Genomic DNA, 52,413 nt, shown 5'->3' on the forward strand with positions numbered 1-52,413 from the left:
GACTCATTCCATTCAGGGATTGGAGTGAAATCAGCACTTTGCTTTTCTTAGATGGCCCAGCAAAAGCCAGCACTTTGTTCTGGTGGCAGCCATCCCTCTTCCCTTTTCCCTAGCCGGAGGCAGGAAAAGCAGCCTAGGGCTAGGGCTGGTTCCAGGGAACAAGCTGTGAAGGAAGGCATGTGGTGGCAGTTTTGTGTTCCCCTGACAGCAGCAGTGGGTGAAGGCTCTGAGCTCACCAGCTGCACCAGTTAGGGCCATTGCACCCAGGTTTTATCCCAAGGCTTGGGGAACAGTAGATTTGACACAAAGGGAGGGCATGAGGATACCCTTGTCTAAGGCTGTGGAACCTGGTTTGAGCCCTTCCCTAAGAACACTGAGTTGTCAGAGCAAGTGGAACAGGAGCAGGAGGGTTTGGCTGTGTGGTGGGGCTGCCCTCTGAGGGAGAGGGTCAGGCAAAGGCTGAGCTTCAGCTTCTCTCATGCTCCCTGCAGGAGGATTGGTGGCTTCTCCTGATCCAGAGCTGCTGGGGAGCTGAGAACCAGCCCTAAAACTGTTCTCCAGGCAGCTTCATCTTTCAGAGCTGAGATTGGTTCCTTGTCTCATCCCAGCAAGTACAGAAGAAATACATGGTGGAGGATTCCAGATTTAGCCCTTTTTGTGAGTAAGGCTCAGGTTTTTGGACATTGTGAAAACAGAAGAGATGCTGCATACCTTCAGCAACCTCTGTGGGAGGCACCTCCCCATCTGGAAAACAATTTGCCTCCCCCTGGCCACAGAGAGGGCCGAAGTTTCTGCATCATTCCCTAACCAGCCCTTACTCTCCACTTGCTGTGCAAGAATTCACATCCTCAGTCCCCTGTCACACCCACCACAGAGCTGCAGCTGCCCACCAGATTTTATCCAGCAGATTGGAGCAGGCCTGGGGCTGAGAGCTGCACAAGCCAGCAGTGATGGCTCTGCAGGAGGACAGCCTGCCCTTGCTCCCTTTCCACTGCCCTGGGAGGGAGCAGGTTGCAGGGCAGGAGTGGGGTCCTGCTCCAGGGAGGAGGGGCAGTGGGCAGGCACTGGCTGAGGTGCAGCAGCAGCCCAAGGATCTTCACCTGGGGTGGGAACAGGGGAACCTGCTCCTGGGAGCTGCTCCCAGCCACAAACCAAGCCCTGATGAATTTACTCAGTTTCAGTGTTTTCCTGTACAGGCAAACTCCCCTGTTCTCCACAGGCAGGAAGGCAGATGACTGCCTGCCCCTGCCCTGTAGCAAGGAGTTGATGAATCATTTCCTTTTCCATATTTTAGTGAAATTGTGTTGTTCAGAGCTCATCTAGAGCATTTTAATATTTTGAGCACTTGCACTCTTCACTCTCTTCCTGGAATTGTCTGAAGGCTGGATTTTGTTTTTGTCTCCCTCCCAACAGCAGTTGTTACTTGCTCGCAGTGTTGCAGGTGGGTGCAAAATATCTTTTTTCCTCATTTTTTAGACTTTAAAAAAATGTTTATTGTACATAGGTATCAGTGTAGCTTTTTAAGCATGAGTGTGAGTTTCTACCAGTGAGAGAGATCTCCCTAAAGGAAACCAAGGCACTGCTGCTTATACCTTTAGACCCTGGAGATTTTACTTAGTTGAATATAAAGTTAGGGTCATATTAAAAAAAAAAATAGTTCAGAATTTTGAATAACAGACTTATTAATGCTGGGATTTCTTAACAGTGAACCACTGCTTTGTGTGCTTGGCTGTTTGAGAGGGAAGTTGGCATGTCAGCAGAGAGAGATGTGCTGCTCTTAATTAGATGGAGCTGGACAGATCACCAGAGGCCAGTTTTGATTTAAACGCTGGCTACAGTGGGGGCAGCTCAGTATAGGAAGTGGGTTTGGCTTGACCTGTATTGTGCTGCTGCTGGGCTGGCAAACAGGGAGATGAAGGGACAGTGTGATTTATTGTCCACACTAGAAGAGACTGGAAAGCAGTGTATTTTCAGCATTCCTAGTGTAGCTTATGCAGTAACATAAGTACCAACATGCAAACCCAAGGAGCAAGAAAAAAAACCCTGGACTTTGATTAAGGCTGCTGATTACATGGGTATCTCAGGGGGGGGAAAAAAAAAGTAAAGGAAGAAAAAGAAGCAAAGAGGGCACTGAAAATGGGAAGTCTGGTACCCAGCTTTTATGGGCTATGTACAATAACCCAAGTCCTGGTTTCCAGTTAGGCACCAAGTTACCTGTGTTGTGAAAGGTGTTACTATGAGTCCAGGTTTTTTCCCAAAGCTCCTCTTTCCTGATTTATATCTGCCCTTATTGTTATCTGTAATATTCACATGGTTGGGTCTTTTCTTTTGTTATTTTGTTTTCCTTCCTTGTTTTCAAAGAGCAGCTTATCTGCGTGCCCCAGAAGGGTGGGACTCACAGAGATCACAGGCTTTGTACAATGAGCCACAGCCAGCCTGCTGACTACAAGGAAATTTGCTGAGGGTTTCAGCCGTGAGTGCCGCGTGGGCTTTGGCAAAGGCAGTGATTGCACTGGTGGGACCCAGCTGGGTCCAGAGCAGCCACTTCCACTGCTGGGAACAAGGGAGCATCCCCTCACCCTGGAAAACCGCTGCCTGTGTCGCAGGGCTGTGCATCTGTGCTGTCCTGTGTTGAGAAGGGCAGCAGCAGGAGGATGCAGTGCTGTTCCTGGACACTTGGGTCGCAGGTACTCAGTGCCCACAGCCCCAGAGCTGGGAGTGAGCCTTGATGTGACCTGGGACCGCTCGCTTAAAGCCTTTCACTCCGCACCTGCCCCCTCTGCAGGTTCTCTGTGCTTACCCACGTGTTTCATCAAGTTACTGCAAAGCCTGCAGGAGTCCAGACTCATTCTCTTCAAGGCTCAGAATAGATCCTTGTGTTCCCGAGGCAGAGTAAAAGGAAGGCACCAATTTGTCTGGTTTTTTTGCCTGGAGTCTCTGCGATGGATGATGGAGCAGAGTCTCTGCTGACTGTGCATCTCCTGACCCATTTGGGACACTCATTTCCTCTGCAGCAAACTCTGGATCGAATTTTGGACTGGCTCTGCCTGGACATTCGCCTTTTCCTGGTGTCTGAGCGAACTCCTCCACTGAAATACTACGAGAGGTACCGCAAGAGGAGCTGCAGCTTTCCTGGAATATCCATCCTCCTTTTTCTGCACGAGGACTTGGGAGAAGAACGGATCTTCCAGGTCCACGAGCAGTTCCAGCGCCCTCCCTGGCGCTACCAGCGTGCCCAGTTTGCCAAGGGGCAGAGCCCGCCCTGTGCCCCGTGCCAGCAGGACTTCTACGGGCTGGACGAGCAGCTGCCCGTGTGGGGCGTCAGGCGGGCGCAGCGCGGCCCCGAAATCCTGCGGGTCACCCTCCACTGCAGCTTTGATAACTACGAGGACGCAGTCAGGCTCTACGAGCTGATCCTCCAGAAGGAAGGCACGCTGCAGAAGAGCACCCTGTGTGTCTTCGTGCTGCACGCCACCCCAGACGTGGCCGTGCAGCTGTGCCTGAAGCAGCTGCCCCCGGGGGTGACGGCCGAGCCGCCCGACTCGGCAGCGCTGCAGTTCAGGGTGCAGGAAATCGGGCAGCTGGTGCCCCTCCTGCCCAACCCCTGCGTGCCCATCAGCAGCTCCAGGTGGCAAACACAGGACTACGAGGGAAACACAATTCTGCTCAAGGTATGTCTGTGGTGCTCTCAAGAGGAGGGTTTAGCTACTTTATCTGCTTTTTTCCAAGGAAAGCAGGCCTGGTTCAAAATGGAAATTGTGATTTTGTTAGTTCATGATTTCTTTCTAATTTGTGAATGCAGTAATTGGTGTCTGTGAGTGCTGTGATGCTGTTGATAAATATAAGCACTGATCTGTCACTATAGGACACGAAACAACATGACGCGGATGCACTGCTCTTTCAAGGTAAAAAGAGACTTTTTAATTTCTGACTCCAGCATTTATAGATTTCCAAAACTGACAATGGATTGGAGGGTGAAAGTGCCACCTCTCCAATGACACTGGGCAAACTAACAGTCTATCAAATTTCTCTTCTTCTATAAAAGAATGAAAAACAATAAGTTATTTACATAGTGTGTGAGAAAGTTCATTACAAGAATGTAAACATCAGAAGGCTTAGAAAAACTTAAAAAATCAGGGCGACAATGATCCTTGGGAAGTTTTTATACAGTTAAATTAACATCATTACTGCTTGTCTGAAATATTGATGCATTCTAGGACATGCTAGCTTAACATCTTCGTCTGCTGCCTCAAAGACAAGATTGTAGCAGCCTAATCTTTTTCTGATAAGTCATTGCTGTATAAGTGTTTTTCAAGGCAGATTTTTGGCATCCAAAACCAGAAGTTTTGTTAAGTGTAATGTTGATACAGCACCGCCTGCAATTAAGGTTGTGAGATCACAAGTGAGTTGCAGTTGGGCAAAAGTGGCAAAGAGATGTGTCCTAGGAAATCTCTGCTTTTCTGTTGAAGTGTGCAGTCCAGAGGTTATATGAATGCAAATTAAAACAAAAATAAACAAAAAAAGACAAAGTCTGTGCTGAGATCATATGTAGTGAGAATTATACATGTGAATAGAATGGAAGTTTGGCTCAGTGTGCTTTCTTTCCATTCTAATAACCCCTCCCACCTCTGGTTATTTTTTTCTTGTAATTTGGATTTTAAATTGTTTGCCCTGTCTTTTTCCTCCCAGAAGTCCTCTGTTGAAGTTAATTACTTGGTTCAGCCTATTTTTATGCTGCTCTGAACACTAATCTCAGGGCAGCCCTTGCTGCCTCAATCTATAACTGGTTTTCACCCTCTTGGAGTGGTCAAGGCCCTGGGAATCTTCACATAGCTTTGAAGTTGATCCTAGCTGGAGCAGGGGACTGGGCCAGGTGACCTCCAAAGGTCCCTTCCTAAATTAACCTGTGGCTCTTCCTGCTGTAGATACAAGGTCTTTGAGCTGACAGATGTACATGAATTCACTGACAGGAAATTTGGAAGCTTGTTTGGGGATTTGACCATGCTGCACTGTGCTCCTCAGAAAGGAAGGTGTAATCCACTTGAACTCGAGATGTATCTTGTGCTCGAGCTCCAGACAGCAGGCTGACAGCCTAGAGCTTTATTCTACAACTCTTCAGCCCATACTGTAAATCTTTCTTATGAGTATCTGCAATTTACCCCCCTGCCCCGATCTCCTGCCATATTGCAAACTAAATCCCAGGCTCTGCTCGCAGACTCCACATGGAGTTGTCATTCCCCCCGAAGCGCCTTGTGGTAACTGGCAGCGGCTCTCCTTTCCAAGTGTTTATCTGGAATGCATGTGGATTTTTTGTATCCACAGCCTCCTTGGGCAGGGACTTCCCCAGGTAAGCTGACCCAGGCTGCAGGTGACCCCAGCACAGCAGGGCTGGGCGAGAGCATCATCCTTGGTCAGCGTGTGGTAACCGGCTTCTCTCTGATTTCCAACAGGTTCAAAGCAGCTCCAGGACCCCTGAAACAAACACCGGGCTTTCCCAGCAGCGCCGTGATACAGGCAGCGGACGAATCCCGCAGGACTGTGTGGCAGCCCCTCTCTCTGTAAAGCAGGGTCACCCTGGGCGGGGAAGCCATGAGCTCAGGGCTCGGCAGGGTGGAGCACAGCCCGAGCCGGGTGCAGGCCTTGCCGGTGAGCGGGCGGGCAGCGAGGCCCCGAGGCCCGCGTGTCCCGCTCCCGGGCCGGCAGCGCGGCCGGGCCGGGCGCAACTTTCTATTCATAACATGACGGACTCATCCTTGCCCGAGGACAGCGGAGCGCTTTTGGATGTGCTGTGACTGCTGCAGCTCGGGGTGTACCTCTGTGTGACTGCACCTCCTCAGGGTGTACCTCTGTGTGACTGCTCCTCCTCAGGGTGTACCTCTGTGTGACTGCTCCTCCTCAGGGTGTACCTCTGTGTGACTGCTCCTCCTCAGGGTGTACCTCTGTGTGACTGCTCCTCCTCAGGGTGTACCTCTGTGTGACTGCTCCTCCTCAGGGTGTACCTCTGTGTGACTGCTCCTCCTCAGGGTGTACCTCTGTGTGACTGCTCCTCCTCAGGGTGTACCTCTGTGTGACTGCTCCTCCTCAGGGTGTACCTCTGTGTGACTGCTCCTCCTCAGGGTGTACCTCTGTGTGACTGCTCCTCCTCAGGGTGTACCTCTGTGTGACTGCTCCTCCTCAGGGTGTACCTCTGTGTGACTGCTCCTCCTCAGGGTGTACCTCTGTGTGACTGCTCCTCCTCAGGGTGTACCTCTGTGTGACTGCTCCTCCTCAGGGTGTACCTCTGTGTGACTGCTCCTCCTCAGGGTGTACCTCTGTGTGACTGCTCCTCCTCAGGGTGTACCTCTGTGTGACTGCTCCTCCTCAGGGTGTACCTCTGTGTGACTGCTCCTCCTCAGGGTGTACCTCTGTGTGACTGCTCCTCCTCAGGGTGTACCTCTGTGTGACTGCTCCTCCTCAGGGTGTACCTCTGTGTGACTGCTCCTCCTCAGGGTGTACCTCTGTGTGACTGCTCCTCCTCAGGGTGTACCTCTGTGTGACTGCTCCTCCTCAGGGTGTACCTCTGTGTGACTGCTCCTCCTCAGGGTGTACCTCTGTGTGACTGCTCCTCCTCAGGGTGTACCTCTGTGTGACTGCTGCAGCTCAGGGTGTACCTCTGTGTGACTGCTGTTGCCCTGTCGCTGTGACACCCCACCAGGGGTCACTCAGGCAGACACTGAATTCCCACGGAGAGATGCTAAGGAGGCTGCAGGAAAGATAACGCTGTATTTACAGAAAGATGTTGGTTTGGCTTGGTTTTTCAACGCACAATAGGTGAGGGTTGTGTTGTGCAATGAATAAAGAATAAGACATGTGACTCCTACAGCTGTTTGGAGATGCTGAAAAATAGACAGTGACATCTTCAGATGGGTTTTGAAGGTGCAGCTTGGCTGAGCTTGCCAAGGAGCTGGATGTCCCCAGCTGTGGGCACTCACCATCCCTTGCTAGGACATACTGGAACAAGCTTTGGCATGGTCATAGTAGTCATGCTGGTTTCCCTTTGTGCTCCTTCTTGCTTTCCCTGTTGTTGGTATTTAAATCTATCAATGTTGCCAATGTTCAAGGCTTGAAACATAAGAATATTCTTTTAAATATTTCTAGCGATATCTTTTTTCCAACTCAGCACAGTACATGCAAAAACCACACACTTGAAGAGAAGTTCCAGTAAAACCTGCTGCTGCCTATTCATGTGACCCTTAAAATAAACACAGCAACGGGCCAGGCTTTGTTAAACCAGTGTGCAATTAGCAGGCAATCCTAGCTGGTTTTTAATTAACAGAAGACAAGAGAAGTTGAGAGTCTTGGAGGGAATTGCTAAATCCTCAAGAGTAAAAAGGATGGGAGAAATGAAGTCATGATTCGGCATCAACAGATGCTGAAATAACTCCCATCTTGATCAGTTCTCTTTCTCAAGTAGGATTAAGTAAATCTCACCAGGAAAGAGATGGGAAGAATATGAAGGAGGAGTGAAATTATTCAAAGAAGAGCCAACATCTGGGCATACTTACCTTCCAAACAGTACAACAAAGAGGTATTTTCTGCCTTAAATATATCTGAATTCTGGAGGGGATATAGGGAAGTCCCTGCTCGGGGCCCTTCCAGCTGGTGCTGCCCTGCCAAGTAAGCTCATGAACCCTTCAATTTGGGGACCAAAACCTACAGAACAGGACACTTCATTCCCTGGACACTTAACATCCCCCAGGTTTTCACAAGCTCCACAAAAATTGTGGACTTTCTAATGAATCCTACTGTGATGTCTACGAGAGTGATTATTTAATCTTTCCTAGCAACTCAGCAGGGCTTTTCAGAGCTGGGGAAAACGTCTGCTCAGTAGGGAAGCAGCCAAGAGGAGCTCACAGGGGCTGGTCCCCAGGCCTGCTGTGGTGTGTGCCAGGGTGGGCTGGAGGCTCCTGGGAGAGCAGGGGCTCAGAGCAGGGCACTGCTCCCTGAACACGAGCTTACAGACCTGCACTGGGCATGCATGGGATAAGCATGGACTTGGGAATCGAGGCAGAAGTGGGATTCCTGGGAGGAACAGCTTTAAAGAGAGATTTTATGGCCTTCTCTCCATTCTCTCGTGCCAAAGGTACTTGAGTGTGACTATTTAGCATAATCTTATTTTACCTAGAGGCAGAAGGTCAGTGTCTAGCCTGAGGGAATTGTTTCATCATTCAGAAAAAAAAAGGGACAAGTTTCACCTTGCCTGCAACAGATCATGGAAAAGGGCTTCAAGTCAAAGGAAGATGGCTGTGAAAATACTGCTTTTAACAGTGAGCAGGTAAAATCCATGTATTTTAAGCACAGGATATATCTCGTACAAATTCTGTATTACACAGGCAGGTGTGCAGGGTGTGTTGGATCAGAGGGCACATTTCCCATGGACAGATTCCATATTGGAAGGCAAAGATTCACATTTTCCAGACTGTTCATATATCTCTGCAGCCTCTATTTTATACATCTTCCTTGCACACTGTGCCATTTCTTTCAGGCTTTTTAAAAAGTCTAGTAAGGAGCACGGGTTGGCTGGGTTTGCTGGAGGTCTGTGTCCCAAACACCCTGAGAGGAGCTTCCTGGTAAGCAGCCAGAGAGAATGGATGCATGAGCTGTGTGGGGCTGGCAGTGAGCTCAGCCAGGGCTTCCCATCCCATGAGCTGGGCCCAGCAAAGCGCACTGGGGAAAGCAGCTCTGGTGGGAAGCTGAAGAGGGAGTTTGACAAGATGCTGAGAGGATCATGGCATCACAGCACTGAATGAAGGGAAATGCAGTGGGATTTTTACCTTTGGGGTGTGTTGGTATAAAGGATGATGGGAATGGCTGTGACCTGGCTGTGACCATGGGGGTCATGGTGCTGTGGGTACTGAGCTGCTGATTCTTTTGATGGACAGCAGCCAAGGTGGGCAGCACTGCTTAAAACATTCTAAATTAGATTTTAATTTTGAGGTGTGCAGTTTTTTGGGGACAGTGGGATCCTGCTTTGTGTCAGGCAGTGCCATGCCCAGGAGTGGGGATGTGGCCCTGGGACTCCTGTGAGCCAGGGGGTGACCCCTGTGAGCCAGGGGGTGACCCCGCTCCCAGAGGGGCAGAGATGCTGCCATGTGCCCACAGGGGATGATGATGAACAGTCCCATCTGAACTGAAAGGCTTTGCTCCTGCATCATTGGCACAGTCTGGGTGATAGAGGGAGGAAATCTGTTCTTGCAGGAGCAGGGTGTGTGCTGAGAGAGTGAGCCATGGGCACTGGGGTCACAAGAAGCAGAACTTGCTCTGGGGTCACTTTAACACAACCTGAAGGGGTGAGTGCTGTTTTTTTTTTGTTGTTGTTGTTGTTGTTTAGCCCTTGGAAACAGCAATTGTGTCTTTTGTCTCCTCTGAAGCAAGCACAGTGGTACTTCTGAGGGATGAGTTGCCCAGGGAGCACTCCCTGATGCCGGGATATGAGCACAAAGGTGGGAGTGCTCCCTTGCTCCCGTGCTGAGAGAGTGAGCCATGGGCACAGAACTTGCTGTGGGGTCACTTTAACACAACCTGAAGGGGTGAGTGCCGTTTTTTGGGTGGTTGTTTTTTTTTGGTTTGTTTGGGTTTTTTTTGTTGGTTTTTTTTTTGTTTTGTTTTGTTTTTGTTTTTTTTTTTGTTTAGCCCTTGGAAACAGCAATTGTGTCTTTTGTCTCCTCTGAAGCAAGCACAGTGGTACTTCTGAGGGATGAGTTGCCCAGGGAGCACTCCCTGATGCCGGGATATGAGCACAAAGGTGGGGGTGAGTGCTCCCTTGCTCCCCACTCCTGGCGTGCTGTGGGCAGGCAGCCCAGAAAGCCCTGCCGTGGTCAGTGAGATCACAGGCTTGGTCTTTTATGTTAAAAAGAAGCTGGCAGACTTGATTCTTTCGGGGAAGCAAATGCTGAAAGCACTTTTTCCTGAATTCTGGGCCAAATTGAGCTTTCATGAATGCCTCGGTAAATCCTGAGGCAGTCCTGTGAGCACAGCCGAGCTTCCCAGATTTACTCTGCTGGGTCTGGGCTGGGACTTTCCTTCTCTTCGCCTGTGCTGGTGCCGTGCTCTGCACCCAGTACAAACAAAGCTTCGCAGCCGCTTGGTGGGGGGAAACAGATGATTCAGAAATCTCATGTTTGTAACGGGAACAGAAACCAGGAATTGTCTCTTTTGCTGAAGATGAAGTGGCAGCTCCAGCCCCTGCACGGGCTGTGTGCAGTCGGTGCTCACCGGTCACCCGTGCAGGGCTGGAGCAGTGACGGCCACCTCCTCTACTGTCACCTCTTGGGCTTTGCAGATTTCACAGATTGTTGCTGTTATTGTTACTTTTCGTGTTATTGCTGTTATTATTGTTGTTGTTATTGCAGTTAGGTTTGCTGTGTTTCTGCTGTCCCCGTGTGTCGCGGCTGCGCCGGGCGGGGTCCCGGGGTGCGGGGACTGCGGGGACAGTCCCGCCCGTCCCTGTCACACCAGCTCCGCCTGGTGCCCGCACACGGCATCCTTCCCCCGCGGTGTGTCCCTGTCCCCTCCTTCCCCCGCGGTGTGTCCCTGTCCCCTCCTCCCCGGCCGTGTGTCCCTGTCCCCTCCTCCCCGGCCGTGTGTCCCTGTCCCCCGGGGAGCAGCAGCGCCGGGGTCTCGGGGGCTGCAGGCAGCAGCTGCGATGCGGGCTCGGGCTCTGGGTCCCTTTCAGCGCAGTCCCAGGGTCAGTGTGCCCTCACCGTGCCCTCACCGAGCCCGAGCGGCCCCAGGGCGGCTCCGGTGCCTGGTGCTGCTCCCATGGCCGCGCTGCCTCCACAGAAAGACGGGAGCTGCCAGAACCAGCCCCAGCCTGCTCTCCTCTCCCCGGGCTTTGCCTTTGGCAGCACCAGATCTCGCAGCCCAGCGTGGTGCAGCGTGTCTGAGCTCCTTATGAAGTCCCTGTCCCCACCCTTCCAGCACCCGGGGCTTTTAATCCTCACTTTCATTAATACGAATTTAACCTGATAGATTAGGAAGCAATAGAGGTACTAATAAAAAGAAAGCCCATTTCTCTCTCATTCATTAATTTTCTCTGACAGCGAAGTAGTCAATTAGGGAGATCTGTCATGTACATGATGGGGAAAATAGAGTTCTTCTTAACGTGTTTTATTGGTTTTTGGCAGCCTCAGTGACTGATGCTGTGCAATGTCATGAGCAGTGGTTACTGTGCATCTGCTGTGTGTAAGACTTGATACAGTACTGACAAGCTTGCTATAACAATGTTTTTTTAAAAAAACGCTATGAATTCTCTCTTTTCATCAATAGTTGAGCACTGAATGATCACTCTAGGACAGATGTGATGGAGCAGGGCAGGGATGAGGTGAGGAGTGGGACCTTGCTTTGGCAGGGCAGAGCAGGAGCAGGTACAGAGCATTCTAGGTCATGTCTGTCTCTCTCTGTCTCACTTACAAAGTGGGTTATGAAGCTTAAAGGCCCTGAGGCTTTGCTTTTCTCTAATCAGGGACAGGAAACTTCTGCTGAAGCTGAAATGAAGCTGAAGGAGAGGTCTGGGCTGTGAGAGGGGCACAGAAGGCCTGGGGTCTCCCTGTGGTGCCCTATCTGTGTGGCACACATCCTTCTCTTCCCTCCCATCATTCGTGGAGGTTGGCAATAGGAGAATTCTCTGCAGCCCCTTTTGCCCATGGTGCTGCTGACACTGCTCAGAGGAGGAAGGCCACTGCAGCCTGGAGCTCCCTGCCCAGCCTTCCTGGCACCTCCTGCACACAAAATGGGCTTTGCAGCAGCTGTTTGGGCCTGTGTGGTGAAGATGTAAGGTCTTGCTGCTGGATTTTGCTGAGTAATCCTGCAAATATCAGCGATGCCAGTCTGACAGACCAGCTGGGGTGGGACATGCAGGGGTGGAGCACACACATGTTGGGGCAGGGGGCTCAGCTGGGATGGAGCTGCCCAAGCTGGGCATATTCCTGTTGGAGCTCTGCTTTGTCCCCTTCTCAAGACAGTGTTTTCCTGTTTGCCAGCACCTTTCTTTTGTCCTCAGGGAAATCAAAACTCATTTTTCCTGGGGCCTCGGGAAGGAGCCTGGGGGATGATGTGCTTCCATCTGGCCCCGTGCCTGCTGGCTGGGGGCTGTGTCCCACCCTGCAGGGGCTCGGTGTGCTGGAGGTGCTCTGTGCCCTGTAACCCACGCACCATGGAGGGAAACCAATCGTGAGAGAGCAAAATGCCTTTTGCAAGAGCTTCCTGCCAGCTGCAGAATGTTCCTCAGGGTGATACTCTGTCAGGGCCCTCTTCTGCCTCAGCCTGGGTTTCAGCAGCAAGCTCTGTCCTGGAGCTGTGCCCTTCTCGGTGTTAGCTGCTCCCCATCAACTTTATTTTCAGGAAAAGTTGCTCATTTGCAATGTAATATCCTGAATTGAACACCCCAAATACTTAGTACCTCACTGAAGTGTCAGAGATGTTCCCCACCCCCAAACCCGAAAGCAGTAATACAGAATGCAAAATACAGCAGATGTTACAGTAAGAGTTTCTTTCCTGTTCCATGTATTGGTCTTCTTTATGTGCAGAGGATGCACCTGATCAACCTGTAAATTCAATTACCTAAAAATTCAATTACCCTATTTTAAAAAGAGAAACAGGGATCACACCCAAGTTTGGGAGGGTATCTGGAATGAAAAGTCAATGTGTCAGGAAGCAGTCAGAATGGATCTGCCAGGAGGCAGATTTATCTTCCATGGCCATTCTCAACCTCCCCTTCCAGCAGACTCCTCCCGACAGCACGACTGCATTGCAGTTTGCTGTGCTGTTTCTGATGTTTAATTCTTATTATTTGAGAGAGGGTTTGAGAGGTTTTCATCTCCCATTGAGCACTTGTATTAATATTCCAGTTCAGGATCTCAGTTTTGCTGCTGATTACAGGCAGGGACAGATCCAATTCCTATTAGGATGAATTTATATTCTTTAAGAGTCCCAAAAGCTTTCTTCTCCCCTATCACCCTTGTTCAGGCACTGGCAGCCTGGCTATGCTGGGAGGTGATTAGGTTTGTAAATTTGTTCCTGCAGACACTCAGTGACACTGTTCATTTTCTCATCTCCCTCGTGCAACTGAAGTTGTGACAGCCTCACTTCTTTAATTGGGATTGTCTCCAGCAGCATCTCTGCATCAGAAGAAGCCTCACAGGGTGCAGGCCTGGGAGGCTCAGAGCAGGCAGGAGCTGCTGGGGCTGCTACCTGCCACAGCTGGTGAAAATTGATCTTCCCTTCCCAAAACACTGGAAGAGAGGATGTGAAATACCCTGACAACTGCCTGGAGGGGAAAGATGCTTTCTCTTAAGTAACCTCCTGCCTGTTGGCCTCCCTGGGCTTCAGCACCTTGGTGGGGAGAAAGAGGAGGAAGTCCCTCCTTGTACTCCTGCCTTAGGTTTGGCTCGCTGCTGCTCTCTTGGGTGTGGTGTGAGAGATGGAGGAATGATGAGGCATTCCCAGCCTCCCAGCCTTCTAACACTGGCCCTTGTGCCACTGTGCTGGGATTGTCCCTGCTGGGTGTGGTGCTGCTTGGTCAGAGGCTGCAGACTCAGGAGGGCTAGCATCAGCCTCAGGCTGGACCTGCCATGCTGTTGGCCTTCCCAGCAGTGCCTGGATTGGGAGCCCAGGCCATCAGTGCTCATCCCTGATCCTTGCTCAGCTTCCCTCTCCTCCTGGCAAGGAGTGAGGTGTGAGCAATTCACTCACAGGTGTTGGGCAGACACCTGAGCCATGCTGGCCCCTCGCTGCTTTGTGAGCCTGAAGCTTCACCAGTGCATGGCTGAAGTGTGGTTTGTGGTTTTGCTTTTGCTTTAGCAGGATTGCCCCAGGGATTCTCAATTAAAACAACAAAAGAATGAGATTATACTAAAGGAAACTCCCAGGATAACACAAAAGATTCTGAGTGTGCAGTGAGTACAAAAGGAACGTATTTTGGCTGTTCCAGTGGCTGGAAGTTTTATTTCCAGTCTGGCAGCAGAACTAAGCAAGCAGATCTTGATTATGTTCTTCTCCCTCCCTTATTTGTTGGCTGTGTTAGACAGAAGTGTCCTCTCAGGATGACCAGATGGGAACAGCACCACCAGCAGCTCCCTTTGGATGCAGTAGTCTGGAAACTGGTAATGGTCATAGGGTGGGTGCACATAACTGGGATGAATAAATGGGTGTTGTGAAACCTTGTGCTTAGATGGAATGCAGCACTTCGTGGCACTGATATTCCACTTCCCTGGGGGCTTCCTTGTCCACTGGGCATAGTGGTTGTTGTGTGGCCTCCTGCCAGTCCAGCCAGCTCTTCAAGCTGTTGCTGCACTCTCCAGAAGTGAGTGGTTGGAAGGTGGCTGATCAGGTTGCTCCTGCCACCACAAGAAGTGTCTTGGTGGAGCAGATGTGCAGTGACCCTGTCTGGGCTCCACTGAGGGTCCTACTGGGTCCCACTGGCCTTGGGGTGGTCTGGCCACCAGCTGGTTTCACTTGCAGGTCCAGTGGTTTCACACTGAGGAGGGCACTGGGCTCCCAGCTGTGCACTCCAGCTCTCCAAAATCTACAGCTCCATCCTAAGACAGGCTGTGAGGGTTTCCAGGCAGTCAGTGTGAGCTGGGACACCAGAGGAAGGGACAGGATGAGAGCAGAATTTCCCTGAGAATTTGACTGTGGTTTTCTCATCTTGTTTTAATTTGGAGCTACTGGGCTTTGTGGAGAGAACAGCTGATTGCAGAAATGCCTCATGGTGATGTTTACCAGATATTCTTTTTAGATGGGAAAGTCATTCTGTGTCATGAGAAATTTCACAAGTGTTAGCTTTTTTTTTTTGGAAGTTGGAGTGAAGCCAGATTTCAGGAGGTTTAGATTTCTCACAAACTTGGAAGTCTGGCCACTCTGAGGTGCAGCTCTCTGACACCCGCTCAAGCTGCTCAGCCACCTCACCCTGCAGCACCTGGCACAGTGTTAGAGCAGACCAGACAAGTACCATGGCAGGCCAAGCACTTTCTGGTAGGGAAGAGCAAATCTTTTCCTTCTCATAGCTGCTTGGACTCAGCAATTGCCTCAGTGGAGACTTCTGTTCTCCAGTCTCATTGTTCAACTCTGGTAATAACCACTGTTGTGTTTACAAGTTCTGAGTGATGACAGGCCGGAAGCCTCCCCAGCATTTAATTCTTCCTGTGTCAGTGTGCTGGCTTTGCCTGCCTTCATCAGCACCCAGGGCTTTCTGCCCCTTGCTCTGCTTGCCATGGAACTGAGCTGTGAACAATTCCAACCCTGGGCTGTCCCTGTGCCTCCCCACACAGGGGATGCCCCTGTCGCCAGGCATCTCTTGTTCTATGAGGTTGCATTTGGTTTGTAATTTGCTGGCATTGGTAAGTGAGGTGCTGTGACATGGGCATCCTGAAGGACCCTCCTGCTCCATCCGTGCCCTGTGTGGTGTTTGGTTCCTGGGTTCAGTCTGGAAAAAGGGAATTGCTGCCAAGGCAGAGGTGGCAGCAGGAGGTGTGTGGGTGTCAGAGGTGCGGTACCTCGGCAGGCAGGCTCAGCTGGAGGGGTTGCCAGGAGCAGGGGTGCTGGTGGGAGGCTGGAGTTGATCCCTCTCCATGCAGCAGGGCAGGCTGGCCGTGAGGAAGGGCTCCTGCTGCTCCTTGTTGTGCTGCTGGCACAGGCTGTCTCCTGTGATTCTGCCTGGGGGAGTGCAGCACACAAAGCCAGGAGCCAGTGTGACCCCAGAGGCAGCGCTCGTGGTGCTGGCAGCAGAGAGCTCCTGGGATTCAGGATTCCAAGTGGGAGCTGCCAGGTCAGGGGCTGAGGTCAGGCCAGCAGCCCCCGCAGTACCAGGCAGCCTGCTGGCACCAGCTGGGTCATTTCCACTCTTGGGACATGAAGAAAGCTGTGTTCAGAGAAAACCTTGAGCCTTTAGCAAAAAAACAACAGGGAGGAGAGGAAGGAAGGAAAACCCATAAAACACTTTCTTCTAATGTCTTGCAGATTCACAGCCCTTGCCCCACTCATCTGGCTGCTGGGTTTTATTTTCAGCTGTTTGATTAATGACAGCATGTTCTGGAGCCTTTTGAAGTGTGGAGACCACTTCCATCCCCCTGGTGACTCAAACTATCCATGGTGAGCCAGTAAGGTGATGCTTCCCTGGGCTGTGCTCCCCAGGGAGGGTGGGGGCTGCCTGTCAATGTGCCCCTGGGACTTGCTGCAGCTGGATTGCACACAATCTACCAAAAACAGAGCAGGATGGGATTGTTGTCCAGGTTTAATTTGAGCTTTCCTTGATTCTGGTGTAGCTGTGAGAACTGGTGGACTCCTGTATTTTCTGTGTTCTGCTGTGCTTTTATGGCAGGAGCAATGAGGAGCCTCAGACCAGGCTCGTCACCAAAGCCTGGTTTGAGTATTTGTGAGGGAAGCTGTGCTGACAATGACAATACTTCACAAGTATTGCAAAGGTTGAATGGAGATCTCCTTCCTCCACACCCACCATGGACATCCTGGGCCTCTGAGAGGTGTATGAGGATGGCAGTGCTGGCTACCCACACCACCTAGAGCCTTGTCTGCATTTCTCAGTTGTTCCTCTAGGTAGGATTTGTCTGCAAGAGAATCTGTTGTGGTTTTGATGCAACACACGGTTACTGCTTGGAGGGTGATGATTTGAAAGCATTTGTTCTATCTGTGTCTGTTTTGTGCTCTGTCTTGCTTGACCTACACCCAGCAATGCACGTTGGCAGCCTCAGCCTGTCCATCCATTATCATTAATGCTCCAGCATGTGGTTTTACTTTATGGAGGATTGCACAGGGCTGCTGATGGTAATGGGAAAGGAGATGTTTTGGGCATGCAGCAGCTCCTTTTAACATCAACATTTTGGATGGGTTTTGAAAGCAGTCACCCGTTGTATGTTCTAAAAGCTATTTGCCTGTAATCTTAAATTGTGATAACAATAATAACAATAACCTTGCTGATGCAGAGGTTGTGTGGGAGAAACACTGAAAATTTACTACAAAGCTTTGCCAAGCTTGAAGTGATTTTTCTCTTTTCTTTTTTTCCCTTTTGGTGATTGAAAGCCATTTCTCACAGCGGTGGCTGGCAGCTCCAGCTGTGCCCTGTCACAGTGGAGCAGGATCCGGCTCCGGGGGCAGCGTGGCTCTGTGCTGTGTCCTTCTGCAAAGCACGGAGGAGGGAAATGACAGCGCAGTCATTTCCCCAGAAACGTGGGATGCACTTGGCCTTTGGTCCAGCAAAGTGTCAGCAGAGTGACCACATCCCCTCCCCACTCAGGTGTGCCCAGGAATTTTACCAGTGCACGTCTGCAGCTCACAGGAACTGGCTCAGAACACCTGGTTCATGCAGCAGGGACACTGCACAGCTGCTCCTGCTGCAGGGATGCAGCAGGGACACTGCACAGCTGCTGCTGCTGCAGGGATGCAGCAGGGACACTGCACAGCTTTTCCTGCCGGGGGATGCAGCAGAGACACTGCACAGCTGCTCCTGCCGGGGGATGCAGCGCCCAGCCTGCTCCGGAGGGGCAGGACAGCAGTCGTGGGGCTGCTCTGGGTGCAGAGCTGCGGTTTGGTGCTGTGTGAGCCATCAGGCCCTGGGTGAGGGCAGAGCTGGGGCTGGCAGGGTGAGCAGCGAGCCCCCGGCTCCAGACGCCCCTGGGACACGGAGCCGCCGCCCCAAATTAATGAGATTGTCACAGCGCAGCCGCCCGGTCACGGCTGAGGAGCTGCTCTGTCCCCAGCCCCTCTCCCGGGGCAGCCAGCCTCTCCAGAAAATTACCCTGTGGAGTGCCATTTCTCATGCTTATTCGTAGCCTAATCGTGTGTAGTCGGTCTGGGTTTTGGAAGTTGGATGAAAGTCAATTCATTTCAGTTTAAAAATTCAGTCAATCAGATGTGGTCGGCTGAGTTGTTTTTTCTTTCACCTCACGCTTCACAGACATTTTGGTGGGCGGCATTGAGAGCATTAGGGCTGAAGTTATCCAAACCTCTCCACTGGATAGGAAAATAGTATTATTCTCATTTTATTCAGAAGGAAAAGAAAATACAGGGATTTTGTATGGCTTGCCTAACATCACAGGGAGACTCCCTTTAACAAAAAGCAGATCTCTCATCTCCTAATCTTACAGATTAAAAGCAACATCCTTCTTCCTTTATCCTTCTTTCATACAATTCAAAACTTTGCACTAACAGTTTGTTTTTGTAGACATGGCCTTGATAAGTGATTTCTTTGAGCAATAGCCAACTCACAGGCCATTGTTCAGTGGTAATGAGCTGGCTTAACATAAATTCAACAGCACGCCAAGACTCTACACCTGAGCAGGCATCCAGAGGTTGGAACCCTGTCTATTATTTGAAATAAAAAACAAACACAAACCATTATTGTTTAGAAAGAAAGATGAGAACACGTAGGAAGAGGATGAATGCAGAGTTATGGCATATGTACAAACTGCAGTGATCTCAGGCTGGAATCTCTGTTTTCTTATGCTGCACCATCACTCCCTGTTTCAGTTTTTAGAATTCCTCTTTGTCAGGGATGTGTTGGAACAATGGTGATGCCTTTATTTGGAGATGCTGAGGGCTGAGAATGGCTCTGTGGAGGCTGGTAGGGAGGGAAGCCTTAGCATATCTGCAGGAGGAGAAGGGGCTTTTGGATGGCAGTGAAGACATGGCTCTTGCTTGGAGCAGTGATGGGATATTCAGTGTGTCTTTCTTCCATGTGAGGTAGGAGTTGAGAGGCCTGCTAGACTAAAGTGAAGGCCCTTCTTGGTGAATCTGGGCACTCACAGACAACAGGGTATCTTGGAGGGATGTGCATAGTGGGAACAGAAATAATTAATGACTGTCTTATTTCCATTTTCCTTACATGTTTACATTAATTGAACTACTCTTGTCTTTCCCCCCCCCCCCTTCTTTGGACATGCTTACTACTACAGGCTGCTGGAAAATCTTGAGCAAAGGATGGTCCTACTTCGCAGAAACATTGATTATGCTTGGAGATGAAGTTCTTAACAGCATGCAGTTTCCACCCTTCCCCTAGTCAAGAAGTGGCTGTTCCATTGGTGTGCTGTGCAGGGCCTTGGATTCCAGATCCTGAGGGCTCTTTGCTCATCTCCTGTGGGTTTGGATCAATCAGCCAAGGTGTGGTTGGTGCTGCCTCTCAGAGGTCACACATCTGCAGTAGGTTTGCCTCATCCTTCAGGTGTGCCCTACACCCACCCCTGGGTTCCCTTCTCAGTGTGCAGGTGGGAGTGCTCACTGCCAGGCTCCTGTCAGTGGCAGAAAACAGGGGCTGGTCCAGCAGCCCTGGGTGTTGGAAACATTGAGGCTGGCCCTGCTCAACGTTGCCCTGCAGAGTTGTGTGCTGCTGGTTCTGCAAAGCATGACTGGAACTGATTTTGTTTGTTGCTCACAATAGTTTTCTCCTGGGATCAGATTAGGCAGTTTTGGTTTGCTCTTTTCCCAGTTTGGTTTTAATTAGTATTTGACCTCCTCACTGCTGGTTCTCTTCTGCACTTGCTGTATTGCAGTCACTTTGCTCTGGGCTGTTTTCTGAGAAAAACTAGGACATACTCAGTACCTTTGGTAGATGTTATGCCTGGAAGGTGGCCCAGTGCTGTAAGAAGTGCTCCTGACTGAGTAATGGAAGCCAAGAGCTAAACAGTTATGATAGTGTTCCAGTTAAAACATGGGAGTACCTCATACCATTCCAAAGTGGCTTAGCTGTGTCATCACGGTACCCAAGGAAGGTGAGTCCAGGAGATCGCTGGTTGTGTAAATAATCACTGAAATGAGGAGCTGTCAGTGACAGCCTGAAGCCACCCTTTGCCTCTTGCCCACGCCCTTGGCTGGTCTAGCTGGCAGCCAGGCCACCCGTGCTGTGCAGGGCTGGGGAGCACGGCTCATCCTGCAGGCTCTGTGCTCAGGGACAGACCGGGCACTGCTGGGGTGCGGTGTTAGCTCTGATGTTCTGCTCTGCTTCATGTGCCCGTGGCTGTTAAATCTCTCCCGAGAGTGTTTCCCAGGATGATAAGATCTTAGTGGCACAGTCTCAGCAGCAGGAGCTGAGTTTAGCCCGTGCAGCAGCGCGGCTCCTCCCGGCGCAGCAGAGAGCAGCAGGGTCTGCCCACCGTGGGCCAGGCAGGCAGCTCCACGAGCCAGGGAAACGTGACAGGAGACATCCTTCTACATCCTCATCCAGCCCAGGGGGACGGTAAACAAATACTGTTTCTCTTAGCCCACTGAGGTCAGTGCCTCCAAATCAGATTTTATGGGATACTCGGCAATTTATGGCAAAGGTAGTGGTGAAGAGAAACGTGGGTGGATGTACCTGGTTTAAATGGGATTTGGTACTGGTGACCTTTTTGCCTAAATCAGCCAAGCCCCGATGTGCTTTTGTCAGTGTGACTTCTCTTTGCAAGAGCTGGGTCTTTTGCTGTGTTTGTGATGTTCTGCATTTAATGGGGCAGTGACTTGCTGGTGATATTGCTCTGGGATGGGTGAATACTGGAATTATAGTGTCGAGTGCTGAACAGGCATAGACTTGCTAGTTTGTCAGCATGACTTCCCTTCTTTATTGTATTTGTGCATGAAATCTAACAAACAATGGAGAGCCTCACACTGTGCTGTGGAAATGCTTCTATTCTCTGTCTTTTGCTCTTTTAAACATTTTGTAGATTGCTTTGTTACCTAGAAGTATAAAAGCTCCCCCATAAATTGATGTATATCACGACTTTATAATGCTTGGATATGAATTAGCTTGTTATCCATCTGAAGAAAGGATTTTGGAAACCACAAACATGGTCAGAATCACCTTGATCCAGTTTACTCCACAGTTTTGCTTGACAAAGCAGATGTTTTCTGTGTGTTCAGCAGAAGAGGGGTCAAACCCTGTATCTGAGCCTACTATTTCTGGCAAAAACACTGATGTTTTTAATCCTTTTTGAACAAGACTCTTCTGAGAACTTATTTTGATTTATTAACCTGGTTGTTTGAACACAGAAAAACAATCTGGAGCTGGGACCTTGATTCAGGAAAGTGTGTGCTCAAGTATTTCTGCTCTGAATCCTTTCAGGCTCAGTACAAAGGCTGTGAAGGAGCCTGACGTGCACAGCAAGGCTCTTCAGAGACACAGGTCAGCCTCAGGTGCCTCTCCTCTCAGGGGTTTGGCTGTGGTTGGCTCTTCTGGTCTCTGTGGGGTAGTGGGGCCTGCAGCATGCAGCTCCCCAAAGAGCTCTGGTGGAGGGCTCTGCTGGGATCTACGGGCTCTCCTCAGCTGAGGAGCCCAGTGGTGCTCTCTGCTCTGGAGCAGGGCTGGTATGGGCTGAGCTGGCTGGAGCCCGTGACAGCCCATGAGGTACACAATGCCCACTGGCAGGGTTGCTCTCTTATTGAGAGCAGCTGGGTTTGGGGCTGTCACCCCCTGCAGCTGCATTAAATAATCTCCTGTCTCTCTCTTCTCTCAGGAGCAGAAATCTCCTCTTCCTACGTGCGTTGGGAATGTGTGGTGACACAGCATGAGGACAGCTCCTGTTCCCATTTGGCCCACAGCAGTATTCATGGTGTCCCCAGCCTGGGCACTGCCCAGACACGTCCCAGAGGTCACACTACCCCCCAGCTTGCAGGGGAAACGTGCTCCTCCAGTGAGTGGCAAGATGAATAATGCCATTCCCATTTTCTGTGAGCCCCACAGCCTGAGTGATGAGGCAGCACTCATCTGGTGCTGAGACCTCCCTTCCTGTTACTCAGAGTTCCTGACTAATTCACACATTTCTGGCCAACGATTTTCCAGTGTGACTGCGTCAAGGAAGGCACTTCTGACAAAAATGCCTGGGTTTCAAGGGGTGAGAGGGAGTCCCTGCTGCCAGAGTCAAACATGCAATTGCCAGCCTACATTTTCTTTATAACTGCAAACTCCATAAGCATTTCACTGTGACTGGAACTTTTTAATCCCATGGAGCTGATCTGAGAGTGCTGCAAATAGCCTGGACTGGCCCGGGATCAGCAGCAGAGGGTCTCCAGCCTGAGGTGGAGCTGTCCCTGTGGGGTGGATGGCAGTGCCACCGCTGCTGACAGAGCCGTGTACACACTGGGTGTCTGGGGAGGTGTCTGCTGGATGCCATCACTGCTTCTCCTGCAGCATGGCTGTTGGGAAAGGAAACCCATGGAAACAGGAAGAGAGTGCAACAAACAGCCCTGGTTGTGACGAGCCTGTACGTTGTCCATTAGTAAGAGATGGCAGCAGTTCAGGCCAGGATCACACCGCCCACCTCGGAGCGCTGATGGTGACCAGATGTTTGGGCAGATGTGACTAACCTCTGCTTCAGCAGCTCAGCCTTTTCCTGTGCTGCTTCCAAAGGCAGAGCTCACGCCTCTGAGGGGGGGTCTCTGAGGGACACGGGGGCTTTGAGATGTTTTCAAAGCCCCGAGGTTGTTTGCATAAATGTTGGAAAGCTGTTTCAGGCACTGTGCTTTGAATGCTGTTCACTTCTGGGCTTTGAAAATGTGTCAGATGTAGACATTGGTAAAAACCCAGCACTGTGAGTGACACTGGAGTGAAACCTGAGCATGGGGAAGGAGAGCATTAAAACACCTTAGCTCACACTACTTGTCTTATGTCTTGAATACATTTCTCTCCCTCTCTTTTCCAGAGAAATCTCAGTGGGCACCACTGTGTCTCACTCATTAGCCAATGATTTTGTATGCTGACTTAAGGAAAATTAAATCCTGACCCTTTGTGGTCTTTCCCAAAGCACACACTTTAACTGTATTTTTAATTTTGGATCATTTGCCATAGTTTTTAATTATCAGCCTTGGGTTATCCTCATGTGTCTATGTTAGCTAAAAAGCCTTTTTCTTCATGAAACCTTCATGAAACCTTTCTTCATGAAACCTTCTTCAAGACAAGTTCCATGGGTCTGTGGGTAAAGTCCTGAGAGGCAGCAGGTCTTGTGGACTGTCCCTGTCATTTGTAACTGAGAATAGTAGGGCTGGCTGGTTGTGGCATGGGGACAATTGCCACCTTTGGCTCCCAGTGACCATGAGTTATTACTAGGAGAGTGTTTCTGGAAATCCTTTTCTAGCCAGCAATGCTCTGGCAGGTGAAGTGGCTCTGAAGGGGGATTCACACCCAGGCTTGGATTCATCTCTGGTCTGGTCTGGTCTGTCTAATGGCTGGGACTGAGAGAACCTCAGCTGGATGGAGGCTCAAAAGATCCAGGATGGGCCCTGCATTTCATGCCTCGGTTGCCCTGTAGTCAGCACATAGCAGCACAGCACAACTGGCTTGGGTGCAGAGTTTGTCAGGGAAATTTCTCTTTCAATCCATAAATGTAGGGCGTCTGTCAGATTTATTCTGTTGTCATGGATCCCATGGTGCCTACTGTGGCCTCTGTGAAGTGACAGAATGGCTTGGTGTCCCTTTGGCAATTGTTCAATGTGCAAGTGCCTCTTGGATATATCTTCACTGAAAAGCCAGGATGTTTTAGTACAAAACTTCAATGCCTAATTTTCCCCTAAATTCCCTAAATCGGGCAGATGTGACTAACCTCTGCTTCAGCAGCTCAGCTGAAGCAGAGCTTCTACTCATCTAGAAAATCCTCATATATTTCAACTTTATTCTACTTCCTCCCCTGGCCACTCAATTTTCTTATTTTGTCCCTATCACAACAAGGCTCATGGGAGTTGGGGAAGGCTTGCCTGTATTTTTGCCTGGAAACTCTTAGGTACTGCATATGCACTCCATAACAGTACCATAAATAACTTCCTTTCCTATTAAGCACCAATAGAGACAATTTTGGGGTGCTTTTTTGAACCTCCACCTGTTTTCTGGAATTGCAGCCTGCATAGCTACAGCTCATTTCCAACACAGGAGAGCAACATTCAGGATCTGGAACTGTGACATGGTGAGCAGAACCCTGAGCTGCTCCAGCTGTTTGTCTTTGTGGATGAAGATCAGCCCAATGAAGCTGGCTGGTGTCTCCAGGTAAGCTGAGGATAAGGTTTGAGAGGGTCAATAAGTAGCTGTCTGTTAGACAAACCTGGGGTGGAGATCTTCGTGGTGAAGAATGAATCATGAACTTGTGGACTACCTGGTGTTCTTGCTAAAGAAAACAAACAATTTGTTGCCAATCTGGGCAAACAGAGGCTTTTTGATCAGGATTTGTTGTGAGCCAGGGATGACAGCATGTGTCATCTGGGGTCATTATAAGCAGCTCTTCATTCAATTGATGTCTGTTAATAGTCTGCCTACTCATCTGCTAGGAGCAGACATGGCAGTAAATGCTTTGTACCATTTCCCCGGAGTTTCACACAGCAGTGCCTGCACTGGTGCCTTGCACCCTGTGTCCCAAGTCCAAAGCATAGAAGCCATGTGCTGCTGTTGATGGAGATGCCAGCAGGTTTACAAGGCACTGCTGCTCTCCTGGGAAGCCCTTCTGGGCTCCTTGGTCTCTGTACAGCCCCACCCCGACAGGACAGTGATGCCTCTCAGGCACAAAGTGCTCTGCAGGACAGGGGGACCCAGGGGGACCAGAACTGTGCTCTCTGCCACCTCCCTTGGCAACACCCAGCCTGTGCCCTGAGCCACACAGGGCAGGGCAAAGCCAACCTCAGTGGCATTGGAGCCACTCCTGTTCTCAGGCAGTGATTTCATGTGGACCAAAACACCCACATTGTGCAATTCCTGCAGACAGCGCAAGGAAAATGAGTTTCCACACACTTTGTTTTTTGTAGATTGATCACTGTCCCTTTGGGATGGATAGAGCTGGAGCCTTGTACCTGCTCCTAGCAGAGGGGAATGGAGCCTGTTTGGTTTCACTGGCTTGTGAATTTACCTGTGTCCTATGGAGAAGGAGCCCTTTGTGCACCTCCAGAGTAGGATGAGGCAGCAGTTTTGCTCTTTACTCCCAGGCAAAGCTTCTGCCTGTGGGCAAAGGGAAGGTGGGGAGTGCTCATCCCTCCTCAGGCCCGTGTGCTGGGATGCTCCTGCAGCCCTGCTTCAGGGTGGTGTCACACACAGCTCTCCATCCCTGCCTGCCTCTCCATCCTAAGAAGATTTCCTGTCTTAGTGCTGACTGTGAAAAGTAGGAAACATTGGGGTTTTATAGCTTGGCAGACATTGAAGCTGGGGCTTGACTGCTGTGCCATGAGGGGACAGTATGTCCTCCCTTTCTCTGTTTAAAATAGGTGGATTTGAACACTATAATAGAGTAGGCACTGTGGGTGTTTAAACTTTCAGGATGATTGATCACCTTGCAGAGAGAGGCAGATGGTGTGGTGATGAGTTCCAGATCCTTTCAACTGAGCATCACCAAGGAAAGTGTTGTGGCCCAAGCTGGGGGCAGGCTGCTCTCAATTTAATTTATTTTTTTTTTAAACCCCAGCAATGTAGGATTTCAAATCAAATCCTCTTTGCTCATAAACAATAACTTTAAAAATTGATTAGGTTTAATTAATCTGTCTGAGCCTCTCTAGTATGTGGGCCAGGTGAAAGGGCCTTGGCTCACAGCCCCACGAAGGCTTTGGGAAGGAAGGTTTGGAGTGGGCTGGACTTTGTGCCTGGTCTCACCCCAGTGCTGCTGGGGAGCTGAAGGGAGCCCAGGTCTCCTCCCAGCCACAGGGCCTTGCTCCTGGGCTCTGTCAGAAGCACCTGCATTCAATGCCACTGTTTGGATCACCCTACATAGAGACTTTAGATCCGTCTCCAACCCATTTAAAATATTCCAGTGGCTATACTGGAACCATTAGTTACCCCATAACAGGGCTGAGCTCCCATGGATCTTTATCAGTGAAAAGCAATGAACAACTAAGGAGCAAAGCTGAGCAGCTTCCCCAAAATGCCCCAGTTCTCTGCTGACCTCAGTTCTCAGGGGAGGGGGAGGACTGATTAGGAAGAGTAATTTACTTTCTTGCTTCCTGGCATAATGTTACCAGCTCTCAGCATGTGTGCTGTGGGCCAGAGGAACCCCTTCCTTTGGTTCCCCCCAAGCATTCCCTGGGGCTCAGTGCAGAAACATTTGTCTCTATATCAGGGGCTGCATCTCCCTGTTCCTCTTGGTCCCCACCATTTGTTTGGGAGGCTGGGAAATCACACATTGGCTTCAGTTCACAAACCATTAACTGTATGGGCATTTGAGGAGCCAGTTAGTTTTTCGAAGGCAGTTTCTGGGCTGTAGGGTGATGTAAAGCTTCTCTCTAAGCCAGTTGGCAGCAGTGCCTGGGTAAAAGCCCATGCTGTGTCACTCTTTCTTGAAGTGCTCTCCCAGCTCTGTGCCTGTTTGGGCTGTCTGGCTTGACTTCTGCAATTGGAGAAAGGTTATTGTAGGTTTAAAATGTTGCCTGCTTTGGCAGTATCTGCAGTCCCTTAAGGCAAGGATGCCTGTTTATTGTTATAGCACTGCCTAAGCACAACACAGAGAAATCCCTGTAGGAAAGAGTATTTCAGTGAAGTAGATTTTTTTTTGTAAAAAAACTGAAGTTTTGGCTGGCCTCTCAAACTTAAATGCCATTGGAAACTAATACTAAGTTTATTTTTTTCTCCATAAATCACGTCTCAGGGCTTTTGTTATTCTGCTCTCATCCTGCCTATCTTCCCAGCGCTGATAAGGAGCACTTAGCTGCTGTCACAGATGCCCAGGGGTGAGCAGAGCTCCTGGGGCTGCTGGCAGGATTCCCAGGGCCTGGGTGAGCTCCTGCTGTGGGTGATCCATGGGCACTCCTGCCCTGCCAGCAGCCCGGGTGCGGGGCTGCTTTGCCCGTGCTGGTGGCTCCACCTCTGCCAGCACCTTCTGTAGCTGTGCTGCCCAGGCCTGCTAGCAAACAGAGTGTGCCAGCACCCTGTGGGGCTGGGAAAAGGGCTGGGAAGTCACCAAATGGCTTTCCAGCAGCTCCTGTGGCCTGCCACCCAGCCTGCTCATGGCACCTGGGGTGGTCTGCTGGGAGCCACTGCATCCCAGGCATTTGGGAACAGCTCCTCTGGGACTCAGTCCTTCTAAGACTAAACACCCAGCCACCAGATAAGCATCTCCAAAAGGAAGAATTCCCATTGTGGGATGGACTTGCATATGAATTAAAATAAGCAAATGCCTTGAAATCTATATTTAGGCTGTTGTTGAGAGGAACTGGAATATCCAGTTCAGTATGACAATCCCTGCATCCCTCAGCACAAAGCTAGGGAAGGCTGGGAAGCGAAAGCCTGTCTGCCAGGCTGTTTCAAGGGTTTGAATACTTATGCATTTTTATAAGTCAGAGCAACATCATATATATATGTATAAAATATATGGGTTGTTTGTGTTTTTCCCTCCAGCACACATCTTTGAAGCCTTCCCGACACTCCACTATGGCTGTGCAGAAGAGGAGTCAGCCCAGCCTTCCTGTGTGCCTTTTCTTCACACACTTTGATGTGAAGATGCTAAATGACAGGAGAAATCAGTCCTCCTCCCACTGGTGCCCAGCTGGGTGCAGGCAGAATCCTGCTGCTCAGAGGGAGAACTCCTGCTCTGCTGGGCCCCAGAGCATTTGCTCGTTCCTGATTAAGCCAGGCAATTCTGGATCAGTGTGATGATGTGGGATTAACACAGAGAACTTTCTCACTGCAGAAGACACTGATGTATCATTCTGCTCCATCCCCACTGCTAGCCAGCAGGGCAGTCACAGGTGAAAGGGAATATCTGTGATGGGGAATGCCTGCCTGCACAGCCTGTGCTCTGCCTTGCTGCCAGCAGCAGCTACTGAAGCTTTTCCAGCGATCTGGCACACGATGAGCTGGAGTGATTTCTGATTTCACTCCTGACCCCCTTCCTCCCCAATCCAGCATGCATAATTCAGCAGGAACAATGAGCAGCTCATCCTGTCTGCTGTGACACACCAGCTGATGCAGCCTCTGCAGCGAGCAGCGCGTCCTGCTCGAGCTGTGGCCTCCGTGGCTTCCCAGGGCATTTACCTCAGTGTGCTCCTTGCTTTTGATGTGAGCCTCATGCTAATGAATTTCAGCTCTCTTGATGTTCCTGTCAATATTCCAATTTTCACATCTTTGTCAGTAAGGAGGAAATCAGGTCCCTAAAACTTCACAGGAGTTATGGTTTCAAAGCAATTGTTTGTTAGTACATTACACAAGGAAGACTATTAACAGAATAGGTGTAGGTTTATCTTGCAGAAGGAAAAAAGTCAGGCTGAAATGTCTGTGTACTTTATCTGCTATAGTTTCCCTTTTGGGCTCTGTAACTACTATATGAGATTCTAATATTATATAAAACTCATCTTTTTTGGAGGAAGAGATGAAATAGCTGCATAAATTCTGAACTGAACTGGTTTCTTTTTCCTGCCTTGTTAAATGGCAGCTGTGGGAATGATCTTTTTTGAGGATGAGGATTTAATAGGAGTGTTTATTACACCAATGTTTATACGAAATGCATGAAGTGGAACTTACATTTAAATTATCATTTGATTAAAAGTGGGATTATGTGAGCTCACAGTAATGATCTTTCTGTGAGAATAATTTCTTTCTCAGCTCTCTGAAGGGAAGTTGAGAGGAAAACTCTCCTGCAGTTAGCAGGGTCACAGTGTTATTGTAAACCTTCTATAATTTTAAAAGGGTTTTGGGACAATAGTTATTGGAAATACAGTGCTGATACATGCCTGTAAAGTTGCAGTGTACCCATTGCCCTTCCTTATGCTGGGCTGCAAAAATCCTTTTAGACTTTATTTTTTGGGGTAAAGGTGAGTCTGAATATTGTGATTTTTAAATACTTTTTGGAGGATTTGAAAAAGTTTTAAACCTCTCCACCAGCACTCTGGTGGGCAGGAGTTCCCTGTAGCCCTCCTCTTGACAAAGCCCCACCACTCCACTGCTTCCCCTGTGCTGTTTTGGGACCCTGCCCACCTTTTACCCTTTTAGGCATGTGCTGAGTGGGATGGGATGCTGTGAAGCCTGTTGAGCCACTTGAACAAGAAGCAGCTGCTCTGCCTCCTTTGGCCTCTCTGCTCTCAGAGGTGCTGTTTGTCTCTGGGCTCTGTTTAGATCCCATCTCCAGAGCTTCTCTGCCTGAGCATACCCCATGGACAGATCCAGGTCTCTGGCATCTGTCACTCAGCAACACAAAGGTGCCTTGTGTGCCCCAGGTTACCAAGCAGAGCCTCACTGATTCGTGCTGGGAATTGTGGGGTCCTTTTACACTGTGCCTGGAACCCCTCAGGTACCTGTGTCCTGTGTGTGGTTAATCACCATGGGACCAGCTGGCACCTCACAGCAGCTGGGACTGTGCACCCTTGCAGCTTGTCACCAACAGCTCGCTGGCTCATGCTAGGGATGGAGCTCGTGGCAAGCACACAAAGCTCCCTGCAGAGATTTTGGCAGGTTATATCCTTTGAGAATTGTTATTATGCCATGGGCTTTGAAATAAGTAAATTTTGATACAAATATTAAGTTTGATTGGAGAACTAAACAAAATATTTTTGGAGTAGTTACATCAGGGTTAAGCTGCTTTCCCATGTTAATGCCTCATAAAATCCCCCCAGCAACATATCCTTTGTCCAGAACCATACACAGGCTGGTGCACAGCACCCTTGCTTACTGCAGATGAGCTGTGTTTTCTAGGAGTTTTACTCTCAGTGGCTGAAATGTGAGCTTGCATGATCTGGGGCTGGGCAGAGACCAGCCTGGCAGGAGGCTGGGACAGCAGCAGGGTGGCCGTGGTGGCCAGGGAGGGCTGTGCTGGCCCTGCCTGGGGTCACTGCTCTGGGCACAGGGCAGGAGCTGTGCCTGGCACAAGGAGCTGTCTCAGCAAAGGTGCTCCTGCACACCCACAGCAGCTGATGGTGCAGTGGGAACCACTGGCAAGCACAGGGTTTCCAGTGTCCAAATGCCAGCTGGTGGCTTTGGCTGGAGAGCTCAGCAGGGAGGGGATGTCTCTGTGCCCTTGCCAGCTGACCAGCAGCTCTTTGCAATGTCCCTTGGTGTGTCCTGGGGCTCTCAGGGTTAGCTGGCAGGAGCTGCAGTTCTCTCCCTGCTGCAGTGGTTGTTTTGGGGCTTTGCTGTGCCATGCCTTCCCCTTCCTTCTCTCTGTGGGACACAGTCCAGCAGCACAGCCCCCTCCAGTCCTGAGCAGCAGCGGTCAGGAATGAGAGACTGGCAAGCTGCCATCCAGTGGGGTTGTGATGCTGATGTGAACCTAATTGTCCTGATGCTTTGGGGCCAGTGATTCCCAGATTTAGGCTAGGGTATCCCCTGGATTCAGTCCTGTTCAGGGGGTGCTTTTGCAGGCAGCAGCAGGCTGTGCTCGCAGTAAGTCTGTGTGGAGCTCTCTGTTACTGAAATTATTTCCACACTCAGCATCAAAGCACTGAAGTGCTGTGAGCACACCTGGGCATCAGGGGCAGCCCTAGGACCTCATGCAGGCTGTGACCTCAGATGGCACTGGCAGTTTTGCTCTCCTGCAAATGCCGTGAAGGTTGAGGGGCATGGACAAAGTCCAGGAGGGTACCAACATGACCTGCCATCACCTTCATGCTGGAGCCTGGCACAGGCAGCAGGGCCTTGCTGTGCTTGCAGGAGACCACAGCCACAACAGAGGGCTGGCTCCTCCTCTGCTCGCTGCTGGGCTGCTGGCCTGCAGATTTGGAACATCCTTCAAGTTGGAGAAAGCTGCCCTCCCTGCTCCAAAGCTCCCAGTTTGTCTCTGCCGCTGGCGATGCCAAGCGCGGGCAGAGCTGGGCAGTGCAGATGGAAAGTCCAGCAGGGAGGGAGCACGTGCTCTGTGCTGCTCTTCCCATCCCAGGCTCAGCTGCAGCTGCCAGGCCGGCCAGGAGCCAGAGGAGCCTGTGGCTCTGTGCAGCCTGAGCCCAGTTTCCACGGCAGGGTCCAGCAGGCTCTGCTCCAGCTCCAGGCTCCACAGAGCCTCCTCAGCTTGCACCGCACTTCCCTTCCCTTCCCAGCGTGTTGCTCAGGCACAGTCTCAACCCCACAGTCAGAAATGCAGTTCATATGCTCTGTGTATCTTGTTTCTTCCCACCATCCTTCCAAGGACTGGAATCACCAGCAGCAGAAGGCTGCCAGTGTTTCTCCTGCAGGGTCGGTGTGTGCCACGGGCAGCTGTGACACAGCCACTTCCCACACTGTCTCTGGCTTCGGCTTTGGGGCATTTGCAGTGGTGATGGCTCCTCTCAAACCCCTCATCCCAGCTGTTATCCCTGTGATGTGCTGCTTTCCTGCTCATCTCTGCATCCCTAACTCCTCCTCACCCCTGTCTCTGCCCATGTCTCATGGGGTAGTTGTTCTCTCTGCAGTGGCACAGGACATGCTCCAACTGCAGCAGATACAGACACACTGAAGGCTGCTGAGACAACCCTTCCATCATGTCAAAGCATTGCTCCACATCTGCATAAATTTCTGCCAGGTTTTCACTGAGTCAAAATGAGGATTTTTTTCCTTTTCCTTCCTATTCCTGACACAAATGCTTCCATTAAAACCTTCTTGAAAGACTCAGCCTCAGGGAAACATCTAGCTTGGGGGTGGGAAAAAAAATCCCAAGGTGATTGATTTCAGTTGTGCAGCATCTCCAGGCACCTGGAAAGGGGAAGATTGGAGGCAGAAGGCAGGAGGCAGCTGTGGCTGAAGCTACCTGGGAGGCCTGAGAGCAGGGAGGGAGCAGCTGGCCAGGCATAGGGCCACCAACCAGAGCCTGCTGCCTGCATGCCAGCTTGGCTGCACCTTCATCAGGAATTGGAGGAGAATGCTGTCATTCTGAGCTTCACTTTCCTGCTTTTCAGGGGGCACACACAGGTAAGTGTCCAGCTGTTACCAGCAGGCAAGTCTTTAGAAAGGGAAGGGAACCTGTCACATGGGCCTGGGCTGCTGCTTAGGCTAAGGGAGCTATGGGAGAGCTGGAATAGGGATGGAGAGATGTGAGAGATGTGCTGCATGTCCACATCCTGGTGTGTGGTGGTTGGTTGGCTTGGGTTTGTTGTGCCTTAGAACTTTGTGAACTGATGACCAGCTAACTGCTCCAGAAGGTTTTTGGCAATAAAGGTTGCACCTGCCAGGGGTCCCTGCATTGCCCATTATTTAGGGTATAGCACAGAGCTTGCAGTGCCTTCTGAATGATTTCTTTAATACCAGGCCTGACTTGAAGTAGGTCAACTGAAAAATGAGTAAATTACACTTGCAAAAATGCATTAGGAGCTGCAGTGTGCATTAATCTAACTGCCATTTAGCAGAGATCATAACAAACTAGAAATTAAAGTTGTAGATAGGAAAGTTTTCCAGGCTGTGGCTGGTGAAGCAGCCCCTGCTGCAGGATCTTTGCCTGCCCTGTTGCTGCTGCACCTCACCTGGACAGCTCCAAGAGCAGCTCACAACAAAGCCTCGTGTGTCAGACCTCCTGTCTTTTCTGCTTTCCAGGTGAGATTATTCCATAAAACCTCATTTCTTGGTGCACTCCTGATAGGGAGGATTACTGTAGCTACCGGCAGCAGAGGGACAAGGAGTGCAGCCACTGCTGAAAGCCAGAGCCTGCAGCTTATGTCAATGTGGTATTTGGGCACCACTGCAGTTTTGAAGTTGGAATCCTTTGAAATCCTTCCAGCCTTGGTCACTGAAAAGCCAAACTCTCAAACTTTCTAATCTTGCTCTTTTTCTTTATAATGAGGGTGGGAAGGTATTCAGAGAAAATACAGTTTCAGCAATGAAACTTTAAGCTATTTTTTACTTTCTTTTTAGAGGAAAAAAGACAAAACACCCCAAGACCCCAGCCTTTCAAAGCTATAATCTGAACATACCCAACCAGCAAATGCCAGCAAATCTGTTTCCTTAAGGGTATTCTTTAGTCACCAATTAACATTTTAAAGACCAAGTCTCCAAGAAAAGAAAAGCAGTTTAATATAAATATGTTGGGTGAGTTGAAATGACAAATACTTTTAAATATGCATTTAAAAATATAATTAGTGTTTTCTTCTTCTCAGGCTTGTAGTTTCTGGGCCAAGCACCTTCAGACTTCAGAAAATCAATTATTTTTCCTCCTCTCCCTCTCCTCCCACCTAATTTGAACATTATTCCCTTTCCCCAGTGTGGTTCTTGTTCTGCTGTCTGCCAGGCATGCCTCCTCCTCCAAACACAGACAAAACCTGCAATGTATTTAAAAATAAATGCTTGTTTTGCCCTGGCACCCATGCACATCCCACTCTCGGGTTCCTCTGGAGGGCAAGAAGCACTTGACTTTCCTTAAAACATAGTTTAAAAAGTGCCTTTAAAAAGTGCCTGCCTCTGAAGTCCCTCCCAGGTGCTTCTTTTCCTGACAGTGTGCACTCTCAGGTGCCCAGCAGGGAGATAAGCAAGAGTAAAGCACAGCGTGCCAGGGCTTGTCTGTGCTGTGCAAATGCCACTAAGCACAGTCTCTGGGAGGTGCTGAGGATGGCCAAGGGCAGCTGGGGTGGAAGGTTTTAGTTCCTGCCCAAGTCCATGTTGTGTTATTTTCACCAGAGGTAATGGTATGTAAGCCTGGAAAACTGGTGTTTAAGGAAAACTTGTGTTTAACATTGCTGCTGCTGGAGCTTCTTCACACTTTCACAGCGAGAAAATTCACCCCGGTACCCCAGCAGGGAATGTGAAACACCCAGCTTGCTTTATTACATCCTTTGGTACAGCAGAACCGTGCTTTGAAATGGTGAGAAGCTTCTTAGGTGTCTGCATCTCCCCCTCCCTTCCTCCAGCTGCTCAGTGGTGAGTTTGCCATCCTCCTCCTTGCTGCAGCAATTTCTAGCACAGGGGTGACATGGAGTCTAAATTCCTCTTTCTGTCTGAGGGGGCATCCTGCACAATTGCATGGGACTGACCTACATCTTTAATTCTCCACAAAATCATAAAAAAGAAAGCTATCATTATTCTGCTCCAGGTTAAATTTTAGATGCAGGGAGGGAATTAGAGCTGTAGACAGCCAGCAGTTTCATTTAAAATCTTTTATTAAATAGTATTTTGATTTCTGCTCCTGCTCTTATGCCAAAACATGTATTTTGGGGCATAATTGTATAAATTACTGAGGGAAAGAAGGAAGGGATAAGACTGAGTCACCTCTGCATCCTCAGTGACTCAAGCAGAAGCCCAGGCCTGACTGGCACTCCATTTCTGAGCAAACTCCACAAATTTCCAGTGGGACTGGCACAGAGGCACACAAAGGTGGGCATGAGCCTAGGGCTGCATTCCAAATTATGTGCTGCTGCTGCTGGGTTTTTATCCTTGCTTTTGGGGTTTTAAACCTTGTTAATGGAAAGAGCACTGAGGGTTATCATGTGCTGCTGCTGCTGGGTTTTTATTCTTGCTTGCTTTTGGGGTTTTAAACCTTGTTAATGGAAAGAGCACTGAGGGTTGTGGGTGTGTAGGATCCTGGGAAGAAATAATCCCTCTGCCCAGGAGCTCTGCTGAGGCCTGAGCTGCAGGAGGTGGCTTTGGCCAATTTATGGAGAGAGAAAATGAATGGGAATATTCTCTGACTTGCCAAGGCTTTGCCACAGGAATCCTTGGCAGGGCTGGAGCTCCTTGGCAGAGCAGGGAGAGCCTTCACTGCATGCACATATCACAGCAGATGGCTGAGTCTGTGCAGTCAGGGCATCTCTGAGAATCACTGCTGTGATGGGACTTCAGAGTGATGCTTTTTGTGCTCCCCTGTTTTGGCATGGTGGGTCCTGCCTGTGTGACAGAAGAGGATTGTCCTGGGAAAGATTGAGATGGTGGGAAATGGAAAAGCATCTCTGCTTGAATACAGCAGAGCACCTGTCTGGGAAGGGAAGAGATCCTGCTGCAATCAGCTTGGTCAGGCCTGTGTGCCACTGACTGTCAGCTACAGCACTACAGTCTTGTGGTTTAACTTTGATTTTAGTATTTCAGAGCCTGTCCCCTGCCTCACTGCCCAGCCCTGCTCTGGGCAGCCTGGGCTGGCCTGGATAGCTCCCTTGGGAAATAATGAACCTTTCTTCTGAACAGGGAGAAGGCAGGGTGCTGCAGTGCTGATCACAGCCTGAATAAGTGCTAGTCTTTGTTTGCCTATTTTCTTAGCAACCACCACTTGCAACTCATTCACCACTTCAAAGAGAGAGCAGAGACAAGCATGAAGCCCTTGGGAGCACCTTTCTTTTTTGCTGTGTGCAAGTTGCTAATTGCTATTATATGTTTAGGTACTTGGATTGTACATAATCAGAAATCAGAGCCATGCAAAATCAGGTTGATAAATACATTATTAGTAGCAAAATACATCCGGTATTTGGGTATGTGTTCTTTTTTTCCTCAGGTATTTCAACATCAATTTATTGTCTTTAGTTACACAAAATAACTGTAGTAGCAGAGGATTAAATAATGGTTGTTAATGATGGGTAAGTGACTGTCCAAGCTGGTGAATCCCATGTGTTCTTGTTACCTATTCAAGTTTATCTGTTGAATATTCCTCTACAGGGAGAGAGAACTGGCCTTTTAATCCATGTTACCAACAATCTTGTGCCTGAGCAGAGTCAGCTCTACTAAAATCTAACTTCTTCCATATGTCACTTCCAGCTGATCTGAGGAGAAGTGCTTACAGATGCCTGAGCTGAGGAGAGCAGCAAGAGAAAGGGCATTACATGCATCCCTCTCGTCAGGAAACTGTCACACTGCCAAACCCCCAGAACTGCAGTTTCCAAACCCAGCTTCTCTCGCCCTCTAAATCAGCTCAGTGTGCCGTGCAGAAAAGCAGTCTGAGGGGCAGTGTCCTTGACACAGTGAGTACAGCTCACTTATTTTTAATTGAAAATAACGAACAAAATGTTGTGCAGATGAGAGGAAGCTCAGGATGATGCTGCTGCAGGGCCAGAGCTGCACTGGTGGAGTGGGATCCCGTGTTGCTTTGGGCACTGCTCTCCCCTGGATCTCCTTGCTGTCCCCCTCCCTCCCTGCAGTTGTCCCTGGGCTGCAGTAGGGCTGGGCATTTGTGTTCCAAGCCTTTCCCAACCCCATCCTGCACTTCTTTCCTGCTGACCCTAAACCCAGCACCAGGTGACTCAGCCCTTCTGTGGGGCTGCTCCTTCTGCCCCTTCCCTCTCCCTGCCTGGCCTCCCACGCACTCAGACGTGCTTCACTGGTGCCTTTTGGTCCATGTGCTTCTTTGCAGGCAGAAGAAGAGTAAGCAGAAAAGAAGCTGCTGTAAGAAGTTACCTGACTTGTCCTTTTCTGTGTGGCTTGGCTGCTGTCCCAGCTGGCTGGAGCAGGCTCAGCAGCGCCCCAGCCTCCCAGGCTCTGGCTTCTGCTTGGAGAGAGCTTTGCCTGTGGTAACTGCTCAATGGCTCTCAGTCTAAGGCTTGAAAAATGCAAAACACCCTGGAAAAACTGCAGGCCTTGGGTACTTAACTCTTTCGTGATCATGGAACAAGCAGCTAATAACTGTGAAAATGAATGTTTCTTTTTTGTTGCTGACTTAAGAGAGAAATCAAATCAGCCTTCCCAGCCTCATTAGAAAGTCTGTAGAGACGACTTTTCTTGTCTGCATAAGGTACTGCCATGTACTTCTCTCTTTTTGCTCTATTTCAGGTTAAATATCCCAGAATTTATAGATTTGTGGTTTGCTGCATTAGAGAGTTACCAGTTTTCAGGTCCTAGCAAGGATTAACCTGTGAAGACACTGTCCCATGGACATACTTGCAGGGAGAATTGCTGCATTAACCTGCAGAATCATGTGTTGTGTGTAAGCAGCATTTGCAGTGAGATTTATTTATCCTGCAGACAGGATCTCCTGCCTGCAATATGAAAGACATCCACAGGCTTGTGTCACCAAGTAAAGGTGACAGAAAAGCTAAAAAGTGCCCTAATCTCTCTACTGCCATGTCTGCCAACAAGCTGGGGGATGGCAGGGGGGAATGGGCTGGGGGGGCTTGAGGCAGCATTTCTCCCCTGTGCATCCCTGGGCAGAGGTAGTGAGGGCAGCTGGAGCAGGGGGGTTGTGTCAGAACTGCAAACCTGGTGAGGATTCCCAGCTCCAACCAGCAATGTGAATTCTGGTACATCATTTTTATGGCCCAAAAGATAAAACAACATGTGTTAGAAGAACCCTTTAGAAGTTCCAGCCTATGCACAGGGTGTGCATTCCATGAACACCTTGGCTGTAGCCTGTGTGAAAAGGCACAAGCTCCTCTTGAACTTCTGCTGATCTCTGGCCCTTCCTCTAGCAATCAACGACATTGTTTAATTTTTTGGACAGTACCCACATCACTGATGGGCACTTCATAAACACAAGTAAATCCATCCTGGCAGACTTCATGTCTAATTTTACAATGTGGTTTTCTGTGTCAGATGGCTACACTTTTTCCTAACTGTTCCAACAGCAGCACCCAGCATGATTCAGGTTTATTCTCCTATCCATCATACATCTGTGCATTCAAAATAACCAACTCAGCTATCTGCAGGGCTGTACAGTGCTCCTGAAGCAGCAGGTGAGGGGCTTTAATCTGAGATTCCCATTATGAAGATGGTGCAATCAATCCATCTGACTTCTTAATACCTCTGTGTGGGTTTTTTCCCCCTCTGTGACTAGGAGTGACTCACTGCAACTTCCCTGAATTGCTCTGGAGAAGCAGCCTGCTTATCTGTGATGCTTGTCCTGCTTCTGCTCCTCTCAGAGGGTGAGTGATGGGCCAGTACCTGCCTAGCTTGTCCTAGGTCTGGCTGTAGGGACAGAGCTGCTGTGCCCTCCCAGCAGATTGGCCTGGGCCAGCCTTGGCACTGAGGAACTCTTGGAAGAGATGCTGCAGTTGTGGTTGGTCTCTTGGTGCTCAGAGAGCCAAAGGTTTTTTTTTTTTCACTGTGTTCTCCTTTGCTCCCTGTGAATGCTCTCCTTTGGCAAGCAGGAATGTTCAGGAAAAACATCTGGAGCTGCTGGGTGAGAAGAAAACTATATCAGCAATTGATTTGAGTGGGAATAACAGTTGTGGATGGGAGGTCAAGACTATGGTACGTCATGTCTAATAGTTGTTTATCTTCTATAGTTTTTTCAGAATGTTTCCTCGCTATTTTTTTAATGGAAAATCTGGGGGTGGTTCTTTCCTTTCTGCTTGTAATCTCTCAGTTTAGTTAAGCCCACAAAAATGCTGAGAGAAATTGCTTAATTCCACAGAAGTCTGTCATCATCTCTCAGCTTGATATAAATTTTTGTTTGATTTTTGAGGAAACTGTTGTTTAAAGTGTTTTTTTAGGCCATGACAGAAGATAATATCAGTATGTATTACGGAAAGCTATTTAATAAGTACAACTAACATATTGCAAAACTGATGTTCTGCATGTTCAGCTCTTAGGCACAGGTCAAGGAAATGTCCTAGAGAGTCTGGCTCAGGAGGCTCCCTGTGCTGTGCTTGGGCTAGCACAGGTTTCACCACACATCACTGCTAGGAGTACATGTCTGTGAGGCTCTTGCTTTCTGCTGTGTTATGCCTTTATAAATGAAAACTCCTGCTCTCAGTGCAAAAATCAGCTTCCAGGCTTTATGGCATTGGTGCCATACCCTCCAAAGGAGATACTTATGATGTTCTCCCTTGTAACTTCTCCTAAAACCACATTTTTTTCAAAGTGCATATTGTGTTCTGAGAGGTTGCAGGTTTGGCAGTTACCTGTCTATGCACGTGGCAGCACAATATCTGTACCAGAACACAACAGGTTTGTAGATGCAGAAAGGCCCTGGCTTCCCAGAAGAGTTGCTGATAAGAACACTTTTTTGGCCAAAATGTCCGTGATTTAGCATCCATCACTGATCTCTGGAAGTCATCATCATACCTGTCAAACAGTCAATGGTTTTCCAACCCACAAGTAAAAGTTCTTACCCAAAATTTTATTCCATTCAAGTTTTTTCCTAAACTGCTGTTGTATACAGAGCCTTTTAATTAGGTCTTTCTTACAGGTCTGTTAATTTATTAAAAGGACAGTCTGTACTAACTGAATAAGCACCATATCCCTTTGCTTTAGCCTTTTATTTTTCCAAAAGATCTGCTTTTAACCGTGGAAAAACCGTTGAGTTCAAGTTGTCACCTAATCTAGAAATATGAGGTGATCTTGTCCATAGCACTTACATCCTACAGACTCACAGCTGACACTGACCTGAACTTGCTATTGAGTTCTCTCTCTATCAGCCTGAAAACATCTGGTCTCTTGTGACCAAACTGAGTAAGAACCAAAACTCAGGGTATATTTTGGGGTTTTTTTGGGTTTTTTTTTTTTGTTTTTTTGGGTTTTTTTTTTGGTTGGTTGGGGTTTTTTTTTGGTGTTATGTCAGGGGTTTTTTTGTTTACAAGTTTTCATGCAAATTCTGAGAAACTTCTGTACCTTTGATGTTCTGAACGTGGTCATGGGCTTTCCTTGGTATAGCAAAATACCCACATGCTTGTGTAGCAGGTTGCCCATGCTTTTTCCCAGCTGAGGCTCTGCTGACAGTAAGGCAGTGTGGTGTGGTGTACCAGGCTGGAAAGGCACCTCCTGATGGAAAGCTTGTGTCTCTTGGTGGCAGAGGCTGTACAGAACACTGAGCTGGCTGGGAGGTTGCCCTCACTATTTCCTGAGACAAATAGGTGGTTTTAGTAAAACATAGTGTTTCCTTTTTTTTTTTTTTTTTAGAAAGAAAACTCCAACACTTGATTTGGAGGAGCAGGACAATTCAATTCTCTATCAAGGAAATCAGGAGGAGGCATTTCCTCAGGGAGATATTGATGGAATGCTGATACTTGCCTGCTTTTCCAGCAGTGGCTGTGGGCCAGCCCTGTGGCTCAAGCCCAGCAGCTGAGCAGGGTCCTGTGAGTGACTCCCTGCCCTGGGCAGGTGCTCTGCTCTGAGCCAGTTCTACTGCTGCTCATCTCAGCAGGTACGTGGGGCTGATTCCCCACAAGGAAAGTCTAAGCCAAGAATGTTCTGAGGTCCCACGCCTCAAGGGAGGTTGCAAAACCATGACCTTTTATATTCTGATTTGGGACAAAGCCAAATGGAGTTTTCACAAGTGGGAAAACCCAGGGATTCTTGAACCATCACCCGTGGCCCACCTTAAGGCGTTGTAAGTCAGGCTTAATTACACAGATACACCGTGGCCCTAGAAACAGCCCAAATATTTTCCAAGGGTTGCAACAGAAATGGCCAGGGCAGATGGTTCTTCTTCTGTCATCAGCTCTGCCTCAAAGGAAGCACTGTGATTTTAAATGAAGAGAAAACACATGGGTTTGGAAGACAGAGCAGTTCAGTGTGCTGGCTAAAGACAGCAGCACAGCTCTGAGGTCTCCTCTGCAGAGTGTTCCACTTGCAGAGCATTACAGCAGTGAGCTGTATTTAACATGAGCATGCCTTGCCTGGGGTCCAGCTGGCTGCAGTCCCTTTCTCCTCACTGTGGGGCTGCATGGCTGGGCAGGAGGGATGGGGCAGGTGAGGAGCATGTGCTAAACCTTGGGTTGGAAAAGTAGGAACCACAACGTCACTGACTTGCTTGGAAAGGAGTGGGATCAAGCAAAGGCATCCCACCTTGTTGTCTGTGTGCCAGGGCTGCTGCTGGGCTCTAGGTAAAGACTGAGCTTTTCTGCCCAGTGCTAAAAGCAGGAAATGGCTCTTCATTGTTTCCCTGTAGTTCTTGTGGGCTGCTCTTGTGTTGGCTGTGAGTGTTGTGAGGTTTCAGTGGGGGCTTTGCAGCACTGATGTGTTCCAAAACAACCTCAAAGGTGTTTGCTGCAGCTCGGAGGAGCTGGGTTACAGGGTACATTTGGATTATTTTGCTTTAGTAGTAATCCTACACCTGGGTCACAAAAGATCCAGCATCACCCCACTCATATTCCACTTGGAGGGATGAACAGAAACGAAGTTTTGCACGGCAAATGAAGGAAGTTCCCACATGGAGGGTTATCAAGTTGAAGCCCTACTGATTTCTCTTGAAAATTCCTTAGGAAGACCAGCTGCAGGACAGCTCTTTAACTTCACTTACAGCATCTTGTAAAATCGTGGGATAGATGAGGACCCTGTCCCTTTTGCCTGTATCATTCTGCCCTTATTCAGCTCCTTTCTCTTGCAAAGTCTCTCTTTTGCAGTACATTTTGGCTTTATCTAAGCACTCCTCCCCAAATCTACATTGTTTCCACCCTAGTTATGTGTGGAGAAAATCTTATTCAACACAGCCTGAAAAATGAGAATAAGAAAAGACTCATCTGAATGATTTCTGACCATTTGGGTTTTGGTTTGGGTTTCTTGAATTGAGTTAAAGTAGTCCCAGCTTGTGCAAACTCTTATGAAAAAAATGCAGCCAGCATTAAATTTCACAGTCAGCAAATATCCACTACAAGGCTGATGGTGGTGATGGTAAAATCCTGGCAGAACGACACCAGCTTACAACTGGTGTTTGTTCAGGGGGTGCTGCTCCCTCCCTGTGCAGTAACTCCCCTGTGTCTTCCCAGTGGTGTCTGTCTCATGCCAGGTGTAAAGCCAGGAAACTGTGGGGCAAGAGCTGGGGCAAAAGGTTCTTCTGGGGGCTCTGGTGTCAGGGGCTGAGAGGCTGAGAACAAAACACAAGATGAATCCACTGAATCATCTGCCCTGGGAACTGCCTGTACACTCGCTGGCTTCTGGAAATTGTTACAGCTGTTAATTTCCCAGGACAATCCCTCAGAGCAGTTCCTGTGCCATGACAGGAAGAATTTGCTGTTAGTTTAGGCAGGAGATTAATTGCCTGTATTTCTAATCAGCAGGGCCAGAGGTGTGAGCAGGAGGAGCAGCCATGGGCACCAGGGTCTGGAGGCACGGGCAGCCAGCAGGGATGGAGGTCATTCCTGATGGACATTGCTCCTTGTGGCACCTTCCTGGCAAGCTGCATTTACCTGGGATTGGGAAGGGAGCAGTTCTGCCCCACACCTCCCTCCTGACACCAAAGAACTGAAACTTCTGGCATCCGTTTTTGGAGTTTTTGGTGGCTCCAGCTGCACCCAGTGTTTGTCTCCAGGGCCCGAGCAATTCAGACTGGGCTCACCCAGAGCTGGGCTCCTGGTAAGAGAGCATGGATGAACTCCAAGGCTTTGTGCACCAAGGAGGTCATTAGCAGGAAGGAAATGAAGGGAATATTAAGAATCATGTTTTCAGAACAGATGAAAAATCCCTCTGTGATCCCAGACCCAGGGTTGGCTGTACCCTTGCACTGAATAGGAGGAAGAAGGAATAATTTCCTCAGGTCTCTTTTTGTGCCTGTTAAATAATTAATATCTCTTTCGCTTAAGTTTGAGTACTGGAAAACACTGGGTTGCATTCAGGCCAAAGAAAACATATTTTTGCTATTAAAAGCACACTCTCATTTTATCTTGTCAGCCTATGAATTTCTTGCAGACCACGCTAACATTTGCAAAAGGGAGTTTCTCTCTTCTCTCTTTTCCATGCATGCAGCTATTTACTTGGCCAGAGATAAGGGAAAAATTTTGGACAACACCTGACCTCACTGCAGAGTAATGTCCCATTGTGGGTATGGAGTGTAAAAAACCTCTTTTAGCTTACTGCAGCTTGTGACATCCTTGGGAGCAGCAACCCCTGAGACAGCCCCAAGGGACCACCTGGGGGCTGCAGATTCCTCCACCAGTCTGGCCAGGAGTCTTCTGGGCCCGGTGCTGGGCAGTGTTGGAGCTGACAAGAGGCAATACAGATGCCACTGTGGGGAGGAGAGAGCCACCCTGTTATGAGGGGGCAGGAAGGAAATCTACAGCTACTGCCAATAGCATAAGGGCAGCAATGGGGAAATAACTTGGGCAACAACTGAGGTGCTCAGAGTTAGACAAATAGTGCAGCAACTTGATTTCCAAATGCTTTGGAATGGGTAGGAGTTCTCATTAGTCTGTGTGGGACTGGCACGTGCCCCCCAAATCTGAAAGCTGCAGCTGGAGACTGGCCAGGTGCAGGCAGCTGAGCCAGCCCAGCAGCCAGGCAGGAGAAGGGGAGAGAAGCCCTCAGGTGCATGAGAGAAACCTGAATGGGGAGCAGCAGTGCACAGGAGTGATGCTCCTGCACAGAGACCTCGGGAGATGGAGGTGGCAGTGAGGGAGGGAGGGGTGGGAGCTAATGCACCACAGAGGGCATTGGGCTGTGCAAACTGTTAGGATTAGATTTTACTCAGTTTGAAGAAAATATTCCTATTCCATCTACAATTCTGGTAACAGCTGGATTGTCTGCAGGCTTTGCAGCAGGCTGTGTTTACCAGCATCCTCCTGTCGCCTGTCTGCTCTCACTTGTGTTCATGGCAGAAGAAGAGAGCAATGCTAAGGAGAGATCCAACCTTTAAAAGATGTGTCTCCAGGTCTCTTACTCCCAGATCTCTTAATCCCAGGCCTCCGTGGGAATATTTTCTAGGTTTTTCAGGTGTACAGCTTTGCAGATAGCCCTTGATACCCTTAGCTGCTAATTTAGCAAGAAAAATAGAGATGCTCACTCCCCTTAGCCCTGGGAAAGTTGGCACAGAAGGTTCTAAGCATGGTGCTGGGGCTGGGAAGAAGCTATCCTTCTGTTGAGTGTTGGTTTCTCCCACAGTTTTTCAGCTGGGAGCACCCTTGACCTGCTATCCTACACAAAGAGGTCCTGTGGTTTTCCAGCACCACTGAAGAAAAGCAAAATCTGCATGGCATCCCTAGGGAGCTGCAGCAGCAGTCAGAGCAGGTAAACCCAGATTTTCCCACTTACCCAGAGCTAATTACAGGAAAGGGCAGGGCAGGAGGGGGAAGCTGCTGTGCCCCAGTGAGAGCAGCAGAGCTGCCCAGGCAGGAGCCCGGTGCCATCTCGGGTGTGCTCCCCATGGGACCCTCACTGGTGACCAGCCTGGACAGGCTCAGGGCCACTGCTGTGGCATGCTGCCCGTGCTGCCCAGCCCCTGTGGCACAGGGTCCTTGCAGAGCCCTGCTTGGCTTGTGCTGCCTGCTGCTGTCAAGGAGGAGTGAAGAGAGATGGTTCTTGCCCCCCAGACAGCCAACCTTTATAATTTTACAGGGTTTTATTTGACTAATGGAGCTGTTGCTACCTTTATTCCTACAAGGTCAAACCATTTGTTTTCATGAGGTATGCTAATGTAATCTATCTTTTTCTTCTTCCTCAGCCATCTCTTTTAAAAAAAAAATCTTAGATGTTTGTTTGGGAAAGTGTTGTTAGATGTATTTTTATGTGACATATTTATGCACACTGTGGCTGATCTGAATTCAGATTAGTGGTTCTGCACTACAGCAATAACTGATAGGTTGTAATGTTTATAAACGTTGCTTTGAGATTTAAATTTAAGAGACAAGCATAGGAAATAGATCTTACACAATACACTGCAACCAAATGGAGTCCCAATAAAGAGGAATAAAGAAAACAAACTTTATATCTGGGCATTTGCATTCTCCCAGATGCTGGGCACCATCTGCCAGGATGTTTTGGCTCTAAAGTAAGCTGCAGTTTAACACCTATAAACACAGGGATTTCTTCCCCTCTTCTCCTCTGCCCACGCTTTTGCAAGGAAAAGATACACACAGTAGTAACTTGGGGTTAAAATTTTCTGGGAAGGATTTTGGTGGGAGAGGAGGTTTGTATTTTCCAGAGTATTCATATTTTGGATGCAACAAGGCTGCAAACTGTGGCTGTTGTTTTGAAGAAATCCATATATGTTTGACATGTATTCATGTGCAGTTCATGTGAATTAATTACTCAGTGTTTTAATTCCAACCTTATTGCTCCATGCTTGTTGCATCAAAAGGATGTAGAGATTTCCTAGAATTCAAGATTTAACTGGAAGGATGGTATTTACTGAAATATTGGGAAGTCTTATCTAGTTTTGGTTTTGTTCTGAATCCCAGGGATTGTGCACAAAGATGAGATTTATGGGAGGCTTGAATGCTCAGTTGTGCATTATTTCCATTGGATTGGGAGCAGATTCAAAACTGGAGACCTGGACATTCACATGGTCCAAGAACTGAAAAGTACAACTAGCACTGGGTTATTTTTCTCCCCCTCTGAGTTATGCTGACAGCAGCCATTACATTAGGGCTGAAAAGTTTATTTACTATATAAAGGCCATATTTTCCCTTCTTATCCCAGCTTTCCTTGGCTTTCATTGCTTGGCAGTATCCCCTAACCACTAACACCCAGAGGCGTGGTATTAAACTGGAATGAGAAATGAGCATGCAGAAGAATATTGGAGATTTAAGTGGGTATGATTCTAGGAAAACCAGTGGAAAATATGTTTACCCCAAGCATCTGTAGCACCTAATTGAAGCAGTGATATTTTCTGTGAGAACACAGGGAATGCTTTTCTGCTTTCTCTTTGGCTTTGAATTTCACTTTGAATTGATGTGACATAATCCATGGAATTATTTTCTCACAGCTGCAATGGAAACTTTCTGCCAATAGACAAGGATGTGTTAATCGGGGTAAAAAAGCTTACATTGAGTTCATCTTTGGTGCTTTCTGGAGTCTTTGTTCAGGAACTGTTGCTCCCCCCTCATTTATTGAAACCCAGTACACAGTAAACACTATTACTTTTGAACTATTAATGTTGCTATAAATTTGAATGGTGGGAAAGGGTGGCAGATTGTGATCAAAAGGGAGCTGATCTACAGCTGTGTGTGAAATAATTGCTGATACTAAATGTGACAGAGACTGAAACCCACATTAATGTGCCCATAAAGAATGATGTAGTGCTCCTGAGCCTTCAGTATTGGCATTGCCACGTGAATTCCCATGAATCTAATTTAGGAGAGCATAAAAGAACCTGTATCACCTTTAGGGCACCTGCAAGTGCTGCTGGTTGGTACTCTGGTGTTCATTCACATTGCTTTTCTCAGGCAGCTCTAACTGGCAGGCTGAGTGCCCCACCTGGGCTCTTGCCAGGATGGGTAGGGAGGGCAGCCCTGCCAGGATGGGGCACCAGCCCCAGTGGCAGCAGTGGTTCCTGGCTCAGGGAAGGCTGCTGGCACAGTGGTCTCGCCCTGGGAGAGGCTGTGGAGTGTGGGAAGGCTGTCAGGGCCCTGAGCACTGCTCCCTGAGCACCTCCCTGGCACTGTGCAGCTACTGGAGGTGTCATTAAATACAGCTACACCCTGCTCAGCACTTCCAGCTCTTTATGGTCCATCAGTGGTGTCAGGGTCCTCCAGTGCCATTCCAGAACAGGCACTGTGTGTGTTTGATGGGAATACCTGGGCAGCAATGCCCTTTTTTCTGTATCCTGCTTTTTGAGGCAGAGGGCTCCTACAGCACCATCTGTTCTGAAAGCTACAGATTTAAGCAGCCCAGTCTTTCTGCCTGTATCAATCTGTATTTGTGTTGGTCACCAATCTCCCAGGCACACACGACCAAAGGCAGGTAAGCACTAGGACAGCAAGGCCCTGCACTCACTCTGCTGAGGGAGCCTCAGCAGCCCCCAGCAGGCAGGGACAGCTCCCTGGGGCAGCTGCATGGCCACGAGGGCTCACCCCCTGCTCAGGCACCCCCACATTTCAGCTGGTGCTCCCCTCTCTTGCCCCATGAGGAAACTCCTGCCAGGGCTGCCCAGGGCCCTGCTGGCAGCCTGCTGCTTCACTTGTGTGACCAGTGAGTGAGGTATGGCCTGACAGCAGCAGGGAGCCTGGATGGTGTGCTCAGAGGAACGAGCTGCTTTAGACACTTCTCCAAGGCACAGCATTCCCTCGTATGGCAGTTCTCACATTGCCACGTCACCAACACGTGCTCTGAATGGCCTTCTGTGGGGTGACACACGCTGCTCACCCTCTGTCACCTTCCAGCAGGCTCCTCTCCATAGGGCTCTGCCATGTGGCACCTCCTGTCCCCAGGTCAGGTGGAGACAAGCTGCTCTGTGCCCCCATGTGCCTTTCTGCGTCAGCAAGTGCTTCATGTCCCTCTCTGTGCTGCCATGTCCCTCTCTGTGTCACCTTGTCCCTGTGTGTGCCACCACGTGCTGCTCTGCTGCCATGGTGTTCTGCAGGCACGTCCCACAGGCTGTAATTCAATTTTATCTTGTGTCTTCCCACACATTTGGACTTGGCCATGGTCACCAGGCAGGGCCAAGCCTGGACAGCTGCCCGTGAGCCCCCAGTGACTGCCCCAGCCACGTGCCAAAGGAGGGAAAATGGGTTCTCACACCTCACTCATCTCTCCAGCCCTCTGTTTCCTCACATTTTATCATATAAGCTGAAACAGAAGCTCTTTCCAAAATGTACTTTTTTTTTTCAAAATACAGATTAACATTTCTCAGAGACCTTTGAAGATATAAATTCAACCAGATAAATTTTAAAGTTCCTTTTAATCAGCATCAGAGCCCTCGTTTGAGCCATATGGAGGAGCAGAGGAACAAACTGGAGCTGAGGAAGTGGGACAGGGTGGGTGACACACCAAACAGCCTCACCAGCAAGTCACACCAGTGAGGTAAGGCCAAACAGGGGGACTCTCTGGGCACTGAAGTGCACATGGTCATGGCCAGCAGCACAGAGCATGAGAGTTCCATCAGGGTGGCTGGAAAAAATAGATTTTCTCATTTAACCAACTGTATCACTCTGCAGTCATGCTTTGGAGATTAACAATGAACAGAAGAGGCTACTGATGCAAGTGCTTCAGAGACAGGGACTTCATCCTGCAAAAGGGTTATTGGCAGCCCAGCTGAAAACAGCAGGACAGTGTTGGGATGCACAGCAGGGCCAGCACTGGGCTTGCAGCAGAGGTACTTTGGTGAATGCATCTGTGGGGAAAAGGGCCAGAGTAGAGATGGCCCAGCTGCTGCAGGCAGTGCCGTGCCAGGCTGTGCCTGGCTCTCACAAGCCTCTGCAGAGCAGCAGAAAGGTAATGCCCCCTCGTTACAGGGACCTCTGCCCAAACATTTCCTCTGGGAACAGCTGGAAGGGAAGCTAATGTCCCTTCCTGGACACAGCCGTGCTCCTCCTGGCCTGCTGTCACCTGGTGGACATGATCTTGGGTGTGGAGTTCCCTGCCCAGGAGGAGGCTGCTCATCAAAGGCTCACAGCATTTCCCACAGCAGGAAGGGCTTTGGGCTCTGCACAGCCTGGCAGAGCTGCACGTTGTGAAGAGAGGGGGTGGGCTGGCTCCCCTCACTCCCCTCCCTGCCAATGACACTCCAGAGCATTTTGTGGGGTGGCTTTTGGCCAAATAGAGCAGAGTCTGACCCACTGAGCAGCCCAGGGGTGACCAGAGGGGCTGCTGGTGAGGGGGCAGCCAAAGCAGGGGGGAGCACCACCTCCTGCTCAGCTGAACACCATCCTCTCACTTTCCATAAAGCAGAGCAGGGCTTTATTGGTCCTGGGCACAGGCAAGGCTCCTTGGGGCACTGGGAGCAGCACAGAGCTGAACTGAGCTCAGTGGGGTCTGCATTGGTGCACAAAGAGCAGGCTGGGGAAGAGCTGTGCTGCCTGACAAACACAGAGCCAGAGGTGAAAAGAACTTCAGACTTCACCTCCACCTTCCCAGGCATTCAAAACCGACTTGGATTCCCTTCTCCATCTTAAAAGCTCCTCTAGCCCTGCCTGACTCCAAGGGCAGGAAGAGCCTTGATTTTGCCACTTTTTTCCACCTCTCAGCCCTGTTGTTTTTTTCTCAGCAAGATTATTCTGAGTGCAAACTGTTGGGCTGAGAAGGGCAGAGCTCTTGCCCAGCTCTGCACCTGTGGGACCTGAGCCTCCCACTCGTGTCACCATGAGGCTGGATGATGGGAAGATCCTGCTGGTGACAGCTCTTTTGGGGGGACAGGGTGGCCTTTCACAGTTCCACAAATACGCAGAAATTGACAGGGATTTCTCAAAATGTATTTTTGCTGTTGCAAGTACTGTCAACCTTTGCTGATACCTTTTGCCTGGGTTGTGAAGGAAGTGTTGGGCACTAAAATAGAAAATATTTATTTAAAGAAGTCAAATGTTCTAATTTTTCCTCTCTTGTGGTGGCTGTAAATTAATGGCAGTTCAGCGCTCTGCTGAAATAAGTGGAGTGGGATGGTGGGAGGGCTGTTTTTAGACAAATATAAATATATACCACTTTAATTGTGTATATTTAATATACACCCACTCGTTTGCTTTTTAATGTGAACAAGGCTTCAGCAGGCTCCAAAGAGCATTGATGCCCACTCTCACTCTGCCCTGGAGCAGCCCCAGCCAGGGACCTCCAGCTTGTCCACAGGCAGGTTTTTTAGCAACTACAAGATACTGCTCAAGGAGTCAAACAGCTCTTCCTGTGTCTGTGACTGTAGCCTGGAAAAAGGGCTCCACACCTGCAAAGGTGGCAAATCAGCAAAGGAAATATAGGAGCCCCCTGGTCTGCTCATTTCCCACAAGATATTACTGGGTGGTAAAAACCTCCCCAGCACAGCAACAACTGGCACATGCTGTAATGGAAAGTGGTCAGGCCTTGGGTTCTTCCCCACATCTGTGGTTGTTTGTTTTTGGAAGGGGAAGAAGGGCTGCCCTGTTTTGAAGGTTTTTCAGAATCCTCTGCAGTGGCCTCATCCTGCTGCCACTGATATCTGATTGGGAAGTGTCTGACTGATGCTGATGATCTCTGGAAGTCAGCTCCAAATACCCAAGTGCTGTGTTGGAAAGGAGGCAGGACACCCCAGCAATGCTGCTGAGGGACTCTCCAGAGATATTAGGCCACAGAGCTCTGCTTCTTTATCTTACTTCACATCGATACACAGATTTACCTTGACTGGTTTTTTTTGTGATTTACTGTCAGGGAAATAGAATAGTACTTCTTTCCTTCACCTTTGTATTGGAGTGTAATCACCATCCATAGCCATGTGCAGAGAGCTGCATCCTGGAGCTGTAATTGCACTGGGGACACACCATAATGCAGAATAATAACTTGATGCTAATGAGCTCCATGAATTCAGTCAGGATCAGACCTGCCATCTCCCTTCCCAATGCAATTACTGCTGGCCTGCTCATGCTGCTTTTCCAAGTGTATGCTGAGGTTTGCAATCAACTGGAGCAAGTCTCAGTTCTGATTTGTTTTTTGAGTTATCCAACAAAGAAAGGCAAAGCCAGGACAGCAAAGCAGACATGAATCTGCAGGGTTCTCTTTAATTTTCAGTTTATCTGCAATTTGAGGGAGCAAACACAGCCATGCTGAAGATGCATAAATACAGCTTGGAGTGCCATTGAAATCTAGGTCAAGGTTGCAGCTCTGCCTGGGAGTTTCACTACCTGACTTGGGGAGACTCTGCTGCTCCAGGAGCCAGCTGGAGGACACTTCTGAGCCAGCACAATGAAAGCAGGTAGGCTTCTGCATAATCAACTCCACTGGAGAGTGAAAACAGGCCATGTAGGCCATCGCTGAGCTGGAATTGCTGCATTATTACTGAATCTCACTGGTCAGTCCTGGCAAAGGTCTTTGGCTCTCCAGTGGCTTCAGTCTTCAACTCTGCTGCAAGGAGCACTTCCAGCATTTCCCAGCAGTAACCAAATTGCCTTCCAGGTGCTTGGAGGGAGGGATAGAGCTGTCAGTGTGACAGTTGTTAACAAAATACATAATTTGGACGGGGAAAAAAAAGGACTTGCATTGATACACATTAATTTGCTTTGCAATCCAAGTATATGACTGCTGCAGAACATGACTCTGTTCCATATTTGAGACCCAGTCTGTGTTTGTGTTTTAAGTTAGCCTTCCAAGCAAAACATGTGAAAGGAGAACATTTAAACAGGAAGGGTTCATGGGGTTTTTTTCCCTCATAAATTTTTGTAGGTCTTGTTGCTGCTAATTACTGGAGATCTCAGCACAAGAGCTTTTCTTTCTAGCAAACCTACTTCTCATGTTTCCTGCCCTTCAGTTAATCAGTTTTAATCTCCTCTCTGTTTGTTTATTTAACTTCACAAAGCTAATTGACTGTTTGTGGCATGAGTCTGCCAGGGACTGGGAAAGCAGGGTCAGCCTGCGTGCACCGCAGCGCGGACAGCGGGTGGCTCTGGCAGTGCCACCACTTCCACCACAGCCCCTGGGTGTTCCAGGGGCAGGGTCTGGCTCTGTCCCACTGCTCCTGTCCCTGTGCCTCCCAGGGAGGCTGTTTTCCCCGAGGAGGGTGCCTGGTGGGGCTGGCAGCAGCCCAGCACCGTGCGGGTTGGGTGGCTCGCAGCCGCGCCCAGGCAAGGCAGAATCCCACCTGGAGAGGGTGGGCTAGCACCAGGGAAGGCAGGGATGTGGATGGGAGCCACTGCAAGCCTGATCCTCTGCTTCCTCTGCTGGGGCTAGAAAAGCAGATTAGAAAATAAAACATCGAGGATCTCATAGAAACCTTTGTGTTAACTGAAGGAAGATGCTTGTGGTGAGAGCGGTGGGCTTGTGTCCTCTCTAACTCTGCTGTCCCTGTCCCCTCCCTGGCCCTTCGGAAAAGCCAGGCACCCACTGCTGGCTGGGAACAGGTAGAAGAGGAGAGCAGCTGTGAGAAGCTCCTTCCTCCCTGTGCCCTGCAGTCAGACTCCAAGATGCAAACCAGCTCTCCTGGGTGTCAGGAATTCTGTGCAGTGAGTGTTGTTCTCCTCACCCACCCACTCCTGTGCTTCCCACCCAGTACCTGGCGTGTGCCCCCCACAGCAGCTGCCTCCACACACAGCCTGTCTGGGGGGCTTGGTGTTCCCAGTGCTCTGTTGGATCCTCTGAGCAGCATTAGGAGATGGCTCTTCTCAAAATCCATGTTTAGTTGATGGTGAGGTTCTTTTGACCATGTGGTTTTTGCCTTCACCACGCAAGAGTAACTAAGCAGTGTTGATCTGAATGAGTTTTTTATTTTCATCTGTTAAAAGGGTTTCCTAAATCCCATCAGACTCTGGTCCCCTTACATATTTCTGTGATGTCACATGGCTACAGGCTCAAAGGATATGCCAGTGGAGAAATCTTCCTGCCTAAGGGGAAATCCTGAAAGGATGGGTCTGCTATAAGACACTCACCAATGCACATTATCTGCAAAGGACACTTGGTTTTTTGGCACCTGTGATGCTGGGATTGTGCTTCAGCATGGGAGGAACAGTCTGTAGTGCAAGGATCCTTCAGAAGGTCCCACATGAGTTCCTGGTATGACAAAACTACCCTTTAACCTCAAGCCATGAGGTAGGTGGCACTCTGTTTCTAAAATGACTTGAGGCATTATGCACAGTCCTATAAAATTGCAAAATGGGGCTGCTGTGTTACCTCCTGTAGCTCAAGAGGTTTGGAGCAATTGGTTCGTCATTTTCTACCAAAAAAGCACTTCCCTGAAGCTGTGGCTGCCACATCTTCTTTTGCAGCAGGCTCTTTATTTTTGTGCTTATAACATTGCAGTTTATTTCCGTGGCAACGACTCTAATGTGATCATTTGCATCCATAATAACTTCGCTGTTACTAGAAAAGGTAAAACTGTGACGATCTTGAAAAAGTGATCTGAGTCCAACTGAAATTGCAAACTATAACAAAAAAGCTAA

At 49.2% G+C, this 52,413-nt stretch overlaps 1 protein-coding gene and 1 long non-coding RNA gene across 2 annotated transcripts; both read left to right on the plus strand.

Annotated features, from left to right (window-relative positions):
- Positions 1 to 1,334: 1,334 nt before the first annotated feature.
- FAM124B (family with sequence similarity 124 member B) lies at positions 1,335 to 5,792 on the plus strand. The gene is made up of 3 exons (XM_039722288.1): positions 1,335 to 1,441; positions 2,367 to 3,671; positions 5,451 to 5,792. The coding sequence occupies exons 2-3, from the start codon at positions 2,943 to 2,945 to the stop codon at positions 5,790 to 5,792; spliced, it is 1,071 nt and encodes a 356-aa protein (XP_039578222.1). The 5' UTR covers positions 1,335 to 1,441; positions 2,367 to 2,942.
- A 31,204-nt stretch (positions 5,793 to 36,996) lies between these two features.
- Positions 36,997 to 41,845, plus strand: LOC120508592. The gene is made up of 5 exons (XR_005629019.1): positions 36,997 to 37,449; positions 37,551 to 37,638; positions 37,864 to 37,966; positions 39,617 to 39,860; positions 41,713 to 41,845. It is a non-coding gene; the product is annotated as an uncharacterized LOC120508592 (long non-coding RNA).
- Positions 41,846 to 52,413: the final 10,568 nt, after the last annotated feature.

This window comes from Passer montanus, unplaced genomic scaffold, assembly GCF_014805655.1.
Source record: "Passer montanus isolate IOZ18808 unplaced genomic scaffold, ASM1480565v1 scaffold48, whole genome shotgun sequence".
Lineage (NCBI taxonomy): Eukaryota > Metazoa > Chordata > Aves > Passeriformes > Passeridae > Passer > Passer montanus.

Bases quoted from the DNA above. Each gene is read 5' to 3' on its own strand.
- FAM124B (XM_039722288.1), top strand. From the start codon at position 2,943: ATGGATGATGGAGCAGAGTCTCTGCTGACTGTGCATCTCCTGACCCAT. The intron at 3,672-5,450 runs GTATGTCTGTGG...GATTTCCAACAG, and splicing joins GAAACACAATTCTGCTCAAG to GTTCAAAGCAGCTCCAGGAC.